A 72,089-nucleotide genomic window follows, 5' to 3' on the forward strand; every position below is an offset into this window, starting at 1 on the left:
TGTGTTAGGTAACACCTGACTTGCCGTATATACTGTTTATCAGGATTTATGTGCTGTTTATCACCTCTGGGAGTTAGATTAGTTACCGCTTTGCTGTATTGTGTAACACTGGCTTATGGTATGATAAAATTATTGGTCGTGAGATTGTGCTCAGCACTGCTGTCATCCCCATACTTTGGGAGCCATCTCTTGGAAACTATTAATAATTACACTTTTTACCTCTTCTCCTCAGAGAACCAATCTATGGGGGAGATGGGGCACACTTTCCCTGGCCCCTTCACCTTCCCTTTCTCCTTCAAGCTAGTTACAACAGCTCTTGAGAATTTTTAATATCTTTGGGGTGTTCAAACCAGCATGCTCCTATTGCTATGTCTCTTGAATGTGGTTCAGTCCTTGGTTAGGGTTAAACAACTATTCAAGAATGTCGTCCAGAGATCTATACCTGCAACACACACTGTGGCTACTCCAACCCCAGCGACAGGCACTGGGGCTACTCCAGCCCCCGTGACAGGTGCTGCAGCTACCAAAACCCCCACAACACACACTGTGGCTATTCAAACCCCAGTGACAGGCACTGCAGCCACTCCAAACCCGGCGACAGGCACTGCAGCTACTGCAACCCCTGCAACAGGCACTGCAGCTGAATGAGAGAACCAACCTGTGCTGGCATCAGTCACCCCTATACACAAGAAGAAATCTTGGAAGCAAAAGTCCGTTTGTTTAGAAAAAAGATGATAAAAAAGCAGGGCCATCACAAGGAGAGGAGGAGGAAGAGGAAGAACTTGTAAACGATGTGGAAACCACTCAATCCCTGTCCTTGAGTGAGCTGTGAGATATGTGAAAAGATTTCAGCCACAATCTGGGTGAGCACATCGTCCCCTGGCTGTTCTGATGCGGGGATAATGGAGCCAGTAGCCTGGAACGAGAGTGTAAGGAAGCTAAACAACTGGGATGCCTTTCTAGGGATGGGGGCATTGACAAAGTGATTGGAAAAGGGGCACAAGCCCTCAGCCTTTAGAGGCAACTCCTGTCTGGCATGAAAGAAGGGTATTACTTCAAGGAGGATGTTATATATGGCCCAGGCAAATGGGCCACCATGGAGAGAGGTATCCAGTACCTGAGAGAATTAGCCATGCTTGAGGTGATTTATGACCCGAACAACAGTTATTCAAAGATCCAAATGAAGCCGAGTGCACACGAACCGTGTGGCAGAAGTTGATACGAAGCGCACCAGTGCTGTATGCCAAGTTGTTGGCAATACTGACCTGGAAAGATGAAGAGAGACCAATGGTGGATGAATTGGCTGGCCAACTCCAAGAATGTAAAGAAAGTATCTCTTCCTCCCTTGTCTTGGCTGTGGAGAAACTGTCCCAGGAGGTCCAGGAACAAAAAGAGGATAGGTCCTACTCTCCACCCATATGGACCAATATCTCAGCTATTAGGAGTCAGATTTCTTCTGCTAAAGAGAAGGGTATAGTGGATACACACCACAGGCCACCCTGTGGTTTTACCTGTGTAAACATGGACCTCTCCATGAGAAAGTGGTATGGAAAATCTGCCTCTACCCTAGAAGCACAGATACATGAGTTGCAAGGAAAAACAATCATGAAAGAGGGTTCTTCCAGGAAAAAATACTACCCCAGTTTCCAGTGAGCAGTTCAGTAAAATCAGCAAAAGGGCTGATTTTACTTCTGGTCTTAATAAAGGGACTTTTGATTTGCATTTAGAAGTAGCAAGTAATTAATACTATGACCAGGACTAGAGGGGCCCTGCCTCCAGTCAGGTAGAGGAAAGGGACAACCGGGTTTACTGGACTGTGTGGATCCAACGACCTGGCACATCAGACCCACGGAGTATAAGGCTTTAGTAGACACCGGTGCATGGTGCACCCTAATACCATCAAGCTATATAGGGTCAGAACCCATCAGTATTGCTGGAGTGACAGGGGGATCCCAAGAGCTAACTGTATTAGAAGCCGAAGTGAGCCTAACCGGGAATGAGTCGCAAAAGCATCCCATTGTGACTGGCCCTGAGGCTCCGTGCATCCTTGGCATAGACTACCTCAGGAGAGGATATTTCAAGGACCCAAAAGGGTACAAGCAAGCTTTTGGTGTAGCTGCCTTGGAGACAGAGGGAATTAAACCTTGCCTGGTCTCTCAAAGGACCCGTATGTTGTGGGGTTGCTGAGGGTCAAAGGACAACAGGTGCCAATCGCCACCACAACAGTGCACCAGTGGCAATATCGCACCAACCGAGACTCTCTGATTCCCATCCATGAGCTCATTCACTGACTGGAGAGCCAAGGAGTCATCAGTAAGACCCACTCACCCTTTAACAGTCCCATATGGCCAGTGTGGAAGTCTAATGGAGAGTGGAGACTAGCAGTAGACTATCGTGGCCTGAACGAAGTCACGCTGCCACTGAGTGCTGCCGTGCCAGACATGCTAGAACTTCGATACGAACTGGAGTCAAAGGCAGCCAAGTGGTATGCCACAATTGACATTGCTAATGCATTCTTCTCAATCCCTCTGGCAGCAGAGTGCAGGCCACAGTTTGCTTTCACTTGGAGGGGCGTCCATTACACCTGGGAATCGACTGCCCCAGGGGTGGAAACACAGCCCTACCATTTGCCATGGACTGATCCAGACTGCACTGGAACAGGGTGGAGCTCTGAAACACCTACAATACATTGGTGACATCATCATGCAGGGCAACACAACAGATGGCTTTTTTGAGAAAGCGAAGAAAATAGTCCAAATCCTACTGAAGGCCGGTTTTGCCATAAAGCAAAGTAAGGGGAAGGGACCTGCACAGGAGATCCAGTTCCTAGGAATAAAATGGCAAGATGGTTGTCGTCAGATCCCCATGGATGTGATCAACAAAATAACAGCCATGCCTCCACCAACTAGCAAAAAGGAAACACAAGCTTTCTTGGGCGTTGTGGGTTTTTGGAGAATGCATATTCCAAATTACATTCTGATCGTGAGCCCTCTCTATCAAGTGACCCGGAAAAAGAATGATTTCAAATGAGGCCCTGAGCAATGACAAGCTTTTGAACAAACTATGGGAGGCAGTTCATGCAGTAGCCCTTGGGCCAGTCCGGGCAGGACAAGGTGTAAAAAATGTGCTCTACACCACAGCTGGCCCTACCCAGAGCCTCTGGCAGAAAGCGCCAGGGGAGATCCGATGTCAACACCTAGAGTTTTGGAGTCGGGGATACAGAGGGTCTGAAGCCCGCTATGCTCTGACTGAAAAAGAGATATTGGCAGCATATGAAGGGGTTTGAGCCGCTTCAGAAGTGGTTGGTACTGAAGCACAGTTGCTCCTGGCACCCCGACTGCCAGTGCTGGGCTGGATGTTCAAAGGGAAACATCCCCTCTACGCACCATGCAACTGATGCTACATGGAGTAAATGGGTTGCACTGATCACCCAGCGGGCTCGAGTAGGAAACCCCAGTCACCCAGGAATCTTGGAAGTGATTATGGACTGGCCAGAAGGCAAAGACTTTGGAATATCACCAGAGGAGGAGGTGATACGTGCTGAAGAAGCCCCACTCTATAACAACCTGTCAGAAGATGAAAAGCAGTATGCCCTGTTCACTGATGGGTCCTGTCATCTTATGGGAAAGCATGTGAGGAGGAAGGCTGCTGTATGGAGTTCTCTACAGTAAGTCACAGAAACTGCTGAAGGAGAAGGTGAATAGAGTCAGTTTGCAGAGGTAAAGGCCATCCAACTGGCCTTAGGCATTGCTGAGTGGCCAGTGCTCTATCTCTATACTGACTCCTGGATGGTGGCAAATGCCCTGTGGGGCTGGCTGCAGCAGTGGAAGCAAAGCAACTGGCCGTGCAGAGGCAAACCCATCTGGGCTGCCACATTGTGGCAAGATATTGCTGCCCGGGTAGAGAACCTGGTTGTAAAAGCACGTCGTGTAGATGCTCACCACATTTTCATGGGTGGTGAGCAGTTGCATCATTTGTTTTTTCCTGGGTTTGGTTTCTCTCTCTCTCTCTCTCACATTGTTTTTCTTTTCATTACAATTGCTGCTGCTGTTGTTGTTGTTATAACAATAATTTAATTATTAAATGGTTCTTATCTCAACCCATGATTTTTCTTACCTTTGCCCTTCCGATTCTCTTCTCCATCCCAGTGCAGGTCAGGGTGTGAGCGAGTGGTTGTGTGGTGTTTAGCTGCCTGCCATGTTAAATCACAACACACCTCCTAGGTTCTTTTCCAGCAGGCAGCTCTCCAGCCACTCTTTCCCAAGCCTGTAGTGCTGCGTGGGGTTGTTGTGACCGAATTGCAGGACCTGACACTTAGCCTTGTTGAACCCCATACAGTTGGCCTCGGCCCATCAATCCAGCCTGTCCAGATCCCTCTCTAAAGCCTTCCTACCCTCGAGCAGATCAACACTCCTGCCCAACTTGGTGTCCTCTGCAAGCTTACTGAGAGTGCACTCGATCCCCTTGTCCAGACCAGTGATCATATTAAACAGAACTGCCCCCAATACTGGGCCAAGGGGAAAAAAGGTTGTGACCAGTCACCAACTGGATTTAACTCCATTCACCATAACTCTGGGCCTGGCCATTCAGCCAGTGTTTTACCGATCACAGAGTATGCCCGTCCAAGCCATGAACAGCCAATTTCTCCAGGAGAATGCTGTGGGAAATGGTGTCAAAGGCTTTGATAAAGTCCAGGTAGACAACCTCCACAGCCTTTCCCTCATCCACTAAGCAGGTGACCTTGTTGTAGAAGGAGATCAGTTTAGTCAAGCAGGACCCGCCTTTCATAAACCCATGCTAACTGGGCCTGATCCCCTGGTTGTCCTGTACATGCCGTGTGATGACACTCGAGATGATCTGCTCCATAACCTTCTCCAGCACCAAGGTCAGAGTGACAGGCCTGTAGTTGCCTGGATCCTCCCTTTTGTTCTTCCTGTAGATGACCATCACATTTGCTAACCTCTGGTCAACTGGGACCTGCCCAGTTAGCCAGGACTGCTGGTAAATGATGGAAAGCTTCTTGGTGAGCACTTTCGCCAGCTCCCTCTGTATCTTTGGGTGGATCCCATTGAGCCTCATAGACTTAGTGTGTCTAAGTGGTGTAGCAGGTCACTAACCATTTCCCCTTGGATTATGGGGGCTTCATTCTGCTCTCTTTTCCTGTCTTCCATCTCAGGGGGCTCGGTACCTGGATAACAACTGGTCTTACTATTAAAGACTGAGGCAAAGGAGGCATAGAGTACCTCAGCCTTTTCCTCATCCTTTGTCACTATGTTTCTGCCCACATCCAATAAAGGGTGGAGATTCTCCTTAGCCCTCCTTTTGTTAGTATGCTAATGTATTTATAGAAACATTTTTGATTGTGTCTTATGACAGTACCCAGATTAAGTTGTATCTGGGCTTTGGCTCTTCTAATTTTCTCCCTGCATAACCTCACGCCATCCTTGTAGTCCTCCTGAGTGGCCTGCCTCTTCTTCCAAAGGTCATAAACTGTCTTATTTTCCCTGAGTTCCAGCCAAAGCTCTCTGTTTAGCCAGGACAGTTTTCTTCCCCTCCAGCTTGTCTTTTGGCTCCTGGGACAGCCTGCTCCTATGCCTTTAAGATTTTCTTCTTGAAGAATGTCCAACCTTCCTGGACTCCTCCCAAGGGACTCTGTCAACCGGGCCCCTAAATAGGCCACAGTCCACCCTCTGGAAGCCCAAAGTAGCAGTTCTGCTAACCCTCCTCCTTAATTCTCAGAGAACTGAAAACTGTCATTTTGTGATCACTATGCCAGCTCTTGATCATAAATCTAGGTTATTCTTTGCATACTGACAGTATGAAGGTTCCTGATTTTCCTCTCTACCCTGTCACTTCTGATCCCTACTAGTTTCTATCTCAATTTTTTGACCATTAGTAGCTCTATGGAAAAGGTTCTGGGGAGACTGCAGAGCTGCTGCTATCATTTCAAAAGGGAAGGATGGAAATGTTACTATTTTACCATGTCCTTATGTTAACATGCACTGATAGATCCCAGCTTGACCCTGTTGTGAATTATTTCCAGTTTACTCTGTAAATGCCAAATATTGCAAATTTTGTAAAGAACGTGAGACTACACTTGGATTAAGTCTAAGAGTATAAGGTCAGCCAAGTGGACAAAGAGGAGAGCAGGGCCTCAGCAAAACCAGTCAGTGTGAGAAACACTTAGGAACAACCTAAAACCAGTCTTTTTTACATAGAAGAAAGATTTTGGTGATGACCTGAAAATGACTATGCACAGTGTGTTTAGAATCCACTTAAAGCTCTGGGACTGGAAGGGTAGAATTCATTTGAACTCTCTCTAGACATCAGTAATCAGTGAATATATCTATGTCTGAGCTCAAGTCAGAGTTGTCTTCCTAGCCAATGGAGAGAAATGGACATTCTTAGGATATTATTTTCTGATTTCTGCTGGACCTCTGCATTAGGATGAGATTAATTTCTTCTGAAAGTACCAAATAGAGAAAAATGCATCCTCGGATGCATTCTTTAAATGCAGCCTTTATTTATTCTATTTTATTACTTTTGTGTTAAAGCCTACCTCTAGTATTTCAAGGTTTTTGTGCCATTTGGCTGATTCCCTTCAAGGAAAGACGTGGCAGTCCTGATTCAGGCTCTTCCTGATCCCACATCCGCTCACAAATTACAAGAACATTTTGTTTCATTTTTTTGCAAAGCTCATTTTCATAAAGAATAAATTGTTTCTTTATCGGTAACCATTGATTTCAGACTAATTGTTGAACTCTGAATGAATTATTTGAGAGAAGTAGTATGTAATCAGGAATGCCACCATGACACTGTCCTGTAATTGAAAATAAAAGATATGTAATATTAGAGACTCCAATTTATCTTCTGAATTCTTGCACAAACAGTAATTAATGGAATGGGCAAATGCTTTTGGCAATGTACTGTATTCTGTAATTCATGCCCAAACAGGGTAGATTGGTGTTGAATGCAAACTGTTTTTTCAGCAGCACCTTACTTTGCTCCTAGATATCTCAGCTTTGACTGCAAAGCTCCATCTAGAGAAAGCCCATAATAATACCACAGATCCCTTTCAGAAACCCTAACATGGCCTTCAGGGCAGGATTGTGTCCCTGGATGGTGGGACAGTGATTCTGAAAAGGGCTTAGAAGTCTTGGTAGATAACTAGTTGCACATGATCTTCCAGTGTGAGGCAGTAACTAAAATGTTTAATGCAATCCTTATGCAAATATATAAGGACATCTGAGAAAGGAGCAAAAGGTATTCATGGAGGTTTTCTGTTTTTTCACCCTTTAATTTGATATTATAAATGACTGCTGGAATATATCCATTTCTGGGGCCTACAAGTTAAAAAGGGTGTTGGTGAATGGGAGAGGACTTAGCAGATTGAGTAGAAAACTGGACTATATATTAAAAATAGAATTTGTTTCGTTTAGCTCAACAAAAGGTGAGCCTAGAGTGAAGGAACAAACCATCAACAACATCATCAACTCCTGGGAAGGTCTCAGGACCCTGATGACTCACTGTAACACTCCCCTTAGACGGATGTCGAGAACTGTGGGGTGCAGAGGGGTCAGGAAAGGGTGAGCACAACTGCGGAGAGAGGGGCAAATAGTAGGTAGTGTGCTAATCATTTTGGCTATATCATTATTGAGACTTTTTTCTGTATTAGTATTCTTTTCTTTCTCACTCCCCCCACCCCCTTTTTTCTAAAATAATTACATCTGGAATAATAGTAATTTGTTGATTAAACTGCTAAGTTATTTCTTATTTCTATAATTCCTGGCTTTGCAGACAAGGTGTTTCCTTTTGTCTATAGCAAGATTTGCAATGGTAGCAAAATATGGTAAATTTAGATTGATCCTTCCTTTGATATTCAGAAAGATAGTGAGCCACCATTTGCCACCATGCTGTAGTGTTTAATAGCTGTTAGGCTACCTAAATAGGTCTAAACCTTTCAGAATCTGTTTATTAATTTTGGACTTCAGAGTCAGTAAATATCCTATGTTAGTGAATTCCACAACTGAGTTATTTGCTGTGTAAAAGAAGTATGTCCTTCTTCATTTAAAATCTCCCTTAACATTTAGTTGGGAGTACTTTAGTTTTTGAGTTCCAAGAAATAATTAATACCTCACTAGACTCAGTATATCATGTCTGTCAGATCCCTTCCTGTATCCAACCTGAAGACCTTTAGTGTTTTCTGTTTTTCTCATGTGAATGGGCTTCCATGTTTTCCTCCATCCCTGCTGCTTTTCTCTGTGTTTCATATTTTATTGCCTGTGAACTTTATTTTTAGAGCTGACAGAAAACAGTAACAATTTCCACCCCCAAATAATTTTCCTCAGTCTTTTCCAACAAACCATCTGTAGTTCTCTGGCTTGTGGTGGTTCCTGCTGTAACAACAATCAGAACAGGTAATATTTTCTATAGGCCTTTTCTAATGTTTTTACTCTTAGAGATAAATCCAAAATAATTCCATTAACGTCAATGGAATCCTTCAGATTGACATTGCTGAAACTGAAAACAAAATTATGGTACCATTAAGAACATCCTGTTTGAGGTGGGTTTTGTTGAAGATATAATTTTATAAAAACAGAAATAAAAGCATCTTGAAATTGGATGAAATCTCCAGTTAACACTATCAAAGAAAAGCCAAGAGTACAGTACTGTGACAGGCCATAGTTCATACTTTTACAGCTCATCAGTTCATTTCCATCATGTATCTATGAGCTTTTTCCAGTGGCAGCTTTGCCACATTGTTAAGGCTGGAATTACTGATACTGATGTCATTAAATTTATTCTCCAGAGGTCTTATTCCCCTATTAATACCAGGTATCGCTGGCCCTCATCTAGACTATGTAGCAATTAATCCCCATTATAGAATTAAAAGCTGAAACAATAGGCCCCTTTGTGTGAAGCCAAGCTCCTGCACAGAGCTGGGGTAGGAGCTCAGCAGCCTCATGGCAGGGTTTTTCCTGGATCTGAATGCATCACAGGTAACAGGATGCTGAGGGCAATACCCTTGTTTCTCTTAGGAGTAGCAGCCAGAAAAGGCAAATATATATTTTTATTATTCATCTCAGAAGGACAAAAGGCCCTGGATGGAACTGTATATAAATGAGCAAGAAAACAGAAAAAAAAAATATTCAGAAAGCAGTGAGATAAGCAGTTATTAAATAGCCAGATGGAGATAGGCTTGGCAAAGTAACCTTGTAAAATAAGTGTAAGAGAGAGCACTTGGGCAGATTGCAAAGCTTGGAAAAACAGGTTGGATTTAAGGATATATCCCGTAGAAAGGAAAAAAAAAGTCAAATCTAAAGACGGCTATACTGGTCTCCCATAAGGACCACCTAGACAAGAGTATAATGTTAGGACAAACATACAGTAGTAATTCCCAAGAAAAACATATTAGCGTTTAGTAATTTGTAGGTCAGGAAGTCCATGAGGTGGGGACTCATGAGGAATCATTTAATGGATTTGTTTTCTCCATGAGTTTATCCAGACAGTATTTTAACCATATAAAACTTAAGTACTCAGATTATAAAATAAAAGGAATTTCCTCAAGAAAGATGGCCCTTTTGGAAGTGAAGGGTTATGAATGTTACAGCACCAGGAGGGGATTCTCATTGGTGAAATCAGACAAGCTCCACTGAATGTCACTGGTAACACCGTGTGCAGAAATACCTCACTACAAAACAAAACAAAGCTCTGGGAGCAGGTACTATTCATGGCATGACCTCTATTTTTTATTTCTTTGATGTCAGACATGGAGATAAAGAAAACAAGAGTTACAGGCTACTAAATATACTTTAGAGCTGGATTTATTGTCACTTCATGTGCTGGAGGACGATTTTCCTGTAGCTGAGAACTCAAAACGAAGGTGTATTTCTTACCTTGAGATGTTTTATCTAGTACTCTTTGTCCGTCCCCACAATGTCAAAATGGCCATCTCCCTTCATTCCTGATGCACTGTCTTTATATTTTTTTACTGTTGTTTCTCATTTTGGTAGGATATTCATTGGGGAAATGAATAAAATTAAAAGATAAATGAAAGTGTCTTTATGCCCGGTGTAACCTTCTTCCTGCTTTCTTTGTATAATTAAATGTTTCGGTTTCCAGGATTCCAGAAGAAACTAATCCCAAGGACATCATGCCACGCATTTCACAGAGAAGCTCTGGATTAAAGATGATTCTTCCTTGTTGGGTAGGAGAAAAGGTAGACTGAAGAAAGGACTGAGGTTGTGTTTGAATGTTCATTACCCCAGCATAACCAAACACTGTTACAATCACCAAGGAGAAGAGGAGAGAATGCATGCACAGTAATTAAAAAATTATCTAAAAATATCTAAAAAAAAGGAGGGATGTTATGTAAAGAGATTAATGTGAAAGGAAAAATCAGTGACTTAAGGCTAGAAAAGGGGGACTGGTAAATCCCCCCTGCTCATCCTGAAACATGTATTTAACTGTAGAAATTGCTAGTTCTTTGAGTAAAATACTCTTTCTGCTGTATTTGGCAAAGGCAGATGAGAAAAGACAAGGACTCTTCCTTCAATATTTCTGATGGCTCAGGAAATTACAAGCTTCATCACTTTTTTTTTTGTATCTTCAGATATACAAACTGTTTCAAAACTTTATAAAATAATAAATATATAAAATCTGGACAATGAAAAACAGCTAGAGTATAGCACTGGGCTTTTATTCAGATAGATAAAATAACTAACCTGTGATACTGTGGAATAATCGCTGGAGGTGACTTAGGATGTTTTTAGAAAAGGTACAGCATGGAAGAAGCTTTCAAGGTAGAGTGTAGCTGACAGGTGAGAAATCCATTCCATAGAAGTTCCCTAGGCTTGTAACCATAGATGTCGTCAATGCCCGGAGAACTTGGCGTACTAACTCTAAGAGGAGTTGTCCGGAGGGTGGAGCAGTGGAAAGGCGCTGTGGCCAGGCTCTGTGATCAATGGGAACTCGAGGTACCATGCACCTGGTACACTGCACATTTGCTACCCTGAGCCAACAGGCTGTCATGCTTTTGACAAACTGCTGTCCTTTTTGGGAACTTTGCTCATTATAATATCATTATAATACCAAAACACACCTCCATCCCAAAAGCTACCCGCCTCTAAGGTGCAACCACCCCTCACTGAGCATGTGCTTTGAATTTCTTCTAGTCTATGCTTTTAAAAGCAAAGCGAGGAAATTCTACACCAATCATCATGAAGGTATGTATGATTAGTGTCACTCAAGCTCCACCTGAAAGGTAAAAAATAGTGTAAAATAGGTTAAGAGAAAAAGGGTGTAAAATAAAGCGAGGAAGAGGCAGCAGCACCCTTGCTAAATTTGCTCTTGTCCCTAGTTTCCCCTAATGGTGAGATGTGTAGGAGAAACTCCTGTGGACAGGTTAAGATGCACCTTACAGCAGGGGGTAAGGCAGTGTAGTGCCCAGCGGTACCACTAGATGGAGGCAGATATTGCATAGTTCACATACAGTGGGCAGGGTGAGGTGTGCCAGTGGCAGCCGTTTTCCCCGAAGGAGAGGTCCTGTATGCGAATGGGAGCACAACAGGAGCCCGGAGGTAAGATGCCGCTGACAGATCACCAGTGGTACCTTTTCCCTCTCTGAGGACAAAAATCCTGGCTCCTACTTTATTGCACATGCTGTGGAGATGCTAGCTGAGTGCTGCTGCCTGTCAGAAATGCCTCCTTCAAGATACAAGGGTGCCTCACTCCCACCTTGTGCTGGCCCCGCTGCAGGCCAGTCAGCTCATGTGCTCGCTGGAAGCTGTCTCCCAGATGTGTCCCACAGTCAGGACAGTCTTCCTAGGAATATACCTCTGGAGTTTTATCCCATTCATCTCAGTTCATGTGGAAATTAATTGTACATCAGAAAACAGATCCGCTATTTTCAGTCAAGTATTTGTTCTCATGCCTTCCTCATCTGTGCCTCCTCCAGCATGGTGCATGGATTGTCCCATGTGTCCTTAAGAGTGGTTCTTTCTGCACAGTCTTTCCTCCTATGATGTCTGACTTCTATGTCTATTTTCTCTTTAAGAAGCACTAGTGAGTGACTCTAACTCAGTAAAGATCATGGTGTGTGCTACGTTCCCTATAGGGATTTTGGCCAAAAGAACTGGATACTTTCTGTCAACATTGCATCTTTCCAGGACCCCCTGGTTGACCCAACTTGATCGAGCATCCACAGAGCCTGTGTAGCTCACTAGTCCCATTCTTTGTAGTCTTTAATGCAGTCTGGGATCTGACCCTCGGTTCTGGGGCTTCCTGTTTTTCTTGTACCACAAGAAACCTGTGCCCTCAAAATAATACTCACTTAGCACTAGCTACTTCATCTTTGAGCTTCATGTGGCTAGTAACTGATGGGAATGTTTTCAAACTTGTCTTACCAGAGGTGAGAAACCTTTCTGAGGGGGAAGCACTTGAAGGTGCTATGCTTCATACCCTATCCTCACGTATCCTTGACACTCTGGATGTCTCAGTCAGTGACTTATTTCAGCCATCCCACTATCTGGTGCTGCTTCTTGCAGCAGATATTAGGTTAGATGGACTGGACTAACAGGAATTCTTTATGGAATAAACTACTGCCCATGTGGCAGGTCAAGAAGTCTAATTCTCTCTCCTCCCCTCTTCAGCTTGTTTCTCCCTCTCCTTATGGAGGAGGTAGCTGTAGGATTGCAGTCTTGCCGTTGCTGGAGGCACTTCCAAGGCAATTACAGAGCAATGGTGATGCCATGGATGGTGACAATCCTTTTTCTGCTGCAGAAGTTTGAAGGTAAAGTGTCAGCTAGGAAGGGTGTGATTAAAAGAGGTCAGAAGAAAAGCATGAAAAGGTAGTTTCCCAAAGTGATAGAGAGGAATTGACCTTCATTCCTTACAACTTGTTTCACAACCCTTCCAGCTCCAGGGACCCAGGAGGAGCAAACCCCAGAGATCAGTTGGTACCCAGAAACTTGCCTGGGAATTAGGACTATCTTGGGAAGTGTATTTGTGTTTAGATGCTATCGTAGGAAATATATGTGTCTGGTGGCTGAGAGAGTAGGACATGAGACTTCTGAGTATAGGTAGATTAAAATTGCCTCTCCTCCATTCCACCCAACCTTTGAATTGCAAAAGATACCACCACTTTCTTGTGTCCCACTTTGCCCATCCACAGACTTCCTTCTCTCAGGTGTCCTGCACCAAACTTGGGGCTGGACAAAACTCAGAGCCCTTGCATCACCGGGCAGCAGCTCTTGAACTGGAAAAGGCTTTTGTATAAAGGCTGGGAAATGCTGTCAAGCTTTTGAGAGACTAGACCTTTGTGCACATTTGGCAAATGTGTTGAGGTGGAAGAAGCCTTCTCTGCCCATCAGGGAGCATAAAAACTCCTAAGGGAGAAGCCATTGGTCCCATAAGAATTTATCAGGTTAAATAGGCAAAAAAGCTCCACTGTTTGTAGACCAGTGCCTGTATGCAAAGTAAGCTAGTAAGCTATTCTCATCATGTCCTTCCAAACCTCTCCAAGGACTAAGCCCAGTGGAGGCTTTGAAGTTTCTCAGGTGATGCTTTGCCCAGGGATCCAGGAAGGCATAGTCATTTTCTCCTGGAATTGAGAGACATGGATGCATTTTTCCATGTCATTTGGGCTCTTCAGTTATGGCAGGAAGACGGGCATGCCACCCTGCAGCAGAGAGCAGCTCAAGCCTCCAGAACAACTGACTAGCTCCAGCAACCAGGACATCATCCTAGTTTTTCCAGGGTTATGCCTCTCTGTGCTTGTTTTTGTTTTCTGGCAATGTAGGATTAGTCTTCTAAAGGAGAGAAGAATTCGTGTTTGGTTGTTTTTTTTTTATTATTATTATTTCAAAAGAGGTGATAGGTGTTTGAATATCAGTGGACAATGGGAATCCTAGTCAACTGCTTCTTAAACCTGCTTCACTAGCAAGCTGGGAGGACACAAAGTTGAAAAGCTTTTCCTTTTGGGAAGGCATCCCGGACCATGCTGAAGGAAGCACTGTGGAGACCTTCTCCTCTATGTGTAAGCCATATGGGAAGCACAGTGATTCTGAGCAGGCAGCACTGTGAAGCGCCAGGGCATGCATGGGAACTGAAAGCAAGCCAGGAACAGAGTGTGACTCCAGCAGTAAATGCCCATAGGCTTTTTAGGTACCTATGCTTCTATTCAGAAAGATATTTGTCTGTCTGTCCATCACACATGCAGGAGTTATTTAATCCCCCAGAGCAATGACAGAAGACAAAAAAACCAGAGACAACGGAGTATACAAGTTTAGGAAGGGGTTTAATTTTTAAGTGAAATTGTGTAAAGTGCAAATAAATCAATATAAACATTCAGGGAGAGAGAGTGCAGTCCAGGAGTTTACCACTTTAATTAGCTAGAGGATTAAAATGGTTTTGGAACAACAAAACAGCCAGATGTGAATTCTTTGGTCTTTTTGAAGGACTTTCTTCAAGAATTTGGTGACCTCCTCCCTGTGGGAAAGAAGCACAAAACATAAAGAATGTACTGGAAATGGACAATGCCGACAACAGTGTTTTATTCCTAGTGTTCCTCTAGCGTGCCCTGAGGAAGGTGGTGCTAAGAAAAGCAAACCTCGCAAAGTTTACCCTGTGGGATCTGTTCTAATTATGCTCCACTCCTACTGCTGAGTAGTTTCTACCTTCAGTGAACTGTCGCATTGACTTGGTAAGTGTCATAGTATCTCTCGTTTCCCTGCCAGTAGCCCCACTCATTGAAGGTCCACAGGATTTGTTTGGCAATATGTAGGTGTGCAGGCAGACAGTGTGCCAGACTGCTGCACTGCTGCTCCGTTACCTCTTGGTTGCAGTGGGGGCATGCTACAGAAGGAACATAGTGGACAGAGTATACAGGAATGTGTTTTTCCCAAGTTTGTTCCTCTTCTTTCTTTCTGCTAATATGATGAAGCCCTTGCAGTCAGGGAGGGTAGTGAAATGAGAACCCCAGTAGGTTTTATCTTGAAAATCAAATCTCAATGAATTTACCATATAACTTCTGAATTCCTTTCCTGTCGTCGTCTGAAAGTCTGAAGGTTGCTGGGTTCACATATGAGTAGAGAGGGTACATCAGAGCTTCACGGACATTTGAATGAGCAAGTCCCAAAGAATGGCCGAATTCATGAGCAGCAACAAGGAACAAATTAACTTCTGCAGCACAGAAGCATAGAAATGTATGTTAAAGGCATGACATTTCTTTTTAGCATACAAAGAATTGAAATAGCAGGAGAATTTATCTCTTTCATTCCCTTGGAATGAAAGCTTGGATTTTTGATCAGTTATTACTGAACTTCCTTATGTAACTAAAATATTTTAATTAAAAACATTACCATTCCCTTGCATGTGCACCTAGAGAACCTGAGCCTCTTTCTAACTCTGTTTTTAGTCAACCGTATTCCTACAAGCAAGTAATTTTACCTTTTCATAATTTATGTAGAAAACAGAGGCTCATAGTCCTTGTTTAGCCTGTGAAAAGTGCTTTAGAATATGTACAGAGCAGGCATTATGTAGCTGCTAATGATAATGAAGCACAAGTACTTAGAAAGGTAGTTGAAAAGAACAGAAATGTTGGTACTGAAAGCGTTCAAAGCATGAAGAGTTATGGAAAGCATATCCTACGGCTGTGTTGTTCTAACATGTAAAATATTTGCTTTTCTCCCTTCATACACAATGTGGGTTTTACCTTGATTGGACTCTGACCACCTTTCATCATCATCAAAATGAGCATCTCCACCAAGCCCTTCTCCAGGAGCATATGCATGAGCTAGTGTGTTACCTCTTCCGTCAAAAGGATTTCCATCACCATGCGCTGCATTTGAAAGGAAATAAAAGTCATCAGATGGCATCAGCTGTAATGTTTAAATTCAGCAAATTGGAGCATGTTGCTTGTTTGTGCTAGTTTTGTGCATTACCAATCCTTTAAAAAAATCCTACAAGAGCAGCAAGGTTGTAAAAACAAGGAGCAAGGCTTAGGAAACACTCTCCAAATTCATGTCTTAAGTTCAAAACTTGTATTTGATAATTCAGGCTGCTGCATGTTTCAGAAAGAGCTGAACATCTTCATCTGAGCCTTTGTCAGAAATGTGTTTCTGAGGCAGCAATCAGGGATTATTTCAGAATAAATACTTAATGCTTGACAACATTATAAGCACCTGAATGTTTTCAGTGTTGGAAAGTGCTGGGCAACATTAGTTGTAGACATTCTCACTTGTACTGATTTTAGTGGAAGACAATGATGTGGGATAGATAACATGTTCCTGAAGAGCTGTGTTTATTTGTCCCCAGCCTTGGGGTATGGTCTATTACCTACTTCTATCACAGTGCATGTGGAATGTTACCATTTCCTACCTCGAGTGCAAGAGCTGCCAGGATGGTATATTTGTACTGGCTTTGAAAATTTTCCCCTACCCCTTAGTGAGCTTCTGGCTTGACTGATGAGTTTTTGGGAACTCAAATGCCATTCTGTGTCCCTTCCCTCAGGCCATGTGGATGGACCTTGTGGCAGGGCTAACATGGGCAGAAAGTCCTAGTCCTAGTACATGCAAGGGATTAAAACCCATTCCAGCTTGCAGGGTCCTTTCTCACTTTGACACATTAGTCGACTCTTCATGGCAACATAATATTCTTCCTATCAGTGAAGCATGAGCTGGTATTTACGTGCAGTCATCTACTTACAAGCCAGGTATCTGACCCTCACTTACAGTCAATGGAGATATAGTAAATATTGTCAATAGATCTAGAGAACAAGTCAGCTAACCTTAAAGCAGGCATTTAGTTTGGCTGAGCTGAGTCAGTTTAGGTGCCAGGCACAAGTTAAATGTACGGCTACATTCATGTATTAGTCTGGGTCACAAGTGAGCTTCTGAAGTGACTCTGCTGGTCATCTGCTCTTACCATGCTGTGGCATCTCAGAGTGCACCGATGGGTTTCCTCTTAGAAGAAAATCCATCAGAAGATACTCTCTATGGCCAAACCTAATGCACCCCAGCTGCCAAAGACTGTTTAGTCCAGGGAATCAGACTAGTTCTAGATCAAAGTATGGCTGCCTGAACCTGCCTGAATGAAGCCTGTGGAGGCTGAATCTTCAGAACCAGATGGTTTGCTCTACAGATCTGGTCCCATTAGTTGTCAAGGCAGAGAGAGCTTTGAACACCTAAATTTAGGTGTCTCATTCTGGAGCTAAATTTCCCCTGCATTTCATGGCTGTAACTCTGAAAGTACTTCCTAAAGGTTTCGTAGGTGTAAAACTGAATCATAACGTATACATTTGGTGGCATGATAAAGAGAAGATAAAATTTATGCAGACTTCAGGATAATTCCAAACTCTGATCTTTCTTAAAGCTGTGGCTATAAAAATACATGCTTTGAGTCAAACATGGACAATTGCATTTTAAAAATTATAGGTATTCTCACCACGACGTGCAAATGCAATCACAATGTCTGCATTTCCCCTGAATACTCTTTTGAACTGCAGTGGAGTCACATCACTCCATACCATGAAAGCCCTCCTAATTGCATCATCCACTTTCTTTTGGGGTAGATCAGGTGTATAATTGACAATCCTGGCAGCAAAAGAAAAAAGATTAATGTCATTTAGGGTGTGAAGGAAACCCACATAGTTAAATACAAAGCAATCCCTTTCCCTGTAAAACCTGAAACATCACTAACTTGTAAGTCAAATGTGTCTTTCTCCATCTTGGATTTCCAGGAAATGTTTTGTAATCTGCTATATCGGGGACTCCACATCTGGGCTGTTTCATTGTTTCTTCTGTTTCTGCATTTAATTTTCCAGTCACGGTCAGGTGGAAAAACCTTTGCATTTCTTTAATCCTCTCTTCTAAGCTTAGGCTTTGTGTTTTTGTAACAAGTGGAAAGAATTTATCAAGATATGCCTAGAAGAAATAGAGGAAAATAAAAATTAATATATAAATATGTGATCTTTTGGTTCATTTGATTGAATTGTTTCATTGTCCTGCAGTCATGGCTAGTTTTAGATGTATTTTTTCTTTCCATTTCAGTTTACCAAATGCTGTTCTCTCTGTAGTAGGGATTATCATATATAAAAAGATTTGCAATAGCAGCAAGACACTGTATGCAAGCAATCCTTTTAAGTAAACATAATTTACTGAGCATTCAAATCTGCAGCCTTCCAACACAGTCTGCGTAATATTTTTGAGATGTTTTAAAAATTACACGCTCCCCTTTATTTACCAGTTGGAACTTGGTCTCTTTTCTAAGTTAGACTTAGAGTGTCTAAGCTAAATAGCAAGTTTAAATTGTTTTATGTCACCTCTGCAAAAACTGTTGTGATAGTGTAAGGTAAGAAGATGACATAAACAGATAGAAGAGGAATGTAGAAGCTGAATCAAAAATCAGGTTATTCATAATGCAATTCCATTGTCCCCAGTAACATACCTTTACATTCTCAGTGTCTGTGTTTCTCCATGACTCTGGTTCACGTTGTGCTGGGAAAGCAAGACTCTCAGATAGGAGGACGGCAGCACAAAGTAAGAGGTATTGCATAGTGCCCAGCTTGCCAGGGGGCCTTGCTATAGCAGAAAGGATTTGATCTTCTGTCTCCTAAGACTGCAGCTAAAATGCTTATATAGATCCTGATAGCTCCAAGCAGCAATTACATATGTGACTCATTTTTTGGTGGTGTTAATATAATGTCATCACTATTCTAGGAAGCAAATGAAAGCATGTTAAACAATCTTTCCTTTGACTTCCCTGTTGATGTCATGTCAGAGATAGCAGCCGGCTTTGGCTCTCTCTTTTCATATTATTCCAGTAGTGAAACCAGAGGGTCATAGGGAAGTTCATTTTCTGTAGCTTCATCAGTACAGTTACTGTATAATCACTTCTTACTGCACTTCCCCCAAGTCCCTCATACACAAAGGCATTTTGCAACAGCCTTTTGGTCAGACCGTCTGCCTGTATTAGTTGATGCAGAGATGAGATGGATGGGAGTGCTATCTCACTGAAACTACTGGCATTTCCTAGGAAGCATGCACAACACTGTCTAGGTAATTTTTCTGATTCAAATTCTCTTGTGAGGTACCCTGTGCTCCCGGAAATCCAGTTCAGTGAAGATAAAAAGCTTTCTGCTGTTTTTACAGAGATCAGAAGAGAACTCTTTAAATGTGCCTGCTAGAAATAAGAGACTGCGGGAAGCCTTTGTCCCTCTCCTTCCAAATGTGATGGCTTTTTAGGACAGTCTCTTTACATTGGAGAACTAGATATAAAACATAATTTACAAGAATGGGTGAAAGCCCTCAGGAAAAAAAAGAGGAGCTTACCCTAACAAACATGGAGCTATCTTCTACCTTGGGCTGTACCAGTGCAATCTGACCATGAATCACTGACAAAGAAAACCAAAGCTAAGCAGGGCAGCCAAAACCTCCCTGTTCCCCTAAGATGAACACTGGTCTCAGCTTCACTCCACCAAACCCCACTGGAAGTGATGGTTTTTGAGGACTGGAAACATCAATCCACAGGCTGGCTTGTGAGTTTTTTTCAGGCCGTGCAGTTTTGTGACCATGTTACCTCTAATCTGAAAGGAAGAGCGTGCAAATGGGTTTTCCCCATCACATTTTGCACCATCACTGTTTCTCACAGTAGGACAACTCATATGGGTATATGAACACGTATGGAAGGGTTTGTGAGTTACTAGTTTAAGCCCAATGTACTTCTGACTAACGTGACGAGAAAGACTTTAATTTCAGAGAGAGATGGTCTATACCAAAATACTGTTGAATTATGCAGAAGAGAACTACATTACACAGTAGTGTCCGAAATTGTTGCTGAAGAAACAGTGCTTCTATCTGATGTTGAGAACAGCCCAGACACCTGCCATGACATCATTTCTGTACATTTTGGTAGGCTTACAGGAAATCTCCTGATGCCCAAATTTTAACAATGGAAAAAAACTGTTTTATTGTTAGGAGCAGGTCTATCTTTGTCTTCGTCAAAAACTGACTTTATGTCTGACTGTGGCAGTAAAGTAGGATCTGGACCAGGGTCTGGGTGGCAGGAGATGAAGATGTGTTTAAACCACTTTGAACTCTATGACTCCAGAGTGTGGTACTAATTATTTCCTCATATACACAAGAGGAATTTGAAAGCCTCCAGAGCCCCATTCCAGTCGACAGACTGTTGAGCAACTCACATATATCTTTACCTGGGCCATGGGCAAAAGTGTAAAGGAGAGTTTAAAAACAAGAGCTTGCTGAGAAAGGACAGGTGCCATGTTCCATTTTATTTTCTGCTGGATATTTGTCAACTCCCTTCCTTTTTTGTTCTTTGAAAAAAGAGAGGTTCTTCATAAACATTGGCCTTGAATTGAAATAAAAAACTTTCTGTGAAAAGAATTTTAATTTCTTAGAGCTCAAAATCAGCAGGAATCAATCTAATTCTAATAAGTTCAATATCAAAAGGAAACGAATGCTGATTTTTAGGTTTAGCTGTGTGAATTTTGCAGACTTTATCTTTTTATCTTGAATGACAAAAACTCTTGTGGGTCAGGAGAAATAATTTCATAGTCATATAATTTACATTCAGCAGAGAACCTTTGCCTATGCCAGAGAGTATGGCCCATGTAGAGAAAGTTCAAAGAGGTCAGAAGAAATGCTGTTAGAAGTTGCTGTAGCCACACAGTGCAAATAAAAGCACTCCACGATGTAAAATTCTATTAAGAAGGCTCATTACCACTGAAATGTTTACACTGTGACATTTTCTGAGGTGGGTAACCCTGCTGTGAACAAGGATGTTTCATGAAATTATGTCCTACGTGGAACTCATTGATACTCATCAGAGCATTTGTGGTCTAGAGAAAAATACATCTATAGAAACAAAGACCTGAGCCTCCTTTGGACATGAGTGGGATCAAAAAGTGAAGTAGAACTGAATGATTCAGTGGTGAATGACCACTCTGTTTCTTGGTCATTTGACTTGGACAGGAGGCTCAGCCAGATTCTGCCCAACCTGAATGCAGCCAACAGTGGAATTAATGCAAGTCAAGAGCTGATCAAATGTCTTTGTGAATGTTATGGTTCTAGCTGGGATGGAGTTAACCTTCATAGCAACCGGTATGGTCTTGTATTTGGATTTGTGGCTAAACCAGTGTTGCTAAAACACCAGTGTTTTGGGTATTGGTGAAGAGTGTTTGCACAGCGTCAAGGATTTCTCTTTTTCACACTCTGCCCCCTCAGGGTATGGAAGAGGCTGGGTGGGAAAGAGGCTGGAAGGGGACACAGCTGCAACAGCTGACCCAAATTCTCCAAAGGGATATTCCATTTAATATAATCTCATGCTCAGCAATAAAACTGGGCTAGCACAAGAAGAAGGTGGAGTGAGGGTCATCTTCCAAGGTAGTCCTTGCCTGGAGACTGGCTGGACATCAATCTGTTTGTGGGAGGTGGTAAGCCTTTGCATCACTTCTCCCCCCCCCCCTTTCACTTATTAAACTGTCTGTATCTCAAACCATGAGTTTTTTCTCTTGCACATGCTAATCTCTTGCCCATCTCACTGTGCATGGGGAGTGAGTGAGTGGCTATGTGGGTGATTAACTGCTGGCTGTGGTCTACCCACCACAGTGAATATCAGGCAAAAAGAATGGCCAAAACTTCCTGGGAAATGTTTTGTTTGGATCACTTGTAAATTATGCAATATTGTATTTAAGATCCTACCAAACTGGGTAGACCTGGATTCTTACGGTATCCAGGATGCCTGTTTTGTTCTGCTATCTGGCTATTTAATTTGACTAACAAAAAATAAAATTCAGACATGGCAAATATTTCTGTGGAGTAAAATGGTTTTTTTGCATTGCAATTTCTTGAGGCTAAGCCCAGTGAAGCAGAGTCTGCTTCAGAACTTTCCTGGTATTTTTTCACAAAGTGAACCTTCATCCTCCTTCTTGTCTCAGCTTTGAGTGGCACACTCCTTTTCGATGCAAAATGGCCTCTGAGCAACACAGATTTGAAGTCCCCTCATGGTTGTTACGGGCTGTTTTTCTTGGCTGGGGCGTAGACTGCAGAGGGAGGCATATCTCCATGGCTTCAGCACTCCATTTCCATAGCTTTAACCCCTGACAGGGCTCTCTTCAAAGGAGTCCCTTGGCACCTGGAATCCAGGGCTAGGTATTGCTTTTGCAGGCTGTGTGAGTATAAAAACCTCCACTCATCCCTGCCTGGGCACCGAGGTCCTACCAGGGCCCCTTGGCACTGCCTCAGCCCATCCCTGGAGAGAGGCAATCCAGTTCTTCCCTTCTGTTTGACTGGATCAGGGTGCATTGAGTTATTTCCCAGGAAGATCTACCTCACGTTGCACTGCTTTATGGGAGGAAAGGCCTGAGGAAGTTATTACAAGTTCAGGCTCAGCACAAACAATATGACAAGAACTAACAGATGTATGTTACTAATAATTAAACAATCATAGAATCATAGAATCATTAAGGATGGGAAAGACTTCTAGGATCAAGTCCAACTGTCACCCCAACACCACCATGGCTCCTAAACCATGCCCTCAAGTGCCACATCTACATGTTTTTTGAACACCACCTCTCTGTGCAGCCTGTTCCAGTGCCTGACCACTCTTTCAGTAAATAAATTTTTCCTAATATCCAATCTAAACCTCCCCTGATGCAGCTTGAGGCCATTTCCTCTTGTTCTATTGCTGGTGACCTGGGAGAAGAGACCAACACCCACCTCACTACAATCTTCTTTCAGGTAGTTGTAGAGAGCGATAAGGTCTCTACAATCAAACAATGTATCTCAACTTGTGGATCTACCATCTTCTTACAGTGTCTAGAATTGCTTTGCATTTAATGACTTTGTATTTACAGCAGTTTAATTGGGGCATCATGTGGGAAAAAGACGTAAATATAGAGATAAGTTTTTACAAAAATAATCTTGAGCAGTAAACCACAAGGGAAATGGCATTCCTATGTTACCTACCTGTGTTAGTTCTGACATCCTTCAAATTAAAAAGTACTCCTTTGGTCAATGATTAGGTGTCTCTCTTTCCTCCTGCTAACAGACGTGTGGATCTCTCAAAATTTTCCATATAAAAATTTGCTTTATTCAATTTATATTGAAGTCCTAAGATAAAACCTTTAGGTGCATGCAGTCTTTCCTTCCTCCAGAAGCACATGTACAGGACATGGGGAAGGGAAGAGGGTAGGAGGTCAGGTAGCTGTGTTTCACTGCAGTGTAGATCCAAACCTTGCTGGGCAGGAGTAGTGGCCTAAACTCCTATAGTTACCTTTCACTTGTGAATTCACTTTTTGTAGCTGGCGGTCCCCATCCATTTGTAAGTCTGGGTCAACACTGTCTTTAAAGGCCTGAGTCAAGATGCAGGCTAAAGCCCTGTGTACATCTTGTCTTGACAAAACCATACCCCTTCATGTAGGAAACCTTTAACTTAGAAGTTGGACTAAGGCAACCTCAGACTGCCTGTAATCCTCCAGTGGACCTCTGTGATAAGCAGCAGAGTCTCATATAAAACAGACTGATCATGTAATGGTGTTGCAAGGGCAGGCAGAGTAGCTGTGACAGCATGGGGAAGCATGATGCACTCGGTCTGTCCACACTAAATGTAACACAAACTAAGGAGCAATCAACATCTAAAGCTTTTCCTGACTCATCCTGAGGATCTGCACATGTCTGTATATACCGGCACAGCACAGTGAGTTTGAGCTTTGGTGGTGACAGAGAACAGGGTTTGAATGGCAGTGTAGGCACAGCAAGACTTTACCTTCTTATGCCTTTACCTGTGCTGAGCCCCATGGACTTGTATAGGCCTTTGGAAAAAGTGCTGGGAGTATAAATAATGTTAACCAAAATTTTCCACTTAGCCTGATTTGCAAAATCCTGTTTCCATCAAAAAATTAAATTGCCTCAAAACACCATAGAGTTGATATACTTAGTTGTAAACTGACATACAGTAAAGCAATTCCAGAAGAATTACAGTCTTACCACCAGGGTTTTATGCTCTAGTATAGAAGGTGTGAGATTGAATTTGAATGCAGTCAACATAAGACCAGTGCAAAAGCTTGATTTAACCTTATGTGTGTTAGAGACAGCTGAGATTTAGTTAGGAAGATTGCAAAAAACTAAAACCAGACATCTGTGAACACATAGGTAAAACATTTTTTTACTCCATTTTTTTTCCCTAGAAGTTGTGAGGTGTGATCGTGTTATTGCCCCTATTGAAATGGTTCCTGATTCACAGCACTGACTCATGGCTGGAAGCTGTCTGCTGGTCAGACAGGTCCTCTGGGTGTGGGAAGGGTCCTTTTCTGTCTGATTGCCAGTGACTGAGTATAAAGACAATAACACCACCTTGTCGGTAAACTTGGTTATACCATAGAGATGTTCTTTCACCAGAAATTTCCTTCCTTGAGCAGAGTTGCAGCCTCTGTTTCACAGAGAGCAAGTTATGCTGAGTTTTCCAAGATGCTGGATTTTGACACCATTAAAAAGCAACAGAACAATTAAAAAGCTGCACAACCAAATAAGGACCTCTTGCACTCGGGTGGTGAAGAGTGAGTCACAAAGAAGCCTCACTAACTTTAGAACAGTTATTCATGTAGCTGCTTGCCAGCCCCTGAGTGGTTGCTTAACCAAACCCCATGTTAGTAAATTTTTCACTCCACTTCTCTGAAACCCAAGTATAACACTGGGCTTCACTGCATGTGACTAGATTCCTAAAATTGACTGGCTTAGCTGTGGCTTATAACTGCCTCTTGATCACTCTCTGCCATAGGGAGCACTTAGCTGAGCAGTTCAAATTTTGCTACTTATGTTACATACACCTGAAGTGTGCTATTTCCCACCACACAGGCTGTTATTCTAAGTCATAAAAAATCCTCCTATTGTTACTGCATGTTTTAACAGGACGCCTGACTCTATCTGTAATGCATTTATCTCAGATTTTTCCACAAAACTGCAAGAAGAAATACAATCAGATATAGCCACAGGACCCCTTAATTGCCGTCTTTACTCTGTTATGATGAATATATAATTTAAAGGTAGTAAATTTGCCATTAAAATATTTGCCTCATGAAAATAAAATAAAAATGCTTGCTTCATTGCCTCACGGAGATCTATAGAGCATGGGAACATCCTCTCACTTTTTTTTTTTAATTTTTATTTGCCATTTCTTTTTTATGGTCTACTATTTTACTTTTCCATCCTGCCTGCTTTTCTTCATTTCAGTTTGCTTTTTTTCTCTCAGAGGGTGTCTCCTCTAAATTATATAAAATTTACCAAAATACTACAGCTGCTTCCAACCAAACAATATTTGACAGATGAATATGCTACAATAGCATACAAAATTTATATAATAGATATAGACTTGATGGGGTTGCAACTGATTATAGCAGGAATTAGACATTTTCTAATCTGTAAAAAGCTTAATAAATACATTAATACACACACTGAAAAAGAACTTTGGTGTTCATCTAAAAAAAATTAATGTCTAAATGTAAATTCATTTCTTGTAAATACAATTTCCTTCCTTTTGTAAGGCAATAACTCAACCTCAGGCAAAGCATTACTTAAGTGAAGCTCTGTTCTTGTTCCCCTCTCCTTCTGCTCACTTTCCTTTGTTCCAGGAAATTAATTTTCCTTTGTTCTCACCCTCCCAAGGAAGCTACAGGCAGAACCAGAAAGTATGTGAGACATCTAAAACAGGAGGTAGACCATGTCATGTGGCAAGGTTTTGGTAGAAGAGGAGCTGCAAGGGTGTCTTCTGTGAGAAGACACCAGGAGCTGACCCCATGTCAGATACATCTGGTTCCAGCAGGCTCCAATAGACCTGCCACTGGACAAAGCTGAGCCCATCAGTGATGCTGGTGGTGCCTCTGGGATAACATATTTAAGAAAGGGTAAAGAACGCTGCACAGCAAGCTGGGAGAGAGGACTGAGAAAATGTGAGAGAAACAGCCCTGCAGACACCAAAGTCAGTGAAGAAGGAGGTGCTCCAGGTGCTGGAGCAGAGATTCCCCTGCAACCCATGGTGAAGACCATGGTGAGGCAGGCTGTCCCCCTGCAGCCCATGGAGACCCATGGCAGAGCAAATATCCACCCTGCAGCCCCTGGAGGACTCCACACCAGAGCAGGTGGACATGCCCTGAAGGAAGCTGTGACCCCATGGAGAGCCCATGCATGAGCAGGTTCCTGGCAGGAGCTGCAGCCTGTGGAGAGAAGCTGACACCAAAGCAGGCTTTTTGGCAGGAACTGTGACCCTGTGGGGAACCCACGCTGGAGCAGTCTGTTCCTGAAGGACTGTGCCACATGGAAAGAACCCATACTGGAGCAGTTTGTGAAGAACTGCAGCCTCTGGGAAGGACTCATGTTGGAGAAGTTCACGAAGGACTATCCTGTGAGAGGGTCTCGCACTGGAGCAAGGGAAGAGCATGAGGAGGAAGGATTGGCAGAGACAAAGTCTTATAAACTGACTCCAGACCCCATCTCCCCGGTGCCACTTGGGGGATGGCACAGAGAGGCTAGAGGAGTTGTGAATGAAGGAGTGAAGTTCAGCCTAGGAAGAAGGGGGAGTGGGAGGAAGGTGGTTTCAGTTTTGTTCTTATTTCTCACTATCCTACTCTGTTATTAACAGGCAATAAATTAATTTTAGAATCATAGAATCATAGAATGCTTTGGGTTGAGAGGGACCTTTAGAGGTCATCTAGTCCAACCCCCCTGCAGTGAGCAGGGACATCTTCTACTAGATCAGGTTGCTCAGAGCCCCGTCCAACCTGTCCTTGAATGTCTCTAGGGATGGGGCCTCTACTACCTCTCTAGGCAACCCCTTCCAGCGCTTCACCACCCTCATTGTAAAAAACTTCTTCCTTATATACAGTCTAAGTCTACCTTCCTTGAATTTAAAACCACTATGCCTTGTCCTGTCACAACAGGCCTGGCTAAAGAGGTTGCCCCCATCTTTCCTATAGTCCCCCTTCAAGTACTGAAAGGCCGCAATAAGGTCTTCCCACAGCCTTCTCTTGTCCAGGCTGAACACCCCCAACTCTCTCAGCCTGTCCTCATAGGAGAGGTGCTTCATCCTCTGATCATTTTTGTGGCCCTCCTCTGGACCCTCTCCAACAGCTCCATGTCCTGTTGTGCTGAGGGCTCCAGAGCTGGACACAGCACTGCAGGTGGGGTCTCACCAGAGCAGAGCAGAGAGGCAGAATCACCTCCCTTGACCTGCTGGCCATGTTTCTTTTGATACAGCCCAGGGTACCTTGGCCTTCTGGGCTGCAAGCACACACTGTCAGCTCGTATCCAGCTTTTCATCCACCAGTACCCCCAAGTCCTTCTTGGAAGTGCTGTTCTCAATCCCTTCATCCCCCAGCCTGTATTGATACTGGGGGTTGCCCCGACCCAGGTGCAGGACCTTGCACTTGGCCTTGTTGAACCTCATGAAGTTCACACAGGCCCATGTCTCCATCTTGTCCAGGTCTCTTGGGATGACATCCTGTCCTTCTGGCATGTCAACTGCACCACTCAGCTTGGTGTCATCTGAAAATTTGCTGAGGGTAGACATGATCCAGCTGTCTAACTCATTGATGAAAATGTTAAACAGCACAGTACGGACCCCTGAGGGACACCAATTGTCACCAGTCTCCATTTGGATACTGAGTCATTGACCACTACCCTCTGGATGCAACCATCCAGCCAATTCCTTATCTACTGAACAGTCCACCCATCAAATCTGTATCTCCCCAGTTTAGAGAGAAGGATGCTGTGGGGGACTGTGTCAAAGGCTTTACGGAAGTCCAGTTAGATGACATCCGTTGCTCTTCCCTTGGCCACTTATGTAGTCACTCCATCATATAAAGTCACTTGGTTGGTCAGGCAGGACTTGCCCTTGGTGAAGCCATGCTGGCTGCCTCGAATCACCTCCCTGTCCTCCATGTACCTTAGCATAGATTCTGGGAGGATCTGTTCCATCATCTTCCCAAGACATCTTTCCCCAAGTTAAGTCTGTTTTGCCCATAAGGGTCATTGGTAAGTAACCTCCCTGTCCTTATCATGACCCACAAGCTTTTTCATCTCATTTTCTCCTGCCTTCCTGCTGAGAAGGGGGAGTTAGAGAGCGGCTGGGTGGCATCTAGCAGCCAACCAAGGTTAACCCACTAGAGTTAGACAGCTTTCAGCGCAAAAAAAAGGGAGCAGGTAATTTCACTTCACAGTTTCATCACTACCAAAAGTCTGCTTAGACTCTTTTCGAGGCACCAAACTCTATTTCTGTATTAAGGAATAAAGTGGATGTGGAGGGTGAAACAGCAGGTGCTGAGGCTCAGGCACCCACATGAGAGGGGCTGCTGCAGACCAACTCAGTTCTGGTCCAGTAGGCTGAGCAACCGTCAGTGGGGTAGTGTGATTTTTGGCTCAGTACCATATGAAAGTAACACAGTTTGGTCATGGCCCGTTGATCCTGGTGTGAATCCAAGTGCAATGAGTGCAGATGGCTGTGAGACTGGTTTTGGAAACACACGCCCAGTCTGGAGTGAAACACTCCCAGACACACACCCAGCACTCTGGCCCTTTAAAATCAACTTGGCGTCATTACATTTACTCCAGAAGCAATTGTCACTGCCAGGTGATTATGGCGGATCACAGGTCGGGAACAATAAGCTTTTGTCTATTTTATTCCTTTATGATCCTTTACATTAATGTGTAACAAAAGAAGATTACACATTAAAGGAAGACTCTCAGTCCTGGCTCTGTGTCCCAAAACTTTGCTGTAAGTAAAGTTTGCATTTTTACATAATGCAAGTTTAAAGTTTCATGGAAACTAAGGAGGAAACCAGCATAGGGGTTTTTTTTGCTACAAATAAACAGCCCTTTACAGTTAGAATTAATTTGTCACAGCATCCAGTCTGAGTGTGGCCTGCCCCAGCCAGCTGTTACTCCCCCTTGCTTTGAAGGTAGTTGTTGTTTATTGCTCTGCAAAGGGCAGAAGGAGTTTAATTCCATTGCACTAGTAACAGATCAGTGACCATACCATGACAAGGAGAAAAAAAAAATCAAGCCCAGTATGTGTTACGCAGTTCTAATACAGCTGGTTTTCTGTAATTTACAATTAGTTTAAATTTATCACTTTGGTACAGTGAAATCAGAGGTGTTGCACCAGGGATGTGCTCTCTATCTAGGTCACAGCAGGACCTTAGCTTGTATTGGCTGTTATAGCTGTTGCACTGTGGATTATGACAGCTTCCCAAATCCTAAGGAAAAAAGTAGCGAAAAGGCAGCTTTTCCTGCAGTTAATACAGACAACAGTGTCAGATCTTAAAAGAGCAAATGCATCATGCTCTTGGTGACACTAGTATTTGTAGAATTAGTAGTCTTCATTCCTTGCTTTATTATCATAGTTCCTTGTGAAGAAAGGAAAACGTCACACTGTTCTACTTTCACTCAGGATGTCTGACGTAAAGCACTGAGGGCAGTTGCAATAATTGCAAGAATATGTGAGCGGGAATGTGTTTCTGGGAAACTCTGCCCTGGTTTGCCATACCTGTCCCCAGGTTTCAAAAAAAACCCAGCCCATACCTGCCTGATCAAAAGCTGCAGCAGATCATAAAACAGCTCTATAGCTGCCCACCAAGCCAAATCTGTAGGCATTGTTGCATGAAAGCAAAGATCACATGCTTGCACTAAAGGTCTTTAAGATGAAAATTTGGATCAATGTCTGATCAAGAGTTTTTAGGCTGATTGTCAGTTTGCTCTGTTGGACCCAATGTATAGCTGGCCTGTTATACAGCTTATAGCATCTTTTATACCTCTACAGAATTTGACTCTGTTGCAGTAAGACATTTCCAGGAATCTTTTATTTCTGCATATTATTTTTATTAATTTAAATGGTCCTTATTTCTTTGCAACTTTGTCTTGTAATTTAAACTTAAACTGAAGAGAAACAGATATGAAATCAGAACACATGATTATTTATTTATTTTTCATGCAAGGTGCATACATGCTTGTAGGGTGTTCACCCCATGTAATATTTATGGTAGCATAACATTAATGTGCAAAGTGTAATGGAAGAATGTAGAAAGATGTTCTATGATTAGGGACTCTACACATATAGGTAAGAGAAATGGATAGAGACTAATGCTGTGAATGGGACAAAGTGTGACATGAGTATACCCCAAGATGGCAATGCACTTTTTCAGGTGGTGAACAAGCAGTAAATGAATGCACTACACAGCTAAGGGAATATTATGCTACATGAATAGCAAGACTTTAATGACTGAAGATACATAGGAGCAGAAATTATTGAAAGAAAAGATTTGAATGTGCCTACACTTAATGGCAAAAATTTCATGGTTAGTTGTGGAGAGAAAAACAACTGTAATGATGAGTCTGCTTGAAACATGCCAGTTTCCATTTTAGGGGTGCAACCTCATGCAACCCTACTGACTTACCAACTGAACTGTGTGGAGACCTCACTTGGTTTAACTATCATGTGATGTAAGTGTCCTTGCAGAGATCAGGAACCTCTCCCCACTTCCTCAGTGAACTGGGAAGCCAACCCACTTGAATATGAGTGTATTTTCTTCGGCAATTTCCTAGCCAACATCACATGATGAGACTACAGTATACCTCCTTCGTGGGGGGAGGAGAGGCTTGCTGACTTTATCTGTACTAGCCAAAGCTACATTGCTGACACTAACACCTTTTGAACAGTACCAAGAAAACAAAATTTAGCTTTCATGTCACCATTATGAATGAGGGAAGTTTCAGACTAAGATTAGTAATTAGCTGTCAGATGAATCTCTCAAAAGTCTCTGGATTCACAGAAGCAGGATCTGAGAGACCTGCTTTCTGAAACCCATGTATCTGCTCTAGTTTGACAAGGAGCATAATTGCTCTCTTGTGGTAAGGCAGGACCAAAGCTGGTGCGTTTTGCCAGAATTATTTTAAATACAACATTCAGAATATTTATAGCTATTTATTCTCAAATTATGCTTGCCTTGCAAACAGAGCAGAGTTACAGCATCATTACTATGCTCTAGAATAGATAAGGTTGGACAAGCAATCCTCATCGCTCAGCTGGGCTAGATCTGCTAAATCTGTGGACTGGTTCACTTAGAGGTGGTGTGGTGTGAAGCTAGAACTTTAGCCAGCTACTTTACAGCTTCCAGCATCTTTTTCCAACAGGTGGATTTCTTTCATGTAACATGGAAAACTAAATTTGAGTTACATTAGCTGTAGTACCTCCCTGTGGGACTGAAAGAAGACAACCTACAACAGTAGATAGCTGTTATGAAATCACTGTAACAGAAAATAAGACATCTGAAGGTATTACTGTTCTGAGAGAAGTGGCGTGCAAGAGTTTTATCAGTGGAAGAAAGAGTGCAGTAGAAAGCAGGAAAGAAAGAAAGCATGGGCTAAGAATATATACATGCATAACCCAAACTCTAACTTTGCCTAAGATAGTATCACATTTGGCCCTTCTTCATGCCCCTTTTTCCCCCCCCCAAAAAAAAAAAAAGGCACGCTGGCCTATGGCACTTCTCCTGAGCCTCCCTTGAGCAGAACTAGCACCAAGCATAGACAACTAATCAATCTTCTTTATTAGCTAGTAATGCTACACCACCCTCTGCCATAACATAGCCCGTGCAGCTCAAAGTTGCATCAGATCTAGGCAGCACACTGAAATCTGACTTAGGACTACAACCTTGTCTTCTCCAGGCAGCACAGCATATTAATAATCCTGTCCCTATCAATTCTCTTCTACGGGATTTTTTTTTATTCTTATCTTACTAACCACCTGGCTAGAAGGCCTACTACAGCAACCTGGTTCCTGCAATTTTTAGGTACCCCCCCCTCAAGCTCTCATATCAGCGTTTCAACTTTTACACTGTCTGGCAGTCTGAGTTGATAGATAGCTGAAGTGGCACATATGAAAGTGGACTCAATTGCCTTTAAAAGGGCAACCACAGAAGTGTAAGGTATGCTATATATTCACCTAGTTCAGGGTTTCTGAGGTGATTGAAAAGATCAAGTATTATTAAATTCAAAATTATAGATGAACCTATGATTGCTGTAGAGAGAGGAAAATGACAGATGAACACCACAGCAAATATGTCCTTAAAAAGAGCTGCTGGAGTCATGTGAGGTGTGTGGAAATTTGGTAGGAGTGACTAAACCATTTGAACTCTGCATAATAAGGGAAGAGATCACAGAACAAAATATATGAGAGATGCAATTTTAGCAAATTTGCTGAGGGTGCACATGAATTAGTCCTGTTGTGAGAGTTATGGAAAATGCTGAAAATGAGCAGGTATGATGATATTAAACCTACCTATGCTATCAAATCTTAACAAAGCAGTCCTAGCCAAGTTCCACCTGGGTATTATTAAAAATTTGATTTATTTGTATTAGTGTCTCATTCAAAGTGATGGGAACTCAGTCAACTTGAGTTCCCCATCTTGCTTTTCTATATGGAGCAGAGAACATGGTTTTCATGTTAGCATCCTGCATAGGATAGCCCAAGGGAAGCTAAAATGCATGAAGGGCAGTATCTGTCTTGTTGAAGCTTTACCTAGTAAGCTATTGTTTATTAAGTCCCTATTGGGAATAACCACAAGGACATATCAGGTCCTCATGGGCTAGGTAAATGACTAATATTAGACATAAGTATTCAAAGACATAAACAAGAAAAAAAGGAGGATAAAATTGATTGTAAATACTGGAGTTAGGAAACAAAATCAACTAGAGACTACTTTAACAAGGCATTTAATGTGAAGAATAGGTATTGTGGATAGAAGCAGTGAAGCCTTCTGGAATTTGCAGGTCCACATTAAACCAGACTGCGATACACATTTAAGTTGGAAATATATAATTTGACCTCCAACACCCAGCAAAACAGGGTGCAGTTTAAAAAGGAATTGAAATAATGTGCTGCAGTTGCAATTAAATATTGACATTACCATGCAGCATGAGAAACTAGTTAGTAGCTGATCACAAGCTGAATGCGAGTAAAAAGAAGTTTTTATCTTTAAAAAAAAGGCAAATATCATGCCGGAAGTAAAACAAATGAAATCATTGTTCTGCTCAACAGGTGCTGATGTGTCCCCGAGGAGAGTTTTGCATACAGTTTTGTGCACCATGCATCTAGAAAGGTGGGGACAAACTGGAGGGAGCACAGAGGTGAGCCACAGGAATGTTATTTAAAACATAACTTCTGTGGAAAGTTCAAGGCGATGGGGTTGCTAAGTCTAGAGAAGAGAGGGTTGAAGAAAGATGTGATACTACTCGACAACTACATGGGTCATAGTCATAAAGGGGAAGGAAGTGTCTGCTGTGAATAGGCTTACCTTAGCAGGCAGGAAAAATGCTCTAATGCCAGGATAGTTGAGGTTGTGGCAGATTGCCTGGTGAGGCTTCAGAATCTCCTTTACAGTAAACTTTTAAGAACAGCAGGTTAAAAAGACATCACTCATTTATCTACCACTCTCCTTGGAGAACTGGACCTTCATTTCCAAGTGCCACTTGGGTTTTAGGAAGACAAGGGCAGGATGACCAGAATTCCAGTATGAGTTTTAGATCTGTGGTAGAGAAGCAAGCGAGACATTTTTCAGGTACTGTCTTATTTGACCAAATATACATTACATGCATCATTTTCTTGAAGCGTCACAGGTGCTAGTGTACTGAAAGGTCTTACGTAAAACACATGCTCAAAACTGCATGCATGCAAAGGAGTCCTCAGTATTCAGATCAACAGCTGCAGGCTGACAGTGTCCTTTTGATGCCTCTGGACTTTAACACCCAGGCAGGACTTTTTCCTATTTATGGTTGCTTGAATGTTTTTGAGAGCCAGAAAAAGGTAAATGAAAGGTAGGGAAAAAAAAATCTTTAATTTTACTTGCTTATAGTTCCTATGAACTATGTATAAGACTATGAACATTGTTGAGGTTAAGAAAATAATGGGTGTGCTGGACCACAGCCAGCATTTATTTTCTGGACCATGGATCTATGTGAAGGCAATGTAAATGGCTGAGGAAGGTCTGGTTTTCCTTCTCTGTGCTCTGTAGTAAAGATTGCAGCATGTCAGTGGTCTCAGAAGGCTCTGCTTGACATTTTATGACCCTACAATCATTGTAAATTAACCATAATTTTGTTTCAAGCATAATGAAAGTAATTTACAGGCAATTTTGATAGCTGACTCATGGAGTCAGTTAATATATTCTGCAAAGTGAAGTGTACATGTGGAAAAGATACTACATTTAAACCTTTTCCTTTGGCTTAACATTACATGTGCCACCCACCTCCTTTTCAAATGCTGCATTTTCTGCATTTTGAATCCCAGAGAAAACTTCCTGTATTGCTTCACATTACAGTTCTTTGTGAATTTTTGTCAAAACTGAATGAAAATGTGTATATCTTTTTTTTTTTTGCTTGAAAGAACTGGATCAGAATCTCATGAAAACAGCGGATTCAAATAAGCAGTCTGTAACTATCCCCATACTATTATTTATTATCAAATTGGCAAAAGAATCTTAATGTCATTCACTTCATTTATGTCTTAAAACTATGACTAAAACTAAATGGACTCTTCAGTTTGGATTCTTCATTCACACATCACGGAACATTCCTGCAGTGTTAAAAAGAGTGCTGAAGTGCTGGGGCTCACAGGAAAAGCCTATGCAGAGATGGCCTGCAGTGTCAGATCCCAGAGGTGTGAAAAACATTGAAACAAGGATGAAAACCCACTGACAAAACCATTGATTTGTCTTAAAAATAAAAAAGAATAGGCCAGAGCTCACACATCTTTTTGTAAGCCTGAGACTCTTGGACCAAATGCAGAAGATGGTTTTATTCTTTTAGATCTTGTTAAATTTCAGTACTTTCAGCTTGTAGAGATGACACATTTCTTATCATATAGTTTATTGAACTATCCCTTCCAAACAGCATATAGTAAACTTTCTCACCTAAAAAGGAGGTAGAAGGAAGTAATATTGTAAAGGGGAGTATGAACTTAATTGAAAGGATTTTAGTGAGGTCACTGTGCAAGTAGTTATAACAACAGGATTTGTTTGTTGGCTGGAGCAAAAATCACTATGTATAAACTCTTCATCCTTCTGCATTCTGGATTTTTGTTCAATGTGTTAAATATATTCCAAAATACTTGGATTTGTTCCAGAATGTTATGCAATGAAAGGTGCTCTTCCTGAGCTAATTTTCCAAAGGATGTGTATGTTTCTTCCTCTAGTTAGGCACACTTTTATGACTTTTTTGAAAATCAGGACTAATATTGCTAAAGGACACTCATATATTCCATTTACCTATAATTATACTATTCCCTCCAGGCCTCAGCAAATTGTTAATCTAGTTTTAGACTAGAATTATTGTTATTATGCTATGATGCATTACAGGGGATAAGTGAAGCTTAGCCATTCACATGGGGACCATTTCAGTGCAACTTGCCATACAAGGGCTATATAGCTTTTAGATCATCATGAGGAAGGTAGAATATAGAAAAACTTCTGCATTGTGAACATGAGAGGGTCTGCATCCTTGGAGTGCCCTTATCCAAGAGAATGGTCAAATTCATAGAGTCATAGAAGCATAGAATATCCTGAGTTGGGAGGGACCCACAAGGATCATTGGGTCCAACTCCTGTCCCTGTATAGGATGAACTCTCCTACCCTGCCGGACAGATCATGTCCGAATGAAAGAAAAAAAATCCATTAGACTTAACATCAGATTTGAAAGTATAGTTTGACTTTCATAAGGAACTCCTATTGTTTGACAGATGACTAATTTCTGCCTTCTGTGATACAATAAACAAAACATGGAATTTAGGATTTTAAGACTAGAAGGTACAGTTGTGATCATCTATTTTCAATTTCTTCATAACACAAAGAAATGAGTTACTTTAACTTTTGTCCCTGAATTCTGTTACGTTTTTGACTGCAGTTTCCTGGGGTACCAGCCCTGCAGTCATTTCCTTGGGGAAAGTCAAATTCGGCCTAAAATTAGGAACACATCTGGAAAAGGGTTTGAAAGGAGGGATATGTTTCAGTGGTGTGCACTTCAGAGGAGACATATATTTTTGGTCAGATGCAGCAGCACTGTGGATGAGCAGCTATGGGGGGCTAATGAATGACAGCTACTAAGAATATGTGCAATAACCCTAAACTTTCCATGCAGATAAATCTGTTCCTGGCGTGAGCTAGGAAATTGAAGGAAGCAGTAAAAATCCTTTCTAAAAGGATTCTTGCAAACTGATTGTTTTTCAACCCTTTCAATACAAAATCCTTTGTGCAAAAAACCCCAGTTTTGACTGAAGGTCCATGTGAACGTGCCTGCTGACTGGCAGGGTTATTAGTGGCTGCCACAAGCAGTTTTGGATTCTTCACACTTCCTGGTTTGCCACATCATCACTCTGGGCAGGATCCAAAGCTCATGGAAATCAGCAGAAAGATTTCACTGGTAAGAGGTAGATGACTGAGCTTGTGGGACATAGTCCATTGTTCAAAATTCCTCTTCATCTCACTATTGCCTCCTATTTCTTCTCCTTCACATCCTTATACATGACCTAGAACAAAATGACATCCAACAAGTAGGAAAAAGTTCCCATGTTGTAGCAAAATGCATATTGGATTTTGGCTGGCAGTTCTTGTACTCAGGTAAACAGTTCAGACAGAAACTACTGTAATTTGAACCCAGAGGATAATAACCCTTGGATTTTCTTTCCCTGTTAAATTGGCTTTCTTTCAAATCCCTTGTACGTTTTAAGTCAAGAGATACTATATTCCCAGCTATGGTATGAGCAACATCTAGGGTTGTAGGGAATTAAAAATATACGGGCTAATTAGGGACTTCTTTTCCCCAACATAGAGTGCTGCCAGGGGTTAATTTCTAAGGGCAGTGGTAAATAGAGTCTCCTAAAGTGGCTGTCTCCTAGCAAACAGGGCAAGAATGCACCACAGTTTAGTATGCTCGTCTCATGTCCCTCTCTCATTCTCACTTACATCTTTATGTCCAATCATATTTACAAAAGGAATTTGTTTTTTTCCTTAATGCACATTTTGATTACCTTGTGCCATTCAAACCAGTGCAATTGGTTCAAGAGAGGGGAACTTACTAGAAGAGCCAGAAACATGCAATTTAAATATTTTGGTCATCAGACGTCAGACATCTGAAATCCATGGTATCTTATTCATCAGGTTCTCTGCATGGTCAAATATAAAGGGCCAGTCACTGCCAAGAAACAAATAATTCGTTACACAATAAGAGGGACGATAGGTGGAATGAAGGACCCTCTGAATCTGTCATTCTTTCACTAGTGGCCATTGATGGAACCTGGACTAGACACCAAACTGTTACATGTCTAGAAAAGAGATTACTATGACTGAGGTTGGGTAAGAATTTAATCCTTTTAAAGGTTTTCATTCGTACATATGCACGTATGTGTTTCTAAACATTGAAAACAATTTGTGTGCATTCCAAGACTTAGGTAACATATTTAAATGTCTTCTCGTTAACCTACTTCTTTGTGTGAGGATTCCTTTCCATGCACTTTTAAAGTCATAATATCACATAAAGGCCAAATTTTTCTCTTCCTCTGCTGTGGGTGGAAGATGAGCTGTGTATCTGAGGGACTTGAGGGCAGATCCTCCCCTGCTTGGTTCTGCAGACCTCCCTGCTCTGCAGGACACAGCAGGAGAGATGACAGCAGCTGGAGGGAGAAGAGAGGCAGTATTCAAGCTGACACACTGGGGACATTGCTTTGGGAGCTGGAACTGCTTAGTTCAATATGTATTTTGCTATATATATCTCTATATATGCCTATATCTTTTATATATATCTCAATCATATATATTTTATATATATCAATCTATATAAGCCTATATATTGTGCATCAAAGACTCACAGATTAAATTCATGCTGAATGTTAGTCACTCTTAGGTATCTGTGTAACTGAAACATGGCGTACAGTTAAGGACTTTTGTGCATTGCTTTTTCTTAGATCACTTACATTTGGGCTTTGGTATTTTGCTGCAGGTGGCACTTGCAGTTCTTTTGGAGCTTATGTCCTGTATGAGTGAAACAATTTGTCCTTCTTCATGACTGAAACAGGTTGTCCTTCCCCAGCAGTGCTTGCATGAGGAAGTGACATAGCATGAAGATTCTCATCACTTTTCTTAGAAGAAAACCTCTCACTTCAAAATGTCTTTTGGACAGGTGATTTACATAAAGACATAGGGAAAGCAAACACCTTTAGAAACATTGGTTATTCTGATATCAGTGTCCTCACTTTGCAGTTACACAGAGTTCAGAGGTGTCACGTCCCTTGAGTTCCTTAGAGATGTTTTGACTATTTGATTCACCTCTTCCTGGTACAGGTCTGTATCATTGCATGTAACAGAAGTTCCAAAAATATCAGTATTGATATACAAATATTTTATTCTCTGGTCTAGGAAGTTCTGCTTTGTTTATAGCCTCATACAAGTAGTGCTGAGTACATCTAAACCAGTTAAAAATTGACCCTGGAAATTCCCTTTGCATGTCAGAAATTGTCTGCAGACATGAGGAAGCTGCAAGTATTTTCCCTCCATCAGATCCTGAAGAGTTACTGTAATCTACTCGTAGGTTTTGTTTAAACAGAATGACACAAAATGTCGTCTTTACATTTTCCCTTAATATGAATTCATTGTGGTCTGAAGGTAATGGTGCCTTTCAATGTAAAATGAAGGTGACAGAGATATGGACCACTGCTAGAAGTATATCCATATCATAGAGAAAACATTACACTCTAACTAATAGACAGGCAAAACTAGTCAATGTTTGGCCACATGCTTTGAAATCCTGCTCTTGTTATGCAGTGACCATGAAACTGACTAGTCCGAAATGGCATTGCCTAATGGTCTAATTACTCTGATCAATGAAAGTTGACCCAGGAAGGATTTTGACTGATTATGTGGCTTCAGGAAATAGTTATTAAGACTGACTTGTCAGAAATGTTTTTTTCCCCTAAAAATGCTCATCCTCCCTATCTCTTATTGTTCTATCTGTAGAAGCAAAATACTCAGTCAGATTTATTTCATCTACTTAATTTGGATGATAACAATATCAATACACTAAGAGAGCAAAAGGGTCCTTGCTTTTGAATTACATCCAGTGGTATTTTATTTTTCAGTCGATTCTGAAACAAAGTCTATCTGTGTCAGTTTATGGATGTTTTGAACTAGGACATCAGACTATGTCTTCACAATGACAAAGTAAACAGAGACATTGTTAGAGCTTCATCATCTCCCTTCTGACCAGCACTTCTGAGAGTCAAAACATATATTTGATTCACATAACATTACGCGTTAGACATTATTTAACACATAACATTATTTGTTAAAGGGAACACCTGCCTTCACAATGCAGGACCAGGAAGTGATGCTCAGATTGATTCCCGAGAAAATAATTCAGGTAGAAGCAAATACACTGGGGAATGAGAGAGGCCAAAGCAGAGAGCTAGACTAGGTATACCAGCATGATGATGGTATGGGAACAGGCACATGCTGTATAGTGCTCATCTGTGCACTGCGGTTATTCCTTTTTTCTCACTTCAATTTATTAAGGTGCAAATATAATTTGAACATGTATTATTTAATGTTTTTTTTAGATTTTGAAAGATGTGAGGTTATACAAGTATGACTATGGCAATCACAGTAGCAGTGCAGAAGTATGATACCATATTCAATTTGCTGAATGGATTTTCTATTTCTTAAATTAATTTTTTCACTGAAGTATTTAAGGTATTATAAAAAAGAGGACACCTTTTTGCTCTGTTACCATTCTACATGTCTAAAGCAATGGAGTCAGTATTAGTTCTGCAGCCAGCATGTAAGGATGACAAACAGCAAGCCCTCACATTTGTATGAAAGCAAGAGGAGAGAGCGAACTGCTGTGTCTTCACATCAAGGATTCCACATTGAGACTGTTAATCTTAGTCACTTTCTGAGCATCCAACTTTCCAGGGATATGAAACCCAAAGAAAGTTTGCATTATTTTAACCTTCTTTCTGACATATGAACGTATGTTTGCTCTCCCTGAAGAACTGTGGTCCATGCTATAAACCTGCTGCGGATATTTCTGTATGAAAGTGGTAGGTTCAGAGGTTGTTCATGTCTGGAAAAAGATAGTCAAAACAAAAGGTAATATGTCTAGTATCTGAAAGAAAACCTAAGAATATTGACATTTTAGGCAAATAAATGCAAATTCAGAAGCAAATATATGCTTTGTCATTTGTATTTTGCATTGGCACTGGCTGAGGAGAGATGAGTAAGGAAAGCAGCATGCAGGAAACCGCTGTTAACATGGGCGGAGAACAGGGGAAACCTCACGCCCAGACTGCTCATGTGCCACTCCAACCCACATCTTGGGCTATCTTTTTGAAGACACGATGCTATTTCTGAATGTGCGTCATTGCTCAATATGAGCATTGGAGGGAGTTGGATGGCACTGCAGACACAGGAGGGAACCAGCAGGGCCCAACCTGCCCCTAAGTAGATGTCAGAAGACACAGACACCAGTCTGGTGGAGATTAGAGAAAATCCTATCTCCAATCTGTGTTAATAAGGCCCAGCTATTTATATGCTGCTGTAGTATCTAAGGTTAATCCTGAAAATAATAATAATAATAATAAAAATTAAAAATACATACTGATTATCAATGGTTGTTCCACAATCAGACCATTTAAAGGGTGACATTTAAAAGGATGACCAGAAGTACTGATCATACTGTCGTGGTGGTACAGTCTGAATCTGACTCACTTGTTACTTGTTCTGCTTTTTCATTTCTGTAACTGAGAATGAAGCCTTTTGGCTTATGTGGGCTTTGCCTCTGTTTTTAGTCAACCAAAATGACCTGCTGGAGTCAGATCAATTCCTGGGAACTACTTCAGGCCCCTCCATCTGCTGCAGGCAAATTCTCCTTCCGTCTGGTTTGTCTAAATAAGAACTACAGGCATTGCTTCACAGGTATCACAACTCCTGCTGATAATAAACAGCTTCTTGCTCCACTCTTTCCCACTAACTTAACTAGGGCTAATTAACTAATACATGTTCAAAATATACCTGCAGCTTAGCCAGGGTAATGAGATCAGTATCTGGCCCACAATGTCTTCAGGATTCCTCAGAGCCTAACATCACACTTGTGGGACCTGAAGATCCTGCCACCTTTACTTCGGTGCCTTCCAGGCTGTGAAAAGGTTTACACCTACTTTGGCAGAGGGAAAATCATGATTCTGTCAGGCTTGTGTTGCAATGTTAAGCAAAAATACAGTCCAGATTTTAACAAAATTAAGAAAACTGACCTATTAACTTTTCCCCAGAAATCCCCTCTCACAACCAGTTCCCCCGCTGCCTTTCTCTGGCTGTATGGATGTGATTCAGTCTTCCTGTATGGATGTGATTCAATCTTCCTGTAAGTGATTTATACCAATTTACATTTTGTTTAAGCTTGAAACAACTCCAGAGCCCAAGATTATTATGGAGATATCAACATGATAATAGATGGATCAAATATTTTAGGAAGAAAATTGTGAATGTACTTTAAGGTCGATGGAAAAAGCACTTGCATATAATGGGTGATAATTAACCCCAAACACTGAGTCTGTCCAGTCAAACTTCCCCCTTTTGTCTCTTGCCACTAAAAACTGGTGATGTGTGGATACACCTTGTGCAAATGTACGTGTAATGCAGAAACAGAGAAAAGTGCATTTTGCTAATACATTTCAAACAGCTGCAGAAATCGGGTGAAGTGAACTTTCCCAGGAAAGAATTAATCTGTTAAAAGAATGCAGTTTCATATTGAATAGAACAATTTGTGAGCTCAGCCTGAATTCTTAAATAATTTCAGTCCTTCCCAAAAGTTTGGTTATTTTACAACTTTTAGATAAAATAGTTTTATGTGTTGTTACAAAATGATGTTTCAAAGCTACATGTAACTAAAGTTTAAAAAAAAAAGCAAATCAAACATTTCAGGTCAGACAAAATATTTTTTTTTACTAAAACGCCAGGACACTTAGAAAATTGTTTGCTTGATTTGAGTATTGAAACAAATCAGTTTATTCATAACCTGATGTCCAAATATAAGCTTCTATTACTGAGAGACTTTAGGTGAGGTATATTGCTCCAAACATATAGTGCTTATCACCTTACATGGCAATCTTACCACTAAGGCAACTCCCTCGATACTAAGTATTTGTAGGATTTGATTCTTGGGTGTTTGGACATTTTTCTTGGATTAAAGCTGTACCTTCAAGTATGTTCTTTATGCTTTTAAAAGGAAGGTACCTCATTTTTCTAAAGGGATCCGACTGGGAAAATGACCTGGGACTTTGGATATTTTAACTGGGAAATTGAAGTTTGTATAGCCAGTTCCTTGTCTTTGAAATGAGATAACACAAATGTCAAAACTTTAAGAGGCTATGTCAATACACGTCTTGAATGCTTAACTCCTTGTGGTGTTACAGGCCCTGTGCATTGACTTAAACCAACTCAGGAAGGACAGTAAATACAAGACTGACACCACATGAAAGGACAACTTTAAGTTGTATCTGGATGGTCGGCCTTAACTTGTAGTCTCTGCAGTTCAGTGTATGGGATGTACTGACCCACTTTCTCTTGTATAGCAATTTCTGGTAAACTATTTGCATTTACTATTTGTGCTGGATAAACTTCCTGTGGCCAAATGCATTTTATGGTAAACTAAGTGTTGTTGTTTGACTGCCCTACTACCCAGCAGACCCAGAACAAACTTATTCCATGCTTTCTGGATTGTGTCCAGAAGAATGTAATCTATGGAAATTAGGACACATCAGTTTAGTGGATTTTAACTGAAATTTAATGGAAGAAGAACAACAATCCTTTCTTCTTCTACCCTCCCTAAAAACCCATCAAGGAGGAAACAAAAAAGAATTTATATGCCAATTAACTGTTCATTAAAATCCAGTCCAAAAATTCAATAGATGTGCAGCTGCGTTACATGAAACAGTGAAACAGAGCTTCCTCCAGTTAGGACCTAATCATGCCAAGCCCCAGTTCCACCCTGAGAAATCCCAGGACTTCTTAAGTTAACCAGCATTTAGTAAGGATGCCAGCCTTCTGTGGTTGAAAGAAAAGACTTCTGGGCTGAATTTCCCACTGAATCTTAGTCACATTCTCAAATCAAATTTTCCAGCCCAGTTCCTCAACTCTAGATTTGACAAGAGTTACAGATATATGCCCCGACTAGAGATTTCTAAATGACCTTGTTATGGAAATGATCTGTGTACAGACCTGCAGTGTACTTAGATTTGACCATTAGATTGGTAATGAATGTGTTCATTCTTCATAGACTTATTGAAGACGCAGTTAAAAAACTATGTTTGCTTTCAAACTGTTTACTTTGACTAATCTCAGTTTGTCAAGTGCGATTTGTCACACTTTTCATAGTGGATGAATTGTGCTTCCTGACTTGGCAGTGAAACTTTTGAAGGACACAGTAATCAAATTATGTTGAGTTTTGTGTTAAAAGATGCACAAGCATAATTATGTGCAGCACCTAATAAGAACTTTGCTGAGCTCAAAGGTAATGACAAGAGATACTCTTTTGTGTTCTCTGCTTCACAGAACATTTCATTAAAAAATCTCATTTTATTAGTTTTATTTTTCAGATGTGCATGCTTATTTGCATGTGAATTCAGGTAATCTTTTGCACAAAGAACAGCAGTTAAATAGTCATTGGGTACTTATTGATTTGCATTAAGCAAAAGGAGGAATCAAGCAGGTATTTAGGAATGCTAATTATAATTAAAACTTATACCTTTTGACAAATTTATAACAATGAACTGGAAACACCAGTTTGTCTCTAAACATGTAGTTGCTCTCTTATGACAAATTATCATGATGTTGACTCCGATCTACAGGGTCACTAAACTTCAGATTCTCTGCTTTCTTGTCGACCCTACTGATGAACCAATATGGAAGTTTCTTTTTTCTTCTCACCCTTTATGCTATTCAGTGAAGTGTGCAACTGAGAGTAACCTCTCGATACTGTATGGTTTGATGTCACTCCTCTGTTCTTAACAGCTCATCTTCAGTCTCTTCTCCTAGAACCTTATTTCAGGTGTTCATGGATAGAGCCTGAGATCCTTACAAGATACAAACTCAGAAATTACTAGAACGTTTAAGTTTCCTAATGGTCCCTGTTGGCTATTGTAGCATTCCTCCATATTTATTTTTCAAAATACATTTTTATTCTTCTCTACTTTCTGACCGCAGCCATTCAACTTTATGCTAGCTAAATTTACATGCCTTCATGTTTGGTTTTTGTTTTGGTTTTTTTTGTTGTTGTTTCCCTTTGTGGGCAGATGAGCATGAATCAGTTAGATGGTGAACTTCCCCCCTGTCTGATTGCTACACCAGTGTCAACTCCTCTAATCTTAGCTAGTCATGTGTGCTTTCTCTATTGGCAAGCATGACAAAAAAACACCACTAGGAAATGATTTATCCTATCCTAAAATAGGCAATAGAAAATGCTTCAGTCACCTGAAACAAACAGTAGAAAATGTCAAGTCATGGGTCATGCTTTCCTACATAATGGGGATTATATCATCCATTTCCAATCTTAGTTCAGAACTTTTTCCAAGACTGAGACACCTTTCAACTGCTACCACTGAGGCATTTGAGAAAGGAAGGAGGACATGCTGGGTACAGTTGTGTAGCCAAGAGATTGCTTCATATGCTGCATGGGAGGAGACCTGAAAGAGCTAGCCAGAGGAATTATTAACTGGGTGACCCTTTGGACCCAGAATATGGGAAAGGCATCTAGCTGCTGGACATAGTCAATACTGAGATGCCTATGGATATATTCAGAAGCCAACCATTAATTTGGGTATGGGTTTCACTTAGACATCTACATTTGAGGTGTCCAATTTAAAATAACCATTGAATCTCTTTTTGTATGGGAAAATGGGAAAATGGGAAGAGAGGCATCTCCTACCTGTCTGCTCAGCTCAGATTAAGAAAAAGACTCTCTGCATCCATTCCCATAGACACCATTAGTTTCCTATAACCTTTCTTTGCCTCCAGAAACCATCAGACAACAAAATACCAGGATGAAGGTTAGAGGAAAGGTTCCGCAATATTCTTTGCAGACAGAATCAGTAACTATCCTCAAAAACTCTGGGGAACATATCAGCTCTGAACCAGCATAGGACTTAACAGGCCTGCACTCCTACTGCTTAGCAGGTCCCCACCTACGTGCATGTGATGATGAGAGGCAGAGGTCTTCGCTTGCCCACTCTGCTCCAAAATGGCCTCACCTGACCTTCGACAAATTGCAAGTATTACTTCAGTCCGTTTTCTTTTAGGAAACCCCTTGCATCTTGACAGTGGCAACTTGAGGATATTTACAGCTTACTCGTCTGATGTTTTTGATCCCATGCCTCGTCACCAGAAGCCAGATGTCACTTTACCAACCTTCTTTCATTTCACATTATTCCCTTTTTCCAGCTCACCATCCATACCTTCTCCCTCTCTCTTCCTAGGAGTTCTTCAGCAATTGTCACACTATCCACAGGCTCCTTAAATGAATATACATTTTCCTTGTGTTTTCTATCCTCCCTATCGTGCCTATTCTGATAGCCTTATTATTAACACTGCTAATGGGCAATGGAATAAATGAGAAAGTAGGAGGCATGGTGATTTAACATGCCTTCAGGTGCAATGCTGTGTTGTGGTTAGAATATTTCTCCAAGAAAATTAAAAGTAACAGTAGTAGTCACACTATTAAATTGACCTAGCACTTGATTTTTACATTTTTTATTCTATTCTCATATGGAGAAAAGCACACATGACATTGTTAAATGATGCATTTTATTTCAATCATTTTTTTCTCTAGCATAGCATTTCGAAAACTTTCACATTGCTTGATATTTTCCACCCTATAGGGGTTATAAAACATGTGATAGAATCCTTGTATTCAGAAAAAAGTACCTTAATATGTTGCATGCAGTTTAAGTTCCTCAATACCTTAGGCTCAGAGTCACTCTTAACAGACAATTGTTTACGATTCAAACAATAGACAGATTATATCTATTTATTTAAAGTCTCAGATAAGAAGAAACAAAACCACATCATTTTTCTTTTGTCTGTATTGAAAACAGATGAATTTGAAAACCTTCAGTGGCTGCTGAAAGTCATAAAGCAAACTGCACAAAGATCACAGAAATATAGGTTAGTTTGCTTTCATTCTTAAAAACGTTCATCAGCTACCAATGCACATTGAAGAGGCATCCTGTAGCTGTCTCCTGGCTGTAGGATTCTGGGTTCCAGGAAAGTTCAAGACAGGAGAAGAAAGTCACTTCTCCGATAAAGCATGCTTAGGTAGGCATTACCTTTTCTTCCCCACTGCTGATAAGAATGAATCAGAAAGTCCTGTTTCTGCTAGAATTACAACATTTGTGCTTCTCTCTGTTTGTCAGAATTAATATGGTACAATATTTACTGTAGCTGTTTCTGAAGAATGCAACAGTTTTCTCCCAAACTACTAACAAGATCAAATGTTAGGTTAGTTTCACCCGAGGACTTGGATTGATCATTCCTAGGTGATATAAAGTGAAGGAAATGATGAACATACTTGTCCAAACATGAAAGGTAGTTGCCAGGCAAGACCTATTGTCTGCATGCCTTGCCTTGTACTTTCCAAGAATCTGCCGCTGGCTGTCATGGGAGTCCTTGAATCTCAACCGGTAAGGTATTATCATATTTCTTACAGTCAGTGGTAGCTTTGCTGGAGGTTTTCAATGGGGCCAGGATTTCAACCCAAGATAGATTTGATTCCTTATGAGATCTACTAAGAAAGGAGAGAAAGATTTCTTGATTACGCATTTGCTATTGACTTTGCGCAGCAGCCAGGAAGGGTACAGAATATCTCTTGTGCTGATGTTAGATAAAGTGGGTTATGTTTGCAGCCTGAGGTGTGTGCAGAGGATCTATGGCGGTGAGGATCCTGAGAAGCAGCTGCGTCTGTTGAATTTGGTATTTGTGTCCACTGAATATTATTTTCTTTTCTCTCATGGGTTTTATTCTTCTTGTCACTTCCACCTGTTTTATTTCAGCTCCAGTGGGGCTGCATGAGATTTACATTACCGTAAACAAAGGAAGAATCAGACAGCTTTTAAAAAGAAGATCCATATTCTTCACATTCCTTCATGCTTACTTAGCTTTGCACACTAAAGCATTTTTAGGGAAAAGAAAGACTGCTCTGGGGAAACATTTTTCACTGTGTATGAGTGTTTCCAGGACTGGAGTCTAAGAAAGAACACTTATCCACTTGCGAGTGCAGGTATAAAGAAGCATGTATAGGGAGGGATTTGCTGGATTTGGCACCCTTTATGGTTTCTTCAAACTTCATGTTTGCTCTCAGAATCAAATCCCTGGGTACACAAACATTAGCTTTGTATTAGCGTTCCCTTCACTCCTTAACTCATCTTTGTATTTCTGTATTAAAGCTGATGATGCTGTTGGCAGCAAGATCTGTTGGGTAACATAAAAAGTGCTTTGATGCACTGAGTACACGAGTGTGAAATGTAGCTCACATCATTTATGGTCATTAATTCATGTACATCCTCGAGGGAAAGTGGTGGCACAGGAATGAGGTGGTTTTGGTATGGGGGTCTTCAGATATGCTTGTTTTATGAATGGGGAAGTCAGAGTAGTCAAACACATGAATAGCAACAAAGTGCAAGTAAACAACTTTGCAGGATACAGTTAATGCAGTTAACAAAGAGGAGAAATAGCATTTTTGAAAGCTGAAGTAAGAGTGTGTCACAGGGAAGTAGAACATGGCTACGGCCGGGAAGAAATATGAAACAACAGCTGGGAATTTTTGTTTTGATACAGGATGTCTCTTTGCACAAAATGTGAGCAAGGCTTGTTCTAATCAGGCTCAAGCACCAAAGTAGAGTTCCCTGCGACCCCCGTTTTTTTCTCCCCTGTTTTCACACCACACACCAGAAGACTTAATTTTTAATTCCCATCATAGCGTATGCGTACTTCAGGTGCAGGTCCAAACACATGAGCCACTTGCCCCCCTGACCACCAAAAGTCTCCATGAGCTACAAAGGCATGCATAAAGCCAGGATTTCCTTTATGCTGCATATTAACTATGCTCTTGAATAAGCAGAGTAATCCACCACTGAGTTATCTGCAGTATGTACTTACGAAGTACTGAATGTAAAATTCAGTAAGTTTACAGATAGAGGACAAAAGAATGCCATTACCTTAGCTACCTTTGAATTACGTTTCTTGCCAAAGCTTATCACTGTTAACAGCTTTTCTTGCACTGTGTGTCAGAAATATATGTGGGGTAATATTACTCAAGATTCTCAAAGCTGAAGGAATGAAGTGCTATACAGTATACATATTGATACTCTGTAGAAAATAAGACAAAGAAATTCTTACAATACAAAGAAGTCTAGAAGTTTAGATGACAAAGTGAAAAAGTGAGGAAAACTGAGAAAAAAGTTGAAGTTTTTGCTGAAGACAGACATGGCACTGATAGTGATATCTAAATACACATTAGTGATAGTTAGAATACACATTGCTGTAATTAAAAATGTTGCTTACAGGTATTTTTATAAGCCCAAGTTTGTTGGTAATTAAAGATGATTCATCTACAATGCATTGTAAAATAATAACTATTGTTTTAACCTAACTATGGCCTAATTCCACAGATGTTTGTCATATATTAAGCTGGATTTCTGTTTCTCTTTATTGTCATCCTTACTGGTGTCAGTTGAGCTAAATCTGCTGAATTTTAATGGAACAGGTTTTTTGCTTCGTGCTGTGGAGCAATTTTATATGTTTGTAATGGGAGAGCAGCTGCTAATTTCACAACTGAAGCCCGAACACCACTAGTTGGCCGCAGCGATTTGCACTGTGGCAATGAAGAGGACACAAGATTATTTTCAAGTACATCCCAGAGATTCAACCAGAGCCAAGACAACTGAATTTATAGGATATAGAAAATTATGTGGAAAAACAAATAGAAGAGATTCAACAAGTAGGTTTCTAATCACCAGAGGAATGAAGCTCTGTAACAGCTGTCTAGTGAGAAGAGCAACTATTGAAATGGCTTCAAAACAGGACTTAGTATATTTGTGAAGGGGACTATGTAATGTGTTTGACTCTCAGCTCTGAACTCAGTAGACCAGAACGTCATTCACAGCCTGGCTTTATAGGTTTAATTGATAAACATTTTACAGCCACTTTACATTCATTTTGCACAATTTAAAGCCAGAGATTTAGGTGGGTGTAAGGCCAGTTTCAGGAGGTAAGGGTCCAACTGTGTCATATAAAACAGGATGCTATAAAGAAAGTAGTACCAGTAGTACGGGCTGACAAAGGGAAGTGAAACAGTAGGTTCCTACACTTCATAATAGTTAATAAAAAAATTAATAATAAGTTAGTTAAAATAAAAATATGAAGTATATGAAAGGAAGGATTAATCTAAAAGATAGTCCTCTAAAGATCTAGTTTCCAGTCTCTTTGTGAGGAGAAGTAGGCCTCTTCAGAGGTTGACCAAAACTAGGTACCTAAGAATTCAGCAATTTATGTTGCTTTGCTCTGGGGATCCACAGCTGCTTCCAGCAAGTAACTTCTGATTTGAGCTGTATAGCCAAAGACCCAGAAGTCTAGCAAGCACCAGAGCCCATGTGAAGGGGCAGCATGTCCGTACAAGACACTTTCATCTTGATTAGTGCCTAGGCTTGGGACATGGCATTTCAATAGAAAACTGCTCTCCCTAACAGAGACTCCAAGCGGACGTTTTGGAGGACAACTATAAAGAGGTCTTGCCAAAAATTCTTTCTCCATGCTTTCCATGCATGGGAAGGCATCAACCTTTAAGTTCTTCCTTGCTGGGTATGCTCAGGTCACACTAGAAATTCTTTGGTTTTGGTATTTATCCTCAGCACTTTATGATAAAGTGCAACAGCAATAGAAAAGTAGAGGTGGTAGCAGTGACAAATATGTCTGTCATGAACTCCTCTGTTCACTGGTATGTGGCAACATGAACTTGGTGACTGAATGTGCCTTGGCTTTCTAGATATAAGCGTGCTGTGCTGCAATACCTGCTCTCTAGATAGAGAGCAAACATTTAAGAAAGAGCTAATACCAAGTACCAGAGCCCGCTTGGACACAGTGCTGAGCCTTTCTGAGATAACTGAGCTAGATCACACAGTGCTTTCTTAATTTTCTCTGAGTTATACAACTTCGTACTATGCAAGAGTAACAGTACCACAATTATAAACTGCAGGGTATGAGAAACTTCAAAATGAGGAAAATACATACATAATGAATTTATTGTGCAGTATTTTCATTACATAAGCATGGTACAATGCTCTTCAAATTAGTGTAAATTACATGTGGGAGCAAGGCTTTGGGATCCTGGCTTCCAAAAGTGTTAAGTCTCAGGGTGAAACATCTGACCCCTTGAAGCCCATGACAAAAATCACTGATTTCAATAAGGCCTGCATTTCCTTTCTGATCTCTTCACCCCACTCTCACCAGCTGACACTCTGTCACAACCCACAGAGAAAAAAATGTGAAAAAATATCTCATTATAATCTATCTGTACATCAGCCTTCAGAGAGAAAAAAATGTTACTGAAGTAGACTGTCACAATTTCTTTTTTAACTTTACAGAAATGAGGACAAGTTGAAGAGCAGATGCAATAAGTCTGTCCAAATAGAAAAGGAAGAACAACACAAATATTTTTTTTCAATAAACGAAAATACCTTAATATCTTGCTGAAAATATTTATTGGTAATAGATGGGACCCTTTTTCACAATGAGACTGAAAAACATTCATTTGTGTAGACAGCTTAGCTAATACTGCAAAAGATTTTCACTGACAACATGAAATAAGCTTGCTGTTAATTTCATAAATCATGGATATTAAAAAAATACCCTTCCCTGTGCATAGTCGAAAACCAAAATATTAGGGAAAGATGTATTCCCATTGTGCAAGTCTGAATCTTTTGCAATGTTTGAAAAATTTTGGCATGAAAATAATTGGAAAATAGTGGGATCTGGATGGTTCAGGTATACTATGTTATGCTAAAATTCTCAAAAATAGACTGAAAATCCCAACAAGAAAAATTACATAACAAAGAATAAATAGCTTCTAATATCCTATTTCATTTTAATTAGAAAACTACCATTGTTGATGGAACATCAGTGCACAGCATCTTGCTAGATTTATTAAAATACAGTTAGCTCACAAGTTTCTGGGCATATTTACAAGTCCACAGAAAAATATTTAAATGCAAAAAATATAGCTATGAACTAACTGTTAACTTAAAAGTCTACAGATAAAGATGTGTTCTACTGTGATAGTAGTGTCTCTTGGAAGATGTATTTTGATAATTTATAATTATAACACATATTTTAATTTTATTTATTTATTTAGGTGTTTTAAAATGTTTTTATTCAATAACCTATAATATGTACAAAAATCAAAGCAATCAGTTGCTTAGTGCATATGATAGCAGAAGTAGTTTCATTTCCTCCACAGAGTAATTATTCGTCTCCTTTGTCTATCCACAAGGCCAAAATCTGATTAAATGTCCTGTTTTCCTTGTATGAGGGAATTGTGTTCTAATGGAGAGGTCATGGTATGTTTTCTCCAAATTTGCATCTAGGAGGTTTATTACTGAAAAAATCACGTTCTTAATCTAAGATTTTGATGACGTGGAGAATACATCTGTTAAAATGGCACCTGCATTTCTTATCTTGGGAAAAGTAATCTGCCTTCATCAAAATCAGTCTTTTATGGACACTGTTGCAAAGAGTTACTGTGTTTTCTCATAGCTTTATGGCTTTGAACAAGCCTCTTAAATTCTTGACAAATGTTTCCTTGTGTGTTTATACTGGTTTTCAGGATTGCTCATTAATGTCTGCTACATTCAACAACAGCAATAAATAGTTGTTCCCTTTTATCAGCATGTTTGACAGATCTTGCTTGCTCTTTTTTTTGCTCAAGGACCTGGAAATGAAAGCAGTTTTGTTTTTCACTGACAGCAGTAGAAAATGACGGGATGCATATACAGAACTCTCATTTAGGTGTGCAAAATTGGAAGCTATTTGTAGCAGTCACACACAAGGACAAATCTGTGCCAGTTTTGGATCACAGTTTCTTCCCGCTCGGCTTTGTTCTGAAGTAGATAGAAAGAAGGATCCATCCACAGGAAATGGGACAGAAGACTAAAAATCATTCAATGCAGATTCCTGAAATGAAATATATTTGTTTTCTGCATAGGTTCCACAGCAATGAGGGGAGGCAAAAGAGCTTTATGGCCCACTTATACCTTGGTCCCAGGCTCTTCTGGGGGCTCAAATGTTTTTTCTGTCATATAAGTAAATGGAACAGAGGCAGAAATGCTCTTGCTTAAATTGCTTTGGGTACAAGTGTTTCACACATTTGCAGTTTCTCTGTAAGCCTGATCCATTGGCCAGTCTTTTGGCAGTCATCTAAAGAGTCCTGCCTGGAACAGTTTCTGGTGGAGAAAATTTGCGATTGGCATACAAAGGCACAAAGAAAGGAATATGAAAGGTACATATGTTTAAATCCCCCTTTTTTTTTTTGTTTAATGCAAACAACTGTGACAACAAGATGACCAGAGCACCAGATTTCATGCATATCCATACTTTAAACTATGCTTCCCCAGTGTTTTAATGAGTGATATGCAAGTCCTCTATCATTGTTTTCAACTAAATAGTTGTGTAGTTACTGTGTCAGGCCTCATTCATAACATCACGCATTAAGTTCTTTCAAACTAAAATGGAGAAGTGGCAATTAGCTTCTGCTCTGTCATCACCTTTTCCTTGAGGAAAACAGATTGTCAAATGACAGATGAAGAATATACACATTTGATCAGTTCTCTAGGCTTTTCCAGTGTATTAATTAGATCTCCATTGACTAATTTACATGTCGATAGCTATATTAGGTTTAGATACCAGATCAAGTATCTGAACCTCAAATCAAAGCCAACTTGGGGATGAAGTTCATTTGCTCACACATAAGTATGCAAGAAAATCTGATGTATAGTGTCCCAGGTGGCTCCCTGGTGCTTCTCCAGAAAGACGTGGACCCCCATTTGTTTTGTGTCATGCCTCTCTGTTCTGTATGGATGTCTTGGGTCCTTGAGTCTTTGGCATTAAGTAGTCAGCACTATGCAAGTAGATGTAGACAACTGAATCTTGCCTCAGGTATTTGACTTCTGAACAGCTAGTGCTTGATGCAGCTGTCTAAACGTAAGTACCAAGTGCTATTTGAAAGGCCCCAGAATAAATGTCGTGGCCTTCAGGTGCCTGTCTAGAGGTCATGATCTTACCATATGTCCTGTCTCATATACGCTAGCCCCCATACAGGTGTTTTGGATGCCCTCAGGCCTCTCATATGGCAACAGAATTTCTAAAGTTAGACAGGATTAACTTAACCTTGATGATCAAACCAGTTTCTAACCTGATTTAAGATAGCTCTATAGTCTACTTTGAAAGCAATGTAGTTTGAACATAGCCAAGTCAGCTTTAAACTTAATTGCTTGGGTGCCATTAAAAGTGTGAAAAGCTTGAAGCTTGCTGTATCTAAGGATTTACCTTGTTCCTATAGTAGGTGCTGAGCATCATGCTGCTGCAAATCTAGGCTGTTACTGAGATGCATTATATAAACTTAGCCTGAATGTCAATGATGTGTTTCAGACAGAACAGACAAATTCACTCTCATGCATCTTTAACTTGCTGTCATGAAGAAAAATCTCAGTGAAGAATTCTGGGATTGAACCTTATGCTTACCACATCCTGTCTGCATTCATGAAATGCCCCTACTGCTATCTGTAGGCTAAAATGTCTATTGGCAAACCCACATGTATGTATTTGTTGTTGAGTCAGTGAGAAGGGTTTCACAATGATCTCTAGATAGAGCTCCCAGAAGCAGTTTCTGCTGTTGGAGAGTATGAGATGTGAGCCCCAGTGAGCACCATCTGCTGTGAGGTGATACATCTGAAGACCGTGTTTTGTGTTGAATGCATGTCAGTAGCTATTGCGACCTGCCACAGGAAAAACTGTTTGACTGGCTGTTACCTATTCTCTTTTCAGTTTTCTCATGCTCTAGACAAGTTATTTATATTCTGACAGAAAGATCTTTCTGCTCTTAAGTGTTTAACAGCTAAATTCTCAAAAAGGTTGTTTGTTTTTGTCAATTAGCCCCAGTCAACAACTTAGCACCACACAGCTGCTCACTCACTCCCCCACCCCAGTGGGATGGGGGAGAGAATTAGAAGAGCAAAAGCAAGAAAACTGGTGGGTTGAGAGAAGAAGAGTTTAATAAATAAAATACAATAGTAATAATGGTAATGATAATGATTATGATAATAGTAATAATGATAATATAATGAAAAGGTAAATAATGAGAGAGAAAAATGAAAGGCAAGGATAAAAATCCCCAAGTGATACAACCACTCACCACCTGCCAACCAAAGCTGCCAGTCCCCGAGCTGCAATCGCTGCTTCCCCTGGCCAACATCACCCAATTAATATACGGGGCATGATGTCATATGATAGGGAATATTCCTTTAGCCAGTTTGAATCCACTCTCTTAGCTGTGCCCCCTCCCCTCTCAGCTTCTTGTGCACCCGGCAGAGCATGGGTCCTTGACTAGAAAAGTCCTTGACTAGTACAAGCACTACTTAGCAACAACTAAAATATCAGTGTGTTATCAACATTATTTTCATACTAAATCCAAAGCACAGCACTATGCCAGCTGCAGTGAAGAAAACTAACTCTATCCCAGCTAAAACCATTACAATTTTATAGGGAATTCCTTACCTATTTAGAATCATAGAATCATAGAATCATTTAGGTTGGAAAGGACCTTTAAGATCATTGAGTCCAACTGTTAACCTAACGCTGCCAAGTCCACCACTAAACTATGTCCCTAAGCCACACATCTACATGTCTTAAATACTACACCACTTAGGTGGGCAGCCTGTTCCAACACTTGACAACCCCTTCAGTGACAAAATTTTTCCTAATATCCAATCTAAACCTCCCCTGGTGCAACTTGAGGCCATTTCCTCTTGTCCTATTGCTTGTTACTTGGGAAAAGAGACCAACACCCACCTTTCTACAATCTCCTTTTGTCATTGCTGTGATGGCTGCCATCTCACTAGCATACCTCAGGGACTCAGCTTACACCGTTAGCCAGCACTGAAATCTGTTTTACTCCAACTCTGTTTTTAGCAATACCTGTGCTGTTGACAAGTAGCATCCAAAGGTAGCACCCAAAGGTAGCACAGGCTTGGCTATCCAGGCAGCACTAACTGTAGCACATTGATACATTCTTTGTCAACCAACTCAAATTCATTATCAAGTCAATACTAAAATACTGATGTCAGTACAAACTAACAACTCTACTTGTTATTAACATTCATGAGTTCAAAGTGGACCACTCACTTCTTCGTTATGGTAGGCCAAAATGAATAGAATAGGTTTCAGCTGGAAGGAACCTACAACAATCTAGTCCAACTTCCTGACCACTTCAGTGCTGATGAAAATTTAAAGCATATTATAGGGCATTGTCCAAACATCTCTTAAAGATCTACAGGCTTGGGGCTTTTGACAACCTCTCTAGGAAGCCTGTTCCAGTGTTTGATTACCCTCTTGGTAAAGAAATGCTTCATAATGTCCAGTCTAAACCTACCATGGTGCAGCTTTGAACCATTCTTCCACATCTTGTCACTGGATCCCAGGGAGACAAGATCAGCATGTCCCTCCTGTTGTGGTTTAGCCAGCAACTCAGCCTCATGCAGCTGCTCACTCACTACCCCACTGGCAGGATGGGGAAGGGAACCAGAAGGGTAAAGCTCATAGGTTGAGACAAGAACAGTTTAATAATTAAAATAAAACTATAACAACAGGAATAAGAATAATGCAATGAAAAGGAGAATAACTAGAGAGACGCAAAACCTGGGGTGGGGTGAAGGGGGAACAAACAACCAAAACAAACTGCACATGACAGAACCACCCAACACCACCAGTCCCCAAGCTGCAACTGACTTCCCCACACACCAGCTGCCCCGGTTAATGTACTGGTCATGGCATCACATGGTCTGGAATGAACATCCCATTGGTCAGTCAGGGTCAGCTGCCTTGGCTGTGGCCCCGCCCCTCCTGGCCTCTTGCCCATGTGGCAGACCATGGGAAGCTGGAAAGGTCCCTGACTGCTATAGCTGCTGCTTAACAACAACTAAAGCATCAATGTGCCATTGGCACTTTACCAGCTACAGTGAAGAGAATTAACTCTATCCCAGCCAAAACCAGCACACCTCCCTACTTCTCCTGCTCAGGAAGCTGTAGATAGCAACGAGGGCGCCCCTCAGCCTCTGTTTCTCCAAACTAGATAAACCCAGAGTACTTAGCTGCTCCTTACAGAACATGCCTTCCAGCCCTTTCACCAGCTTTGCTGTTTTCTTTGGACCTCCTCTTGCTATTGACATACTTAAAATGCCTTTCTTGTTGTCTGACACAATTCTAGCCACTTTCAACTTTAGTTGAGCTTTGCCTTTCCATGTCTTCTCCCTGCATATGCAAACTACGTCTCTGTAATCTTCCTGTGAAGCCTGACCTTGCTTCCAGAGATCATACATTTTCTTTTTCCTCTTGAGTTCCATGAGGAGTTCTCTGTTCAGCCAAGCTGGTCTTCTGTCCTGCTTGCTCTACTTATGACACAATGGAATTGCCTGTTCTTGTGTTTTTCACAGGTGGTACTTAAAAACTGACGAGCACTCGTGGACTCCTAAGCCCCCAAAAGCAGATTCCCAGAGGACACTGCTAAGTAGCTCCCTAAGCAGCTTTAAAGTTTGTTCTCGTGAAATCCAGTATAGCAAAGCTGTTAATGTTTTTTTCTCATTACACAGAAAATTTTAAACTCAACCATTTTGTGATCATTATAGCCAAGAGAGCCACCTACCATCACATCTTCCATGACTCCTTCTCCACCTACAAATAACAAGTCTAGGAGGGTATCTTCCCTAGCTGGCCCACTGAGTACTTGTGACAAGAAATTATCTTCAACAAACTTCAGGAATTTTGCAGTCATGCTTGTCACAGAAGTATGGTATTCCTCTAAAGTCTAGTATTTGGGATTCAAATATTTCCTGTTGGAGATACAGTTGTATGAGATTTTCAAGTAATTTTTAAGACTCAAAAATGTAAATTTTTTCTTGTGCAATAACTACATACGCAACCTTTTCTGTATTGAAACCTCATAGTTTTTGTGTGCTGTGGCTTTTTCAGCAGAAAACTGAAGAGACAGAGTTTAAAACTAACATGGAGAAAAATGCTAAATTAAATGCGGAATTATATCTTGGGACTTGAAAATATCTGATGATTTCATGGCTAGGATGTGGAGCTGATATGTTCCAGAGCCTTTGTTAAAGCAGCAGGGCAGGAAATCTCATTCAGCTTCATAACAGAAACAAATCAATAAAGTGCTATTTTTGGAAACAGACGTTGTGTTTGTACTAACTCCCTTACTTCCACAGAGGACAGACCAGCAGGATCAGGCCTGTTTGGTGTGTAGTTAAATATGCACTATTCGCTTCCTGTGCTGCATCTACGTTGCTACTGATTCCTCTGAACTCTTCATGAATATATTTTGGATGGGCTTTTCCCATCTTTCTTTTCTTTTCATCATAGCTTTGGAAGGAGAAACAATTATTATAAATGCACCAGCTTTATTGCTTTTTTTTTCATACTTTTGAAAATGTATTTAGAATGGCAAAACTTCTTCACCGCAATCAATAAACGAGATCTAAATAGTGCCTTTGATAGAGAACCTTGAATATGTGATATCAGAAACTGGGCAGAGACAGGTCTTTTTCTGCTGTCTCTCCCTCGGAAAAGCATGCAACCCTTACACTTGCTCACTCCCAGTAACCCTGCTATGGCTAACTAGCCTTTACTCCTCACCTGTGGAATTGCTTTCAGACAATTTGACTTGGATTGTGCAGTTCACATAATATAGTCTGCATGGATGCAGTTAGGCATTCTCATACCTTTGAAAAAATGGACTACATAGGCCAGAAAATGAAATGTTTTAAGATTTTGGTTAAGTGTGCTAAGTAGAAAATCAATAGGGAGCCATAGGAAACTGCTTGATCTAAAAAGAAAACTATAGAAACTGCAAGAAACGTCATTAGGTTTAGGATAATGGAAATTTTCTAGGACTGGTAGAAAAGGCTCATGAAAACCAACTCATGGCTGGTTTTCTCTCAGATTAGTATCCCACTGTCAAGTCAATAAAATGGAAAATCAGAATAATAGCTTTGATGCGGCTTTTAATGTTAGTCTTCAAGGAAAGCTGGATGGTCTCCATAGCAACTTTACTAACTACAGTAGCACAGACATTTGGTTTAGTTCTATCCTTATTTATTTTATTACCCATACCTACCTATACCACAAAATACACAAGCTCTGTGTTCACCAAGTCAAATGAATTTAATGCCTCCTGTGAAGATTTTATAGCTTTTCTGAATGTGGTTTCTTTAGAATGAATCAATGTGTTTGCTCAGTGGTTTGAACAGCTGTAATAATATTGCATTCACTCAGCATCCTTATTTCATTCGCTTAGTAAGTGTGAGCTGATTTTAAGATAGGTGGGTCAGAATTTTCCAGAAAACTTTTCTTGGAAAAGTTGTGGATATATTTTTTTTTTGAGCAACTGCCTCTTTCTTCAGTTTTCAGTTGCCATTTGTTTTTCCCATTTCATTAGGAAAAACAAAGAAAGCAAATTAAAATTATTTAGACAGGTCAGGAAAAAAGCAATATGTTACATAAGAGAGGTAAACAATGAAAATTGTTTAGGAAGGCAAAAAAGTGAAAATAGTTCATTGTTTTCACTGGTTCTCTTATAATTTTACCCATTTTAAGGTATCTTTATTCTTTATTTCCTTAAATATTCTAGGTATTTAAAATTGCATTTCTACTTAGATGGAGCTAGAAAATTTTAAGGGTGATTAATTGTATTTTAAACACAGGTTTGATTAGACTGGCTTCTGAGCTGTGCATATTTCTCCCCAGCATCTTCCTGGAGAGAAAACGGGCGGTAGTGAGGGTGGAAAAGGTGCTCATGGTGAGAAGGGATCTACTGCATATATCTAACACATTCTTCCCTGATTAAGGGCCTGGGACTTAGGACATCCCTGTGACCTCTCTTGTTCTCTTCTCATGCAGTTTGGTGTTTACAGGTGATCCTTAGCTGAACAGTTTATTTCTGGACTATTTTGTGCCTTGTACTATTTGGAAGAATATGGGATAAGTATTTTGTGGATCTTCTAAACATTGATACCTCTGAAACTGGAGGAGCCAAGATTTGATGAGCCATGCCTGCACTTTGTGCTTACCCATGCCGTGAGAGTGTATCTCACTCTGCTTGTGAAATTGGCAGCCTTGGGGAGGCTGGAGAGATGGCAGAGCAATCTCTGTGTTGCTTTAGCTTTGTTCAATGGAGGCACCCTCTAAATTACTGTTCAGAGATTGGAGTAAATCATAGGTCCAGACTGAGTATAACTGGAGTCTTGCTTGAAATACTCATATACAGCCATGTACGCTGTAAACATCTACCTTTTGTCAGATGCATCCCACCTTCCCTTCCAACACTTTTAGTTTGTCTGCATTTCCTTAGTGAAAAATAAAACCTTTGTTTTCCAATCGAAGTAGAGCCCAAAAGGGTCAGATGGTAATGAGTGCATGTGTAATATTCATATCCCACAAAGAAGACCATCTCTTTTTTAGCCTTTAGGAAGTCCACTGCATCAATGTGCTGCACTTTTTTTGGAAAACCCTAAGTCAGAGATGGTGTAAGGGAGGCTCTGCATTTGAAAACCTTGATTTTCCCAGTAATGAGGGCCTGAAAAAGGAAAGGAGATATACAAAAATTGTCAGTTTCTCCACAGTGCAGTTACAGATATAGGTCTTGAATCTGAATTTGAAGGAAAGAGATGCCACTGCTATGATTCAGACCAAAAGAAAATAAAACTGCTACATGGTGCAACTGATAATGTATTTCCATGGGATCTTGTGCCACTAGTGCAGGCCAGATTGAGCGCTGGTCTTCCTATATGGCTTTAGGTACTGACTGATGATATCTAAAGCCCTAAAGGCCTTGGATATGATTAAAGATGTTTCACTTTTTAATGGAAATGAATAGAAAATAGTTCAAATGCTAAAACATCTTATTTAATGAGTTGGAAAATTCTTCATCACATGATGTCTTTAAATGAAGATCAGACCCATTTCTTTAAAAGAGTACTTAAATGTAAGGCCTCTTGGGTGGAGGACAAGAAATGTGGGAGATGTTTCTGGTCTCTGTGTTGCAAAAGGTAAAATGAAATGATGGAGTAGATCCTTCTAGATGTAAATATGCTTGTAAATGGCTCCTTGCTTATTAAACCTTTTGGTAGACTAACTTTCACTTAGTGTTCAGTAGTGTACACTTACATTCAGTAAGTGTTCTCCTCTGCAGGAATAACTTTTCTATACAGAGCTAGAACTTCTATGCAAGACACGAAGTCCTAGCTCATATATAATTCTTCCTGTGACTCTTTAGGAAATTGGTATATTTCTATAAATTGGCAAAGTGTGGGCAATACGTCTAAAAAGTAACTTAGGAGAAGGCAGAATTCGGTTTAATTTCCTGTTGTGATTGCTAAAGATAATCTTAACTGTTGTAGCTTTCTCCACCCTCCAGCTGACTGATCCACAATAAAAGATATTGAATTGACAGTTAACTTTAGAGATTCGCACTCTTATTTTTGGATCTGTACTCTAGTGATCCAAATTAATGATCTAAGTTACAAACAGGTGTGTTCATCTTCCAAGAAACCTTTTTATTTACTAAATAGACCTACTTTTTCTTTTTTTCCATTCCCACCCCCAACCCCCTGAAACAACTGACATTTAAAAAAACAAACCAAACACCTCTCAGGAACTTCATAAGTAGCAACAACATTTAACATGAGCTGAGGAAAGGAAGCAATGGTCAATGACCCTCGCAGTGTTGTAGATGGCTCTGCTTTGAGGAATGGCACATGACACTGACTTCCTTGCCAGCTTCAACTTTGTGTTCCCTTCAAATGAAGAGATTAAAAAAACTTGTCAGAGTTGCATCACTGGGCTAGCAACAAGGGCAACACTAATGTAGATCACACATGAGTTTTTGTCATAGTCAGAAGTAGGTTTTGACATCAAGTACAGATTAATCTCTCCTGAGTTTAGCGGACTGCTTTAGAATGAAACAGCTCATTTCCCAAAAGCACTTGTTTCTCTGCACCATCACTAAGGATTAACTTTTATGTAATCACCTGTGTAATAGATATCTATGGTGAAGTGAAAGGGATGCTACCCACTGATGTCCTGCATATTCTTCACCATCTACTGCCAGGGTGGTCTAGCCCAAGACTCTTCATGACAGACAGCCTGGGGCAGCACAAAGTTCTGGTTGAGAAAGCATCCTTCTCCATGCTTGAATCTGAATATGTGATGCAAGTGGGACATATGTCAAAGGTCGATTTTGCAGGACTTTCATCGGGCAGGCAGAAAACAGATTTACTCTATAGAGAATCTATCAAGAAGAGGCAAGAGAAGATCTGCACTGAATTTACTGCAACAAAGACTGCTGCCTTATCATAGTAAACCCATAGCTACCTTGATGGAGGCTGTGTGGGTGGGAGGAGGAGCAGAAGAGGGTCAAAGGGCTACAGATTTGCCAAGTACAGCTTGCACATGTGCAGTACCACACACACAGAGTACCTCTGCAGTATGTTGCCTGGGTCGTCCTCAAAGTTGTATAAATATACACACACATATATATACGCCTGTGTTCTTGTGTGTGCATGTGTATGTGCAAAAAGATTCTGTGCAATTTTACTGGGACAGCTCTCCAAGGTAATCTTGTGTCTGTTCACCCTACCACTAGACCAATGTGTTTCACATCTGTTTTGAACAAGCAGTAGCAGTCTCCAAAGGATATCCTGCTTTATAATTTCTTCTCTTTTTTATTGTGGTGTTGTGGCTGCCTATAAGCCACTGTTATGTTGCCTCTTGTGAAATGGTTGCAGCAGCTGCAACTCTGATTCAAATTATTGTCAAAGTGATCTAACTTCTCTTGTCAAGCTGCCAGGCATAAAATTAAATGGCAACTAACTAAATGAGCATAAAAATAAAAGAAGGAGACTGGGCAAGAAAAGCAGAAAGCATTTTGCCTTGTGGGCCTCACTGGAAGCTGCTGCAGTGGCATCTGTGAGCCTGGTGTTCGATGGAGTTTGAGAGAGGCAGATGGGTGCTCAGGCTATGGCTAGCGTTAGTAAATTTTGTGGTACCAAAAAACATTCCCAGGCACTAGATCTCAATCCTCTGTACTGCTAAATTGCTGGAGTAGCTCCTGGGTGGTTTCATTTCAGACCAACCCATGTCAGAAACATGTCACAGTTCAGGGATGATTCCAATGACCAGTTTGGATGTAGCCAACCTGACTTGGAGATTAAGACATTTCCATAGCATAAGCATGAGCTGTTTCCTGCTTGTTGGTCTCCATGTCAGAGAATGGTCCCAACTGTATTTTATTTCCCGCTACAGATGTAGGCTTTAGGCTTTAAGCTCCATCTGAAATGCCATCTCATATGCTTCAGTCTAGTAGCCTCATCATATCAGTCATGATTTCTCTTTGATCTGGTCATATTGGTTATATCAACAGCTGGAGATCAGTCCCCAGCACTGATTAATGCATTAGTCCAGCTACAGTCATGGTACCTCTGGTCTGTCAGGTGTTTTTGCAGGCAGTATCTCCTTTATAAGCTTCAGAATGAGAGACTGAGTGGTAATAAAAAACTTTAAAAAAAAATTCTTCCTGCCACAGATCTGGGAGATGACTCACAGGCCACAATGGATATGGCAACCAGATTATGAAATCTGGGATATTATTCAGTTCCTGATGAAAAATGGAAATCACATAAATGATATTTTTTTTTAGGAAGTTTTCTTTGTTTTTGAAAGTATTTTGCTGAAAAATCATGATTTTTTGCAAACTGCTATTAAGGCCCAAGGGAAACAGTGATTGTCACAGCTTTAAGCAGAATGCTGATTGATTGCAACCTGAAAGAACTTCAAATTTTTTGCAGAAGAGGCTCTTGGTCACCTTGGTCCCTGGTTTCACTGTAGCTGAAGTGACAGGCCAGCAAAGAGGGAGAAGTTGTCCCAGCTCAGCAGAGGAATTAGGGTTTGGGATTTCTGCTGTAAACTGGGGCTGAAATGGATCCAAGCAATCATTGGCTGCCCTCTTCTAAGTCATAATTTTTTGATGCACTCACAGAGATGGCATGCAGCCATCCTCACCCTCCCTAGCCCCTGAAGTGTCTGCTCAGGAGGTAATAAGTGCGAGTCAAACTGTGTCCTTGCTTTCAAAGGACTCCTTGTAATGCGGAATGATCACCTGCCCACAGACCAGATACCATTATCTCTCAGAGTGCTTTTTTAGTCAAGATACTGTAATCCTTTGAAAGCAGAGTCTTCCCCCAGATATAAAGGAATTTATTACTTCAGCGCAGTTCCTCTTTGGAGGAAAAAAAAGTGTTTGTCTCCTTTATCACAGCTGGACACCAAAGTCTTAAGAAAAAAACAGTTTTCATCTCTTCCAAAAGCTTATTGCCAACAAAGAAACTCAGGTTTCAGCTATTCCACAATAGAACTATACAAAACATCGAGAAACTGTACAAAACAAAGAAACTGCAAAACTTTTAGAAATATTTCTTTAGTCAGGACTAGCACATTGGATGAGAGACTGAGTGTAAACCTTACCTGTTTCTGAATGAGCGAATTACTTTTCCCAGCACTGTTACATCATCAAAAGAGTCAGAAACTGCCTGCAGTTCTTTTCATGCCATGTTAAATAGATTGTTCTTTAAGAGGTATACAGAACGTACCACACAATGCTTGGATCCCTTTCACAGTGTCCTTTGGCAAACCCAAATGGAGCTTGGTAAGTAGGATACATCAAAGCAGATGGATCAGTGGGATAGATGAGGCCCAGAGCATGTCCAAGTTCATGGGCAGCAACAGTGAACAAATCAAATCCTGTATAATTAAAAAAAAAACCCACAGGTATTTCCATCATGGACAGATGATTATATTCCTTACCACCTGAGGGTTAGAGGTCAGGATTCTGAGTTTACACTGATTTTTGGAAAAGCTAAATTTTTCCTGTGTCTCAGAAGGCAAATTTGGTAAGCATTTGCAGAAACTCCGAGGAGATAGTGGCAATCTGTGCATGTGGTGATATTTGTGTCCTTGGGAACGCATTCACTTGGGTCAGTGATCTATGGCTAGAGTAGGACCTATGTGGTAAACTGAAGGACTGGAGGAATATTGTGGGATTGTGCTCCTAAATTATTCAGATGAGACCATCTGTATGGATGCTGAAATTAGGCAGATGAAAGCTGAGCTCTGAGGCAAATTAGAAAAAAGACAGTCCAGAACTTTGAAGAGCCTGAGGCTTGGCAGAGACGTCTGCAGACAGTGCTCGTCATATGCCTTGGACATGTTTAAAGTTGTTTGTTATTTTGACTGGAGACCAAGTGACACAGCAGTAGAAGACACTGGTCTTAGGTCTGCCTTGTAAAGTAGGATTTTATAGTGAGTGGTTGGACAAACTGCAGGCACTGAACAGGACCTCCCATGGCAGTAGATTTCAGTGGCACTATTGAGCAAGCCCACCCAAACAGGACTGAGATGATTGAGCAGATGTGCTCTCAAAAAACCCATTATGAAGCATAAGACTATCCAGAAAAATAGGCTTTTGCAATTTTTTACAGGGTTTTAGTGTTGGAACTCTGACTTCTAAGAGTCACATTTGTTTTCTTTATCAGCTCCCAGGTGAAAGGTTACTAAAACCTGGATGTGCTATCAGAGCACCCTGAAGGGGAAAGGATTTGGTAAGACCCAGGTGGATGACAGACAACCTATCAAATGGGAACAAAACCTGGTGATATAAACAATAAAGCAGGGTTGGGCATGTCATGCTTACCCACATAAACGTGGCAAGCCATCAAGGGGCAAAGAGCACATTTTATCACTATATTAATAAAATAAATAGGCCTGGAACCATTGTCCTCCTACCTAAAAACATGTTTCAAAACAGAGCAGGTACATGCAGATTGCTCTTGAGGAAAGTCTCTGAAATGTACTGACTCCTGAATCATGTCCAAATACTAGTTTGTCCAGGACAAAGCTGTGCCAGGGATGAAGTTAATAATCTAACAGACTAGATTACTACTTCTCTGACACTTCTACTCTACTGAAGACAAAGAACCAGTATGTCCCACAGACATTTCAGGACTTTTCTTCTCAACACTATAAGATGATAAATGTTCTAGTGCTGATCTTGCAAAGCTTTTCAGGATGGACTCAGCATTAAACCAGCAATCACTCATATTACGGTCATACAGCCTCCTTGTCACAGAACAGGGAAACTGCTATCCAGTGGCTCCTCAGCAAAGCACAACAGTCACAGAATCACAGAATCACAGAATCACAGAATGGTAGGGGTTGGAAGGGACCTGTGGAGATCATCTTGTCCAGCCCCCCTGCTTGAGCAGGCACACCCAGAGCAGGGGGCACCGGAACTCGTCCAGGTGGGGTTTGAATGTCTCCAGGGAAGGAGACTCCACAGCCTCCCTGGGCAGCCTGTTCCACTGCTCTGGCACCCTCACAGGAAAGGAGTTTTTTTCTCCTATTGAGGTGGAACTTCCTGTGTTCCAACTTGTGCCCATTGCCCCTTGTCCTGTCCTTGGTCACTAATGAAAAGAGCCTGGTCCCACCATCCTGACACTCACCCTTTAGATATTTATAGGTATTTATGAAATTTCCCCCTCAGTCTTCTCTTCTCCAGGCTAAACAAACCCAAGTCTCTCGAGCCTTTCCTCATATGGGTGATGCTCCCATCCCCTGATCATCTTCACAGCTCTCTGCTGGACTTGCTCAAGCAGTTCCACATCCTTCTTGAACTGGGGGGCCCAAAACTGGACACAGTGCTCTAAATGTGGTCTCACTAGAGCAGAGTAGAGGGGGAGGATAACCTCACTTGATCTGATGGCCACACTCCTTTTAATACATCCCAGGGTACTGTTGGCCTTCTTGGCCACAAGGGCACAGTGCTGGCTCAGGGTCACCTTGCTGTCCACCAGCACTCCCAGAGTCCCTCTCAACTGAGCTGTTTTCCAGTAGTCCAGCCCCCAGCCTGTACTGGTGCCTGGGGTTGTTCGTCCCCTGGTTCAGGACCTTGCACTTGCTCTTGCTGCATTTCATGAGGTTCCCCTTGGCCCAGCTCTCCAGCCTGTCCAGGTCTCGCTGGATGGCAGCACAGCCTTGTGGTGTATCAGCCACTCCTCCCAGCTTGGGGTCATCAGCAAACTTGCTAAGCTTAGACTCAATCCCTTCATCCAGCACATTGATGAATATGTTGAAGAGGACTGGACCCAGCACAGACCCCTGGGGAACACCACGAGTGACAGGCCTCCATCCAGACTCTGCCCCATTGATCACAACCCTCTGAGTTCTGTTGTTGAGCCAGTTCTCTGTCCACCTCACCCTCCACTCATCCAACCCACACTTCCTTAGCTTGCCTGTGAGAATGCTATGGGAGACAGTGTCGAATGCTTTACTGAAGTCAAGATAGACAGCATCCACTGCTCTCCCTCTATTGACCCAGCCAGTCATGCCATCGTAGAATGCTATCAGGTTGGTCAAGCATGATCTTCCCTTGGTGAATCCATGTTGATTGCTTCTGATAACCTTCTTGTCCTCTACATGCCTGGAGGTGACCTCCAGGATGAACTGCTCCATCACCTTTCTGGGGATGGAGGTGAGGCTGACTGGCCTATAGTTCCCCAGGTCCTCCTTCTTGCCCTTTTTGAAGATTGGAGTGACATTTGCTGTCCTCCAGTCCTCAGGCACCTCTCCTGTCCTCCACGACCTTTCAAAGATGATGGAGAGTGGCTCAGCAAGAACATCTGCAAGCTCCCTCAGTACTCATGGGTGCATGCCATTGGGGCCCATGGATTTGCGAGGATCCAGTTTGCATAGGTGATCTCTGACCCAGTCTTTCTCAACCGATGGTAAGTCTTCCTTTGTCCCAATTTGTCCTCTCTTCTCTAAGGGCCAGCCTTAGCAGTAAAGACTGAGGTAAAGAAGGCATTCAGTAACTCCACCTTCTCTGCATCTTATGTTACAAGGGACCCTTCCTTGTTCAGCAGTGGGCCCACTGTATCCCCAGTCTTCCTTTTACTGCTGATGTATTTAAAGAAACCCTTCTTGTTATCTTTGACGATGACAATAAGTAACATAGTGAGTTTCTACATATATATGTTGATCCTCAGTGGCCAACAGTAAAAACTGTGGACTGTGCTATCTTATTAAATTTTTGTCACAGATAATGGTGGGCCAAATTTTGTTCTCCCACCTCCTGCTACACAATGACAGGTCAGAAATAATTCAGGATTTATTGAGTTAGTCCAGTTTTGAAGGAGTAAGATTAGATCCTTTTTTTTATATTTGTTTCAATGAATTTTCTTGGGATAAGGCTTAGCAGTCTGTTCATGTAGTATTCACTTTCCTAACTGACCTCAAATTTGTAGGATTTCACATTTTACACTTCCACATTTTAAACTGTTCTGACATCCCACATAGTTATGCTGTTTCTCCCCAGGTAGCTTAGGAACAGACTGATTTCTTGAATTTCAAGGATTGTTTCATAGGGAGTCCTTGAACCTGCAAAATTTATAAGCTATTTCCCTGTACCATTTGTTCCCATGGCCCACTTCTCTGCGCTGTCAAAATGACTGTCACCTGCCAATTCTTCAATGGGGCAAAAGCAAGTGCCAGGGTCCTGTGGGGGCCATCGAAGTGATAAGAATCACAATGATGTAGCAAATAACAGCAGAAAAAAGAGAAAGAACCCCCCACTACATAGGGTTTCAGACTGTGACCATGAGCAGCAACTGAAAGACTCCAGTGAAAAGGAGTTGTTTAGACACTTTTCGGAAGGAAATTAAGGATCAGACTTAGAAAAGAGGTCATATGTCCAGTAGTGCAAACAATGATTCATGCCCACTTAGAGCATTCAGCTGAAGGGATAAGGATGTGCAGTGCCATGAAATAGTGTTATGGCATGGATCTGATGCAATTTGAAGTCCCTTTCTCATCCCAAGTAATCAACTCATGATTTCAATGTTTTATGTATTCTGTCCTATGGCTTTCCCTCTATAGTTAGGAAGGGATAAGTCTGACATCCGCTTTGGTTTTAGTATCATTCACTGTGACCAAAATTAATTTGCATCATTCCACTTCACAAAAGGCACTAGAAGAGAATGAAGTTCTCCAAAGCACTTCTTTTTTTTTTCTATAAACATGGATAGAGCAACAAGATTAAACTGGTGTAATCACAGAATACAGAGCTTGTCCTGTATGCTGATGAAAATAGAAGGTTTTTGTCCTGTACTTCTACACAGAATGTTGCCTTTTCCCCATCCCTCACCTTTGTAGCTCTTGTCCTGGGAAGTTGTGACCATGATGACAGAGAAGCAGGATTCAGGGTGCAAGGCTGGTCCTTTTGTTGGGTACCAAGGCATGGTCCAGGGCTGTCTTCCTAGCTTTGATCTTCACAAAAAGTCCCTTAACCTGCTGCGGAGAGCATTCACCAACTCCATGACATGACATAAAGGATGTACCAAGTCTCCTTTTCCCTAGTGTCCAGTATGCCAACTTCATTGGATGTAAGCACAGCATGATATTTCATCACCAAGCCCCATAGTTAGTGTAATCTAGTTGTGAGCATGGGGCTGAAGGGCAAGGCCATTGAGCCAGCTGAGTTGTAAATATAGGTGACTGAAGGAACTAGACCTGATAATTTATTTTTTCTTTCTGTGATTTTAATTTGCACTGAGTAAACTCTGTGTCCCAATTTCGAATTATTATTTAGTTGGTAATGCTGAAGAGTTCCTGTATTGAGTCAGGGTCCATTTTGAAAGATGCTTTAAAAACCGTGTAAAAACTCAGAGGAAGAAAGTGGCTTCAGAAGGTTTTCTGTATTCTTGTGTGTCACAACAGTGCAATTCTTCCTAGAAGACCAGTAATTTAATACTACCAAAGGCTAAAGCTCAAGAAAGTTACCTCTTTTTTTTTTTGCGGCCATTCCCTTTACCCTGTGCAATGCTTTCTTCTAATTCATCTGCTAACCAGCTTCACGCCTTCGTGGGGACTAGTGGAACCCTTTCATAATCTGACATCTAGCGGCAGCGTTGTGTAATAGTAACGAGATATAAAGCCGGAGAAGGTCAGAAATGTCATACCACGGGAAAATTTTAGCCATTAACATACCATGAGATAATTTCATTTTGTGATTTCATAATGCAATGCAATCAACTTAGTGGTGCAGTAACAAGTGTGTGCTTCTCACTAAAACAGATGAAGAATTGTGCATTTGAACTTGCATTGTGCCCTTTTACAATACAGCCTTCCCTTAATTCTAAATACTACTTAATTCTAGCAAAATCATAGAAACATTACAAAGTCGTTGCTGAATTTATGAAAGAGATAAAAGATTTGAAATATAAGTAGGAGACAACACTGATAAAAATTTAAAAATATTAATGATCCTTTTAAATCATCCAGGTGATGCCTACTCATTTCCAAAGCCAGAAAAGCTGCAACTCATCACCTGTACATTCATGTATTGTTTTCCTCTTTGGGGTCTCCTAAAAAAAGCTGGTAGTTTGCTATATCAGGAAAACCACACCATGGTCTCTGAGTCATGCTCATAGTGCTGTAGTCCACATTCCTGGTCACCGAATATGTAGGAATTCCTGCATGTCTCTAAAATTCCCTGTCATGCAGCTGCTGCCATCTCCACTGATGTCTTCATCTGACAGCTGATGCTTTCCCTTTTATGTATAATACTTGTCAAAGTACTTCTAAGAATCCAGAAAAATTTGAACTAATATTGCCCATTGACATGTCAATGTTAATCAACTGGAGTATTTTCCACAATTTGTATTGTATAAAAAACTGGTTAAAAAACCTAATGTAGCTGAACACATGGTGCAATGAGAAGTGGGCAGTTATTAGCATAAAGAGAATACAGTTTATTTATACTGAAATCAGGTCTTATGTAGAATTGACGTTCAATTCAGAATGAAAGGAAATTGTAATTCTTGAGTTTTCTATAGTATCAAACATTCAAGTTTTGACAAGCTTAGTTTATTTGCATGAACTTTCTCTAAGGCAAATAGAAATTTGGCAAAGAAGCCTAAACAATAACTTTACTCTAGTCTGTACAGCGATCACTATTTTGTAGATGATTACTGCTCAGTTTTTTATTTCAAAAACACAGATATGAAGAGATAGAAGGGAACTGATGTGCCAGGTCATTGGATCCATACAGTCCAGTAAACCCGGTTGTCCCTTTCCTCCACCTGGCTGGAGGCAGGGGCCCTCTAGTCCTGGTCATATTATTCACTACTCACTTCCTATAAACATGAATCAAAAGTCCCTTTATTAAGATCAGAAATAAAATCAGTGCTCTTGCTCCTCTGTCTGGGGAATTGCTTACTGGAAACTGGAGCAGCAGCTTTCCTGGAAGAACACCCCTGGGTGATTGTTTTCCTTGCAGCTCACATATCTGTGCCTCTAGGGTCAAGGTAAGTTTTCCATCTCATTTCCTCATGTCCTCTCTGTGGTCACGTAGGTAAAACCATAGGGTGCCTCGTGGTGTATCCTTTTTCTTGAGCAAAGGGACGCTTACTTCTAATGGCTGAGGTACTGGTCTGTACAGGTGGGGAGTAGGACGTATTTTCTTTGAGTTGCTGGACCTTCCGGAACACTTTCTGCACAGCTGAGATGAAGGATGAAGAAATATTTGCTTTGTAATCTCAGAGTTTATCAATCATGTCTGCCACCATTGGTGCCTCATCATCTTTCCTGGACATTACTGCCAATGAGTTTGCATATGAGGATGGTGCACTCAGTACAAGCTTCAGCCACATGGGTCAAGTGCACTTGGCTTCATCTGGATCTTTGAATGACTGTTGATCATCCAGGTCACCATAAATCACCTCAAGCATGGCTAATTCCCTTAGATACTGGATACCTTTCTCCATGATCAACTATTTTCCTAGGCATTATATAATATCTTCCTTGAAGGGTTACCTCTCTCTCAAACTGGACAGGAGTTGCCTCCAGACGCTGAGGGCTTGTGTTCCTTTTCCAATTGTTTTGTCAATGCCCCCTTCCCTAGAGAGGGATCCCAGTTGTTTGGCTTCCTTCCCCTCTAATTCCAAGCTACTGGCCCCATTATCCCAGCATCAGAGCAGCCAGGTGACAATGTGCTCACCTGAACCACGGTTGAAATCTTTTTGCATATCTCGCAACTCACTCAAGCATAGGGTGTCAGGTAGTTTCCGTTTCTTGTACAAGTTCTTCCTCATCGTCCTCCTCTCCTTGTGATGGCCCTGCTCTTCCATCATCTCTTTCTAACTAAGTTGACTTTCTCTTCCAAGATTTCTTCTTCTGTATAGAGATGGCTGATACTGTCACGGGTTGACCCTCTGATTCATCTGCAATGCTTGTCATGGGGGTTTGAGTGGCTACAGTGCTTGTCACTTTCCTTGTCTTTGTCTTTTTAGATCCAGAGGCCTTCTCTTCCCCTTGGGAGTACTGAATAGTGTTAAACAGGGCTCGATAGGCATGGGCCAGGCCCCAGCACATTGCAGTGATCTGTGTCTCTCTGGGATTGCCAGGGTGACAACATACTTCCTCCAAATATTCTACTAATTGTTCAGGATTCTGCACTTGTTCAGGTGTGAAGTCCCACAACACTGGGGGTGCCCACCGTTTTAGGCATTTGCCCATACTATCCCACATACCCTGCCATGCATAACTATCGAGCCTTGAGGCA

General features: G+C 41.1%; 1 protein-coding gene across 1 annotated transcript; it reads right to left on the minus strand.

Moving 5' to 3' along the window:
• Window positions 1-14,277: 14,277 nt before the first annotated feature.
• Window positions 14,278-18,617, minus strand: MMP7 (matrix metallopeptidase 7). Its single transcript, XM_075081898.1, has 6 exons — window positions 18,445-18,617; window positions 17,698-17,921; window positions 17,443-17,591; window positions 15,713-15,838; window positions 15,019-15,180; window positions 14,278-14,487 (listed from the first exon to the last, which is right to left on the minus strand). Exons 1-6 carry the CDS (start codon window positions 18,550-18,552, stop codon window positions 14,465-14,467), a joined length of 792 nt encoding a protein of 263 aa, XP_074937999.1. The 5' UTR covers window positions 18,553-18,617; the 3' UTR covers window positions 14,278-14,464.
• Between the last annotated feature and the right edge of the window lie 53,472 nt (window positions 18,618-72,089).

This window comes from Phalacrocorax aristotelis, chromosome 1 (assembly GCF_949628215.1).
Source record: "Phalacrocorax aristotelis chromosome 1, bGulAri2.1, whole genome shotgun sequence".
Classification (NCBI taxonomy): Eukaryota; Metazoa; Chordata; class Aves; order Suliformes; family Phalacrocoracidae; genus Phalacrocorax; species Phalacrocorax aristotelis.

Bases quoted from the DNA above. Each gene is read 5' to 3' on its own strand.
- MMP7 (XM_075081898.1), bottom strand. From the start codon at position 18,552: ATGCAATACCTCTTACTTTGTGCTGCCGTCCTCCTATCTGAGAGTCTT. The intron at 15,181-15,712 runs GTAAAACCCACA...TCTGTGCTGCAG, and splicing joins GTGGTCAGAGTCCAATCAAG to AAGTTAATTTGTTCCTTGTT. The intron at 14,488-15,018 runs GTAAATTCATTG...TCTTTCCCACAG, and splicing joins AGGAATTCAGAAGTTATATG to GGAGGAGGTCACCAAATTCT.